The sequence below is a fragment of the Zingiber officinale genome, chromosome 10A (genome assembly GCF_018446385.1).
Source record: "Zingiber officinale cultivar Zhangliang chromosome 10A, Zo_v1.1, whole genome shotgun sequence".
NCBI lineage: Eukaryota > Viridiplantae > Streptophyta > Magnoliopsida > Zingiberales > Zingiberaceae > Zingiber > Zingiber officinale.
In genome coordinates, this window is record NC_056004.1 from 59,102,892 (window position 1) to 59,174,980 (window position 72,089).

Sequence of the window (72,089 nt, forward strand, 5' to 3'; positions counted from 1 at the left end):
ATGAAGTACAGAACCAGCTTGGCAAGAGTATTAAGATACTTCGATCAGATCGAGGTGGAGAATACCTTAGCCATGAGTTTCGTGACTATCTAGCTGAGTGTGGGATTCTATCCCAACTCACTCCTCCTGGAACACCACAGTGGAATGGTGTATCCGAAAGGAGGAATCGTACCTTATTAGATATGGTACGGTCTATGATGAGTCGCACAGATCTTTCGACATTCCTTTGGGGCTATGCTCTAGACACGGCAGCTTTTATACTCAACCGAGTTACATCCAAGGCCGTGATAAAGACACCATATAGGATATGGACTGGGAGAGATGCCCAAGTGTCTTTCCTGAGAATTTGGGGATGTGAGGCCTATGTTAGACGTCAAGTCTCAGATAAATTAGGACCCAAATTCGACAAGTGCTACTTTATAGGATATCCCAAGGAAACTAAGGGATATTACTTCTACATTCCCAGTCAGCACAAGATAGTTGTGGCAAAGACTGGAGTCTTTCTAGAAAGGGACTTTGTTTCTAGAAAGGGACTAGTGGGAGCACGTTCGATCTTGAAGAAGTTCAAGATGCGAACAATAGCACTGATGCCTCGATGGAAGTTGAACTGGAACCACAATGTGTTGTGGATGATGTTGTACCACAAGGAGTTGAGGAACAACAATCAGTTCAAGTAGACATACCTCTTCGCGGGTCTGATAGGGTACGTCGTCAGCCTGAGAGATACTCATTTCTCTTGTCTGACCATGTTGACGTTGTGCTCACAGAGGATGAGCCTACCACCTATCAGGAAGCTTTGATGAGACCAGATTCTGAGAAATGGCTAGAGGCCATGAGATCTGAGATGGAATCCATGTATACCAACCAAGTATGGACTTTGGTTGATCCACCTGAAGGGGTAAAATTCATTGGGTGTAAGTGGGTCTTTAAGAGAAAGACTGACATGGATGGACTTATCTATAAAGGTCGCTTGGTAGCTAAAGGTTTCAAGCAGATTCATGGTATTGACTATGATAAAACCTTTTCTCCAGTAGCGATGTTTAAGTCCATTCGGATCATGCTTGCTATTGCAGCTTACCACGATTACGAGATCTGGCAGATGGACGTCAAAACTGCGTTTCTGAATGGAAACCTACTCGAGGATGTGTACATGACACAACCTGAAGGTTTTGCAGATCCACAGCATACTAGCAGAGTATGCAAGCTGCATAGGTCCATTTATGGACTAAAGCAAGCTTCTCAGAGCTGGAATTTTCGATTCGATGATGCAATCAAATAGTTTGGTTTTATCAAGAACGAAGATGAACCTTGTGTCTACAAGAAGGTTGTAGGGGACATAGTTGTCTTCCTTATATTGTATGTGGATGACATATTACTCATTGGAAAAGACATCCCTTTGCTACAGTCTGTCAAGACTTGGCTAGGGACTTGTTTCTCAATGAAGGACTTAGGTGAAGCATCCCGCATTCTAGGGATACAGATCTATAGAGATAGATCTAAGAGATTGCTTGGCCTAAGTCAGAGTACATACATTGACAAGGTACTCCTTCGGTTTGCCATGCAGAACTCTAAGAAGGGATTTCTGCCGATGTCACATGGCGTGAGTCTTTCGAAGACTCAAGGTCCCTCATCTAGAGAGGAGAGAGACCGCATGGATCAGATCCCTTATGCCTCAGCCATATGATCGATCATGTACGTCATGCTATGTACTCGACCTGATGTCTCGTATGCTTTGAGCATAACGAGCAGATACCAGTCAGATCCAGGTGAAAGTCACTAGATAGCGGTCAAGAATATTCTTAAGTACTTAAGAAGGACTAAAGAATATTTCTTGATATATGGAGGCAATGATGAGCTAGCTGTAAAGGGTTACAGTGATTCTAGCTTCCAGACAGACCAGGATGACTATAGATCACAGTCGGGGTTCATGTTTTGCATTAATGGTGGTGCTGTGAGCTGGAAGAGTTCGAAGCAGGACACAGTAGCTGATTCTATGACAGAGGCCGAGTATATTGCTGCATCAGAGGCAGCAAAAGAGGCAGTTTGGATTCGCAAGTTCATCACTGAACTTGGGGTGGTTCCTAGCATTGCTGACCCCATTGAGCTCTATTGTGACAACAATGGAGCTATAGCACAGGCGAAGGAACCTCGCTCACACCAGCGGACCAAACACATACTACGGCGCTTCCATCTCATTCGAGAGATTATCGAGAGAGGAGATGTGAAGATTTGCAGAGTACCCACAGAGGCTAACATCGCAGATCCCTTGACCAAGGCTTTGGCACAGAGGAAGCATGATGGTCACACTAGGTCATTAGAGCTTAGTGCCTACACTGATTGGCACTAGTGCTAGTGGGAGATTGTTAGCTAGAGCCCTAGAGCCAATCATTTGATGATTGTATTATGGACTTGTTGTATCATATTCTATATAAATAAAGGCATTTGGTTTTTGGTTATTATACTTACTTGTATTGGTACCAAATAAACTAAGTATAATAACATCCTTGAGTAGAAGGTTCTTACCTATATCAATCGATTGGTTGAATCGATAGTGAGATGATATAGGGAACACTATTCTTAATCATTCCTAGTCGAGTATTAACATTCAGTGACAATGTTAATGCAATAAGACTAGCATGTAGGTCAACTCGATGACTTGATCTCACAAATCATGGATATAGAGATATCAAGTTGACACATGGGTATGCATTAGAGAATGTATACTGAATGACCCGCTATGAGAAATTATCATGGATCGTTATATGAGTGTCATATACTTTCTCATGTGGCTATTAGTATGACTACTAGTCCTTAGACCTGAAGTCACCATGGTTCCCTACATAAGGAGTTATGTACTTTAGTTTCGTCAAACGTCACTCGTAACTGGGTGGACTATAAAGACGATTACTGGGTATGTAACAAATTATGCGGAGGGATGTGAGTGATGTAGATGGGATCTATCCCTCCTATATGACGGGAGTGACATCGATATTCTTGATAGAGTGAGACCACGAAGTGCATGGCCATGCCCAAATGAGTCAATATGAGATATTGAGCTCATTTGATTGAGTAAGTCTACTTGGAGTTCAAGATTTAGATTGGTCAGAGGATGACACGGTCTATGCCTCACATTGATCAATCTAGATGTCTAGGATAGAAGGACACTTGTCATATATTGTGAGGAGTCACAATTAGTAGTCACAAGGTGATGTTGGATCTCAACATTCTTGTAACTTGGTTAGTAATGATGTATTGCTAGATACCGCTCATTACTTATGCTTCTAAATGAGTTTAGGAGCATTGCCAACGTTACAAGAACCTATTGGGTCACACACAAAGAACAAGTGGATGGAGATTAGGTTCATATGATGAACCAAGAGGATTAGATTCATGTGATGAATCAAATTGGATTAAGAGTAATCTTAATTGGGCTAATTGAGTTGGACTCAAGTTGATTCATGTGTTCAATGAGTCTAATTTAGATTATGACTCATTGAATCAATTTAATTAAATGAATTAGATTCATTATATTAAATTGGCTTGAATTAAATGGTTGGATTAGATCAACCATGAAAGAGATTAAGTCAAGTTTGACTTGACTTGAGAGGAAGAGGAAGAGTCAAGTTTGACTTGACTTTATGCCACATCATTTGTGACTTGGCATTAGGAGAACTAATGATGATGTGCCACATCATCACATGTGCCACCTCATGGAGGTTACAACTATTCTCTTTAATGGCCTCCACATTAATTGTGATTAATGTGAAGGGGGGTTACACCACTTGAGGGAAAAAGAGAAGTTTTTCTTTTGGTGAGTAACTCTCATTCAAGTCATCTTCCTCCTCCTAAGCTCTCTTCTTGCTCCTTCTCTTCTCTTGGTCATGGGTTTCAAGCAAGGGAGAAGAAAGGAGAGTGAATCTAATCCAAGAAGAAAGGTTAGTGAAAGTCACATAGAGATTTTAGAGGAGTGTGTTCTCTTCTTTTCTTTTCTTCTTCTTCCAATCCCATCCGAGAGCATCAAGAAGTGCTAGCACACTTGTGGTGTTCTCTTCTCCATCCTTGTGTGTTAGAGAACACATCTTGTTCATGTGGATACTTCTAGAGAGTTGTCTACTTTGATAACTAGAGATCCGGCATCTCCTTGGACAAGCGGGACTCGCGAAGGGCACGCATCGAAGGTATAAGATTTTCTCCATATAGATCTAAGTGTAGATCTAGGTAAACTCGTACTCGTATTTTTTCGAAAAAATTTTCTTTGCACGGATCCGTTGGCTAGGGAGTTTTGGGGTTTCCACTACGCGAAAAAGCGGTTTTCGCGGCCCGAAAAACCCAACACATCTACCATTGAACTAATCAATATGCCCTTTGAAGTGGAGTCATTTTTCTTCCATGTCTTATAGGCATCAAGATCTCGTCTGTGTTGTGCAGTGGAACCATCTACAGGTACTTCCATAACCTGATTTACAACCTCTAGAACTTCTAGTTCCTCAAGTACATATTGTATCCTGAAGTGTCAGATCTTGTAGTTATCCCCATTAAGTTTTTCACCTTTGTTGAGTTCAGCTATTATGTTTTTGGTTGTCATAATCTATCATAAATAAACACATTATTTAGTATTCAGTGTATATCATATGTATGCAATTTATGATTGACTTAATATTACTTTGAGTTGGTTTACAAAATCAAGTGACAACTATGTTTTCACTCATCATCTGTATGACCAATCAAATTAATATTAGTCAATTCTATTACATACATTCCAACAAATGAACTAATCATTTATAATATCATGAATTATTTAATTAAATGAACTAATCATTTAATATATCATATTTTTTTTAATTAAATGAACTAATCATTTAATACATCATGAACTAATCATGCATCATGTCAAGTAAACAACATAAATAAATGAACATATCATTAATATAAAATTATGTTGCATATTGTTAACATATAACTAACTGACATGAATGAAATGGACTAACTATTGTTCATACAAAATGACAATAAAAATAACAGAACTCTAATAAACTAGATAGGCAACTACCACTCCCACTAGGACAGGCACTAGTGCAGTGGCCAAAATAATCCCTCTCAGCCTAGATTTATTTGGGGTAATCACAGGCAGGACAGCTTCAAGATTTTCAATTGGATCCCACACACACTCTCCCAGATCCTCTTCAGATTCATCTGAATCCTCCTCTGGATCTTCAGGATCTTCTGAATGCTCTTCAGATTCTTCTGGATCCTCCTCTGGATCTTCAGGACCCCAATAGAGATAAAGCAACTGCCTGCACATCTCTAAATACGAGATGTGTCCATCATAATCATCTCAAAGTTAGAATGCTATCTGCCTAAGGTTTTTCGGCAGTGAATAGACTAGAGCAAATATTCTGTGTGTGTCTTGGACTGGAAATTTTTCTCGCTCGAGTTTCCAGAACAACCGATCGAGCCGACCAATAAGTCATCCGAGTCCTTTAACAGGGTCGAAATCAAGCTCCTTAATCTCCTCCCAAAGCTCATGTTGTCGTAAATCACAACTAGCCATCTAAAAAATTGAAAATAAAATAAGTCAGTACAAAACCGACTAGCCAGTACAAAACTGGCTTATTTCAATTTATACAGGCATAGTACCAACATAATAAATCAAGAAAAATAAATCTTCTTGATTTTCAGGAGTTCAAGTCGACAATTAGAACTAATCTAATTGGCCAGACCCATTGGATCGGTTGATTAGGGATCCAGATCCTAAGCTCGGTCCATTGTCCTTAGTTAGAACTAATCTAATTGGACAGGGATTTTTATATCTATGTTCTGTTACTTTTTAATCTAAGTCCATTTCGACCAATTTCAGACTTATTGATCAAACTCAGGTCCGTTTGATCAAACCAATGCTCATTTGGTTTAAGTCCGACCAATTAGAACAAATCTAATTGTTTTGATCAAATCTGACCCATTAGAACAAATCTGGTTATTTGATCATATTTGGTCTAAGTCCAATTAATCAACCCAAATTGATTTCGGATTTGGATCAAATTGGTTCAGTTAAACCAACTAATGATTTAAACTTAAATCATGTGTAAATAGACCAAAATTACTCTAGACCATTTATCATAAATGATAAATTAATTGAACTTATTTCCAATTAATTACTGCATGCACCCAAATTAAAAGTACTGTTATGATAGGCATACATTAACATGGTACAGTAGGCATGTAAAAAAAAATTATTGTTAAAAAAAAACACATTTCTGCATAAAAAAAAATCGAAACAAAAAAATTTCGTTTTTTTTTAACTGCATGCGACATTTTCGCTCAAGTTTTTTTTATTTGATTTATTTAAATCAAACTTTTCCTCACGTTACTGTGCTTCGTTATATCTTAGCATCACCGTTTTCTCCGCCTCATTACTGCCCATGTTCGCATGCTGCACACGTCGCGCATGCCACACAACCGTGACAGACACGATCCCCAGCAGGCTACTGACGCATCATCGACCGGCCAGAATACCTTCGTCGGCTCTAGTGAAAATCACAAAATCGTCGTGATTTTCAATCCTGGGTAACAGCGCTAACATTGGCAAAACGACTCGATCACCGAACTGCAACCCAGTCGCAAGTCTCTCTGTGACCTTATTGTCGGCAACCATCGGAGACAAACTCCATTCCCTCAAAGCCTATGGTGTCGGCCATTGGGGAAGATCGCGACATGAATGCGATCTAGCCATGTGTTGGCAGCAAGCAACAAAACTCCATCGGAGCAGCAGGAATGTGTCCTCCGGCGAGCGACTTTGTAGCTGACTACATCCCTTTTTCGAGACGTTGTCGCCGGCAAGCCTTTGCCGTGACACAGAGTCATCGGCCTTGGCTTTTCTTGTAACACATCAGTCATGACTTCAACGTAAGGTTTTATCATGCATTTAGAAACAACTACGCACTCTGATACCAATGTAGATAATTCTAAATGCATGAAAGACGAATAAAATTAAAGCGGTAAAAACTTACAGCGATCTCCCGCAGATCCGCAATCGGCAATGGCGAAACTCACTGTCCGAAGAGTGATCACAGGATTGAAAAGTCCTCCGCAATTCCACAAACCAAATCTCACAGCCTTGAATATTCTCCTAACTTACTCTCGTCTTTAACCCACGAATGATCCTTGGACGCACCCCCTTTATATAGGGAAATAAACCAGGGGCATAATGGACTTTTCTATTATGAGTAGTGGGGAACATGGGTCATGTTCCCACATCCCCACTATCCCTATTTCCAACACTACTCTCAAGCTCTCACGTAACCTCGATCATCTAGATTTTGTGAATTTAATTAGTATTCAATGAACAGTTCCTATAAATTTGATATTTTATTACTTAACAATTTAATTATGCACTTACAATTCTGATAATATTCTACTCTCTTTCATTATTGTAGTTTGCACTGCATATCAAGTCTTATAGGAACAAAAATGAGTTGCACCCGTCTAACCTCGACGATCCAACATCAATTGCATGTCAAATGAGCATTGTTACACTCTTCGATTTCCTTAAGTCTATCTATATTTATTTTTTTCAACATTTTGAACCTGTATGATTATCAAACACTTTTTGCCAAAAATATTTGATGACCCAAAAGATCTCCTATTAATGTCAAACAGATTCACTTCTAGGTTCTCTTAAATCAACCTAGGTTTATTTTTCCAAACTAAATCTTATACGGTTATTAAATACTTTTTGCTAAAATGGTTTAACTACCCTAGAGATTTCAAATTTTTAGAGATGTAAATGAACCAAACGGCTCGCGAGTTATTCGGATCTCGATTCAATAAAAGACTCGTTCAAGTTTGTTCATTTATCTTATCGAGCCGAGCTCGAGTTTGATTTCGATCTCGACAGTTTATCGAGCCAAGCTCGAGCCTAAGGATATTCGGCTCATGAGCTCACGAACGCGTTCATTTATAGGTTCACAAGCTCGAGCTCGAGCTCGGCCTATTTAAAAGGCTCAAGCTCGGCTTGTTTAAAGGACTCAAGCTCGGCTCGTTTAATGGGCTTGAGATCGGCTCAATTAAAAGTTCGCAAACATGTTCGTTTATAAACTTGTGAACTCGGGCTCGAGCTCAGCTCAATTAAGGGCTCATGAACATGTTCATTTATAAGTTCGTGAGCTCAGCTCATTTAGGATGACACGCAAACATGTTTGTTTATATGGATTATAAGCTCGAGCTCAAATTTAGCTCGTTTATTTGCTTACAAGCTCAAACTGAGCTCATTTTATTTATTCATGAATATGCTCGCCTATATGGCTTGTCAGGGAGCTCAAACTAGGATAAATGACAAGATTTGAACACAAAATTTTATTGAATTAAAGATTAATTCACACCACTTAACTATAATTTACCACAAGATCATTTTCCCATAAAAATTTACACCACTAAGTCATATGTACGTTGAGTAAATTTAAAAATTATTATACTTGAATATTATTTTAAAACCAACATATTTAATAAATAAAACTAAAAAATTGATTGATAATTATCTATAGCATTTAAATAATCATATATAACCAAGGAAAATCGATTAAATAATAATATATATCAATTAAATTTACACCACGGACCCACGGCACCACTAAGTCATAGCATAATAAATAAATAAAATATAATCTAAGTTTTATAATGACATTGTCTCATCGGTATAATCTTAAAAATTGATTAAATAATTATATATAATTAAGAGGAGTCATAGAATAATAATATATAATTTTATAGGTTTTGAGTAATAAAATTAGCCTTATTATTAATAAGTGATTAATTAAAACTTAGTATTTAGCATATGAATTAACTCTTGTTTAACAAGATGAATATGATTGGAATGAATATGAATATAATGAAGATATGCATAATTGTATTTTTAATTTAACTTCTAGATCATAGTATTGAAATATTCTTGAAAACACAATAAATAAAATAACGTAACAGAAATATACCAATTTATCCTTTTTTTCCCTGAAATTTTACACCTAAATAATATGCACATTGTGACATTGTGTAAATTTACAAATTATTATACTTAAATATTATTTTAAAACTAACATAGTCAATAAATAAAAACTCAACAAAAATTGATTAAATAATTATATATAATCAAGAAAAATCAATTAAATAATTATATATATTGATTAAATTTACATCACTAAATCATACATAATTAATAAATAAAATGTTATCCAAATCTTATATATCTAAAAAAAATTTATTAAATAGTCATAAAACTTTATACGATGGATGATATTTTAGTCTTTTTGACTTTTAGCTAAATTAAATTATCTAAATAAAGAATACAGTATTATTATACTAAAACTTATGTAGTGAGTTTGACATGATCATAGAATGAAGTGAGTTTTCGGTAAATAAAAATTTACGATGACTCCATATAGTTAGTACATGACAATCTTGATATTATTATATAGAGAGAGAGTGTTATTCCCACTACAAAAATTGATTATCACACTTCATTTTTATTAATTATTATCTTGACTTACAAATTTACCCTCATTTAATTACATCTCATTTTTATTAGACTAAAATGTCCTTTCATAACCCTACTAGCCATTCCATTCATTTCTAATATTTGATTTCACAATTTTAAATTCTTTCTATTTTTTCTCACTTATTTTGCTTTCTTTTAAGGGAAAAATAATCATAGCGTTCAAAATTTAGAGATTATTCAGGGAGACGATCAAACAACAAAATTAGCAATTTCAAAAGATACCGATAAAAAAAATGATAATTCGAGTTAGTCTTATTGATTATCTCTGAGAGTGATCGGTCTGGTCCCACGGAAATTTTCCACCGGCCACAGGATAAATCGAGAAGCGCACGCGGTGGTCAGCCCAGAAGCCCAGTATCCTTTGATTACGCCCCCCCATTTGGAGGAAAAATTCCTGCAAATACGCCGTAGCTGGGATTCGAACTGCGGGTATCTGGGAGACAACCTGGATGTCCTACCGCGGCACCATGACACCGGGGACTAAAACTGTATGGGTAAACTTTTTATAGTGACCGACACCAACACCAAAACGGCTCCTTATCAGTACCCCTGAAGAGATTTTTGGGTGAACGGTACCATTTAATTGATAAAAGTCTGCACAGGGAGTACTCGAACCTGGCACCTCAATCAAAGGGTACAACATCATAATCAAAGCACCCCTATTCGATTGTTAAAAGATAAAATTCCTAATGAAGATGGCTATCATTCCCTCATGATTGTAATTATTCTCTCTTTCAGTTTTTTTTTTTATTTTTTGATTTCTTGAATAATTTTTTGCAATTGAAATTCAACCCATAATATTGAGATTTTTATGAAAATTTAATTCAAAAAGTTATGGTAATATGAAATTTTTGTTTATAACTCAATATAATTAGTGGTTTATGTGAAATTAGTTGATGGACCTATAATAAACTTAGATCATTGAATATATCAAAGCCTCCTATGAAGTATTATTGGAGATTTTATTGTAATAATTTAAAAAAATTATTGATAAATTTATTTGAAGTATTATGTACTAATGCATATCCGGTTGGATTAATGACAAGAAATTTAAATATGAAGTGTAGCAAATTATCAATAATTATGCAGCTCAAGTAAATGAGTAATTTTCCAATTGTGAGTTTTTATTTTTAAATTTATTTTGTGTAAAATACTTGAATGTGGTAAACTTTTCTCATTTATTTTTTTTTAAATTAAAATCTCATATTTTGATAGTTTTATGTATGAATTGTAGTAATTTTATCATAGATATATTTACAGTTAGGGTGATAATTAGGGTCGGATTCGGATTAGCGGGTTCAGGTTAGCAAATTAGCGCGGGTTGGAACATTAAAATCCAAACGCGGCCTGATTAATATTTTAGGCCAAATTGTTCGACCTGAACCCGACCTGTATCTATATTTGACCCGAACCTGACTCGAAATGACCTATTTATAAAAATATATTCATCCTAACCCAAATCCAACCTGAAAAGACCCATTTTATTAAAATATACTTATTTTAACTCAAACTCAATTAGAATCTGATTTAAACTCGACCCAAAAATATTTATAAATGGGTTCATAGGTTGGAATTGGATCCTTTCAAGTTGACCCAAACCTGACCCGCTTCTTAATCGTGTCAATCAGGTCGATCCAAACCCAACCTGAACCCAATAAGGTCTGACCCTAACCTAATTTTTTTTGTGTTTAGTTCGGATCATGTTTTCGTGTCGAGTCAGAAATTACCACCCCTACTTATAGTTTATATACTAGAATACAAATATCAAAAGAAAATTACACATAATAAGAAACTTTAAATTTCGGATGTATGATTTATTTTTTTTTTATAAATTATAATAATTGACTAAAAAATGGCAATAATTGTAGTATAGATAAGATAGATAAGATTAAAGATAGAGAGATCATTATAATTAGGGGTGAATAAAATTTTGATTAAACTAAATAAAATGATCGAACCGATAGATTTTTTAAATTTAGTTCAGTTATTTCAAAATTCCAGTTAATTTAATTAAATAAATTGGTTATTTCAGTTTTCTCAGTTCAAGTTCGACTTAAAAGTTGTCTATTCGAATAAACTGAAAAAAAATTGAATTTTAACATGAACTGGATTTAAAACCAGGGTAATAACGTAATTTCAACGTGGGAATGTGGGATGCGTGGCTAGGGATTTAAAGTTTTTACCCTAAATCGATCTACTCATTTCATTCACTCACCACTCGCATCTCCCCTTGGAACCCTTCCCACCCCATCACTCAATCCCCGACCGTTGATCACCTGCGAGGTTGTGACTCCACCGGTCCGCCTTACTCAACCCTCTCTCCTTCCCTTCTGTCGTGTATTCACATCTCTCAGCCCTCCCTCCTCCCTCATCCCGTCGCTCGATCCAGCTCATCCCATTGCCCGTCACTCGATCCAGCTCATTGCTCTCGAGGTGAGTCTAGAGAGTCCCTTGTGTTCTATTGATTGGATATTTAGGAAATTTTAAGGGCTATTAGCTTCTTGGATTTTGACTTCCTATTTTTTCTTCTTATTTTTCAGAATACACAAATTATTAGTTTTAATTGTTCCCTTTTCTTTTTCATTCCCAACAACATCTTGACAACTTTAGTTAGTAATTTTTGTATTGATCTTGTACTGACATATGAATTTCTGATTGAGTCAAATGCATGCTTGGCTTTTGTTTTTAATGAGTTTTCATATTTCAACATATATAAGTTTGTGAACTTTTCTTCTGTCTACTAAGATTTGTTTCTATATCACCTTGTTATGTGTTTTAAATTATTGAACCTATTGTAAAAAATGCTTCTTTTAGTTTATTTAAGTAATTCTCCTATTTCTTATATTAAACAGTTTCTTTGTACTAATTGGTGCAGTTATTGTTATTCATCTACTCCAAATATGTCAATTCCAAACACATTGTCAGCTCAAGAATCGAGCACCACTCCAGTTATGGGAGGAGTTCAAGCAAGTACAAATGATATCAATGAAGCTTCTCAAAGTAAGGATGTGGCTGATAATAATGAAGATGAGGAAAGCTATCCATATTGTCGGAAGAAAAGGAAACGCACATCTCCAGCATGGACTGATTTTAAACATATTACTCTTCCTGATGGGAAGATGAAGGCCGAATGTATTCATTGTAAGCATCGATTATCAATTACTACTTCGGGTTGTACATCACATTTGAATAGGCATAGTACTGGATGTATGAGGAGGCAAATGAATAAGACTGGGCAAAAAAAATATAAGTGTCATCACAAGCATTTCGGAGTCAGAAACTGTTAGTGCGGTGCAGAATTTCAAATATGATCAAGCGAAGATCAGAGAGATTATCTCTCACATAATTATTATTCATGAACTACCATTCGTCTTTGCAGAATATGAATTATTCAACTTATTGATGAAGAGTGCTTCTCCACATTTTCAAAAGGTCAGTCATGCCACTGCAAAGAAAGATTGTATTACTTCTTATGAAATAGAGAAGAAAAAATTAATGGCAGCATTAAAGGATGTAAATAGGGTTAGTGTGACTACTGATTTATGGAGGTCTGATCAAAAAATTTCATATATGGTTATCACTTGTCATTACATGGACTCTAATAGGAATTTGCAAAAGAGACATTTGAATTTTTGTAAAGTCCCACCACCCCATACAGGTATTGTTATTTGTGATGTTTTGAATAAGTGTTTGGTTGAATGGGGAATCGAAAACAAGGTGTGGACAATCACGGTCGATAATGCTGCATATAATGATGTAGCTATTTGAATGTTAAAAGAAAATCTCTCTTACAAAATCATCCTTTCTCTTAGTGGAAAATTGTTTCATGTGAGATGTTGTGTCCATATATTGAATATTTTGGTACAAGATGGGCTTTCAGAGATCTAAACTATAATTTCCAATATGCAGGAAAGTGTGAAACACATGTCTGCCTTATATCTTTGTATTAATATGTTAAGTGAAATTGCAAAACAGTTGCAATTATCTTCAAAGAAATTGGTAATGGATTGTTGCACTAGGTGGAATGACACATTTTGCATGTTGTCTACTGCTTTAGAGTTCAAAGATGTCTTTCCAAGATATCAACAAAGGGATCCTACTTATAACTCTTTGACTAGTGAGGAGGATTGGAAGAAAGTTCATTTTGTTTGTGCTTTTCTTGAAGAATTTAATGAAGTTATCCACATCATTTCAAGTAATGAATATTCAACTTGAAACTTGTTTATTGTTTGAAAATCTAATATAGTTACCTACCTTATTTCAGATTCTGAGTATCCAACTTTGAATTTGTTTCTTCCTGAACTTTATAAAATATTAAAAAGTTGTTGAATGATACAAAAGTAGGTGAAGGTAGTTTCATAAAAAATATGGTCAAGAAGATGAAGACTAAGTTCGATAAGTATTGGGGTGACTGCAACTTTTTAATTTCTATAGCAACAGTATTAGATCCAAGGAATAAGATGAAATTTATTGAATGGTGCTTTCTAGATATCTATTCTGAAGTTGATGCAATTGAGTACATCGTTACAGTTCTTGAGACGTTACGTTTGCTGTATAGTGAATATGTTGAGGCTCACAGAACAAAAATTGCTGAAAAAGATGTTCAAGGTGATACTCAAAAAGAAATCTCTAGTGGTTCAAATATCCTTAATGGACAAGGAAAAGGTTAAGTGAGAGCACAATTTGCCAACTACATTAAGAATGCTGACAGTGTGGAGCAAGTGAAGTCTGAGCTTGAGGTGTACTTTGAGGAAGGAGTTGTTTTTTGTGAAGATGATCATGAGTTTGATGCATTGTCATGGTGGAAGATGAACAACTTAAAGTTTAGGATTTTGTCAAAGATGACGTATAACGTATTATCAATTCCAATAACTTTTGTGGCTTCTGAATCAGTTTTTAGTGCGGATGGTAGAGTTATTGATCCATATTGCACCAATTTGGGAATAGAAACAGTTCAAATGTTGCTTTGCGCAAAAGATTGGTTACGTATCCATTACCAAATCAAGAGAAAAGAAAAAGTAAGTTAATCGATTTCTAATTTAATTGTGTATTTATTAATTATATATGTTACATGTCTAATTTTCTTATGTTCTATTAAATTTGATTATTCATGTTAACATTTTAAATTTTTGTACTGGTATGTAAAAGGAAAATTTGGAGCTTAAAGAGATCTATTTGACTTAACTCTGTTGGAGTGGTATCATCTGCTGTCGTAGTGATTGGTGATCTTATTAGCTTTTCCTTGCATCCACCAAATAAATAGTGTTTAGTGTTGTTTCTCTTTTGTAACCTGGCTTTGAGCTCACAATCTATTTCTGAACTCTGTAGTAAACCTGGTATTGTTTACAATTCAATGCAAACTTTAAATATGATTAGTGACGTGATGAGGAGCTAAAGTGTGAGCCTGTTGAGCATATGCCTCAATGTGTTGTGGATAGTTTTAACAAAACATAATATAAAGTATAAACTGCCTCTTTCATAATAGTTCAAGTTTACAGTTGACCAGGTGAGAATGCTAAGTGTTGGTCCGTTGCGGGCCGGTTAGAAGGGGGGTTGAATAGCCTACAAAATTAAACACAAAACCTTTCTCGAACTTTTAACAGAACACTTGCATAAATAATTAACTAAACAAATAGAAAGACGAAGCTCACAAGATTCGACTTGGTTACAACCGGGGAGGTTATTAATCCAAGAAAGATGTCGCACTAAAAACTCCTTCGGGCGGAGAAACCTCTTACAACGATGATGCACAGAAAACAGAAGCTCAACCACTAATAAAGCGTACAAGTGTTGGAGAATGAGTTGCTGAATTGTTCAAAAGCTTCTGGACCAAGGCTATATTTATAGCTTTGGTCGGGGCGCCCTGAGGGTTCCAAGAGTTCTGGGAGGATAAAATTTTATCCCCCAACGTTTAGATCGGGTCAATCGCGATCTGGTCAACTTTTCAGGTCCGAACGCCCCAGACTTTCCGGGTGCCTCGAACCCCAAGTCAACTCTGGTTGACTTTTTCGGTCCGGGTCCTCTGCTCTGGCTTTGCTCGCCTTGGTCCGGGTCTTCTACTCCGGATCCGCTCGCTTGGGTGATCTCTGCCATCCGGAAAAGGGGCTCACCTGAACCCAGTTCCCAGTCTTCTCGAGCAGGCTTCCGCTCTGGCTTCTCGTCCCTCAGAATTGTCGTGTGCTTCCTTCTCGTCCGCCAGCGTACTCATCCGCAGTCTTCGTCCCTCGGTCGCACCCCATGCCAACATTCTCATTAGCTATGTCTCTTGCTCCTCGAGCAGTCTTCCGCTTCGGCTTCTCGTCCCTCGGAACCACCGCATGCTTGCTTCTCGTCCACCGGTGTACTCTTCCGCAGCGCCTCGTCCCTCGGACGCACTTCGTGTCGTCCTTCTCGCTAACTGCGTCTTTCGCTCGACTACCTGTGCTCCTAAGCTCCTGCACACTTAGACACAAGGTTAAAAACACACAGGGCCTAACTTAACTTGTTGATCACACCAAAACAACATTGGGGTTCCAACAATCTCCCCCTTTTTGATGTGAGCAACCCAAGTTAAGTTAAGGTAAAATAGACATGAAAATAAATTAACTAAATTTTACAATTAAGTGTAAAAAGATAAAAAAAAAATAATTTTGTCTACCTCCCCCTAGACTTATACTTTTTCTTCTCCCCCTCTAATCATATAAAAAATTGAGGTTCCAAGAAAAAAATCTAAGAGTTATAACTTAGAAAATTTTGAATGTGATTTTCTAGAAAACATTTCTAAGTATAAAATTTCTAAGTTAAAATCTTTGTAAAAATTTTAAAGTTTTTACAATCATTTTCACATAAATAATTTCTAAGTGAAAAAATTTCTAAGTGAAACTTTAAGAAAGTGTTCTAAGTAAGGTTTTAAGAAAAAAAATTCTGACTTAGGCAACTTAAAAAAAAGTTTGAAAATTTTTCTAAGTAATTTAAGCAAAAAATTTTAATTATCATAAAAAACTTTTAGGCAAAAAAAAATTACGCAAAAAGGAAATTTTTATAAGTAAAAATTATTTTTTTAAAAAATGTTTGAATAACTTTTTAAAGCATTATTTAGTTCTAATTTTAACGCTTTACCAGAAAGTTAATTAAACATTTAATTTCAATATTTTGGCTTCCAAGTCGTGGCGTGGCAGTAGGCCTTCTTGGTTATTGGAGCAACAACCACTTCTTTAGACAAAGCCTCATACAGAAATTTACTGTTTAATTTTCTCGCTGAAAGCGCTAATTTCGATTAAAATTTAGGCTAAGCAAGATTTAGAAACTCAATATAGGTTCCAGTCTACTGGATTAACCAAAAATTTCTTAGGGACATATTTTCTTGAAATATTCTTAATTTGTCCCTGATGATATCTATAATACCAATTTAAATTATCAAACTTTCTAAATTTGTATTAGATAGGCATGCATGATTTTTCAAGTTATCTATTTGAATTTTTAGATTTTCATTTTCTGATTTCAATTTCTCATATTCTAATTTAACTTTATCTAATTCTTCTAAAGGGCAAGATTTAGCTAATATTATTTTTAAATTCTTAATTTCTTTTTCTAACTTGCAGCAGTCTTTAGTTAGCAACTTAACAAACTTAAAAAGTTTATCGGGAGGAAGAGATCGTACCTCACTTACCTTGTCGATCTCGTTGTTTGTGTTTCCCCCTGAACTACTACTTTCTTCCGACGTAACTCCCCCTTCATCGATGCTCTCCATGCTCATCCCACGTCGCCTTTAGGACCTTGCGCTTTTAGATAGGCTTCTTACCTTTATCCTTGTCCTTGTTCCTCAGCTTGGGGCAGTTGTCCTTGACGTGCCTTCTTCGTCGCAGTGGTAGCAGCAGATGGTCATTTTCTTTCTACCCTGTGAATGGTTAGTAGTTCTAGATTTACAAAGCTTTTTAAATCGTCTTACCATCATTACCATTTCCTCGTCGTTGAGAGAATATTCCGACTCAGGTTCATCTCTCGATGCTTTGAGGGTGACGTTGTTCTTGGGCTCCTTCGTACCTGCACATCTTGATTCGTGCACTTCAAATGTCGAGAAAAATTCTTCTAGTGTAATTTTTCCAAAATCTTTCGAAATGTAAAAAGCATCTACTAGTGATGCCCATTTTGAATTTCTCTGAAAAGAATTTAAATTGTACCTTAGCGAATCTCAGTTACTTACCTTTTCTCTGAGATTCGACAGTCCGGTGATGATCTCTTTGATTCTCGAGTGTAGATGCGCAACTTTCTCGTCTTCCCCAAGTCGCAGGCTGGTGAGTTGGTTGCGGAGTAAATCGTGTTTTGCAAGTTTTTCTTCGGACGTTCCTTTGTGCAGTTCAAGGAACTTCTCCCAAAGTTCATTCGCAGAGTCGTAGTTGCCGATCCGGTTGACTTCTTGTGGCGGAAGAACGGTTAGTAGATGGTACTCAGCTTTGTCGTTTACCACATAGTCGGCCTGCTCCTTCGTCCAATGGTATTTCTCCTTACCTTCCTGTGCTGTAAAACTAAACTCCATAATTAACATTAAATCGAAATCAGTTTTAAAGAATACCTACATTCGCTTTTTCAGCTAGCGAATTCCTCTTCGAACTTTGGCGGGTAGATACTTGGTCTGGTCATTATCTTTGCTTCGATTGGCGGTTAGTCCTCCTGAAGCGCCTTGGCTCTGATGCCACTTGTTGGTCCGTTGCGAGCCGGCTAGAAGGGGGTTTGAATAGCCTGCAAAATTAAACGCAAAACCTTTCTCGAACTTTTAACAGAACACTTGCATAAATAATTAACTAAACAAACAGAAAGACGAGGCTCACAAGATTTGACTTGTTTACAATCGGGGAGATTGTTAATCCAAGGAAGATGTCGCACTAAAAACTCCTTCAGGCGGAGAAACCTCTTACAACGATGAAGTGCAGAAAACAGAAGCTCAACTACTAATAAAGCGTATAAGTGTTGGAGAATGAGTTGCTTGGAATTGTTCAAAAGCTTCTGGACCAATGTTATATTTATAGTCTTGGTCGGGGCACCCTAAGAGTTCCGGGCGCCCTGGGGAGGATAAAACTTTATCCCTCAACGTTCAGATCGTGTCAATCGGAACCACCGCACGCTTTCTTCTCGTCCGACGGTGTACTCTTCCGCAACGCCTCGTCCCTCGGACGCACCGAGTGTCGTCCTTCTCGCTAGTTGCGTCTTCCGCTCGATTACCTGTGCTCCTAAACTCTTGCACACTTAGACACAAGGTTAAAAACACACAGGACCTAACTTAATTTATTGATCACATCAAAATAACTTTGGGTTCCAACACTAAGTTGATATTTTATTAGGCTCAATATAAGATTCATAGGCATCATGCCACAAAATTTAGGAAACATATGCTGTGGCAGAATTTAATGAAGATAGGGGTCAATTTAAATCACTGAAAGTGTTGCATCATTTTCAAAATAAATATTATGTCAAACAGTCTCGTAGTTTTGCCATTAAAATCTTGAAAACAGAACAAAGATGAAGGAGAAAAGCAGCATAGCTTACCACAAATTCTGCACCTTTAGCAGTCAACTGTCAAAAGCTCTTGTGATATTTGTTGTCATTGAATTGGTGAAGTTTATTTGTTTTTTAGAATTTAAATATATTATATGTTTCTTGATTGAATTGATAACCTTTTTTTATGGAATGTGCGTGGTAGTTGTTATCGTAGATGGTTTCACGATTCCTTTTCTAATGGGTTTCATAGCTTCTTTATTTTGTCACTTGAACTTTTTGAGAAGTTGAACTACTATGATTGTGTTGTAATTGTGTTGTGAGATATTTGATAATGGATTTTAAGGTGGTTTTATTTTTATTTGGTATTTGGAAGTTTAATGTAGTAGTTTGGGATGTTCAATGATGTATTTAATTTATATTATTTTAATTATTAGGTTTGTTGAATATTTATTCAAATAAGTTTTTGAGCCGAGCCTGCAAAATGAGTCTTAAAACGAACTTTAAAACGAGTCCGAAAACAAGCCCGAACTCGTTTAACGAGTTAGGCTCGTTAACTATGATAATTGAGCTAATAATGGGTCGAGCTCGAACTGTTCGTGAGCTTGGTAATTCCAAAACGAACCGAGCTCGAGCCTTGCGATAAAAATTTGATTCAAGCTCGAGCGATCTTAAGCCTGAATATAACTTAAATGAACCGAACTCGAGATTAATACTGTTCGGCTCGATTCGATTAGTTTACATCCCCTATAAATTTCTACCAAATACACACTATCACACTTTTGGAGTTCTCTTGAGACCACCCACAAAACTTGAGTGTGTTATTTAATAAATTATTTGTATAAAATCTTGGAAGGCCATGATTTGTGAAAATGACTTATCAAGTGAATGAATTTTGACTAGGCAATTGATGTTTGAGGAATATCAAAATATCTAATTTTTAATGGATGACTTTTGATTCGAAATTTAAAATCAAGTTATATTAACGCTCATGCGTATAAAATTTAAAAATCTATGTTTATTATCAAAAACTCATAACCATCAAATTTCAAATTCAAAGAGTATCATTTAAACCTTTTTCAAAGTCTCCGAAGATATTTTTTTACTATTTTTAATAATTTTTATTTTTATCATATTTAAGATATTTTTAGTATATCCATCATTTGTGAGTTAAAATTTGTCTATGTAAACACTTATTTTAATAATTTCTTTTTATTATATATTTTTCTTTTTTTAATAGGATTTTTTTTATTTCTTTATAAAATAGGAATTGAAGTCTGTTATGTATTTTTCTTTTCTAATAGATTTTTTTTCATTTCTTTATAAAATAGAAATTAAAATTTATATATTAAGATTTTATTTCTTTCTTTGATCCTTACCGTCCAAAGTTTATATAAACACATATTCAGTTATTTAAAAAATCATTCTCTATTATGACATTTTTTTTTTTTTTTGACAAATAAAGAATTTCTCTTCTCTTCTCCTCAATTTTATTCTATCTTCTCGATATCTCGCAAGATAATTATTATTTTATCCAGCGTCAATAATTTTCCTAAAAAAATGTTACTCAACTTATTGTTATATATGACATTAAAAAAATGAAAATAATAATAATTAATCATTTTCCTGTGAGTATGAAACAATGAGGAAACTTTGCTGCAAGCCCGTTAGATTGTAGTTCTGCAAGTGCTACTACTCTTTCAACGCTTTGGCTCGCCCAACATCTTCCCCTCAAAGAACTCACTTAGCATGCGCTCGAGATCTTCTGGAGTGTATCTAATGTACTTGCAAGGGTTCTTACCAGTCTCAACCATTGGCCTGCAATCCCAGACCACAAAACTAACTATACACCACGCCACAATGTATAAAATGAAAGAAATGTAAATATGTAATCGACATAAAAAGTAACAATTTCAGAAGAAAGGTAAAAAGGGGGGCATGTGGGTAGAATGGAACATACCCAAATCGTTTGATGTAAGATCTGTAAGCTGGTAATAGAACTTCAGCAATTGCAAGTCTCAGATACTCACGCAACTCCTGATCAGGCACTGTCCATTGAGACTGTCTTTGATGAAGCTCCTCAAACTGAGAATTAAAGGACTTGAACCTGACAAGAAAATGGATAATGGTTCATTTTTGTGCTTTTTACTTAGAATGAGGGAAATCTTCCAGACCTCTCTTTTATTGATGCCTTTGAAACGTTGTTGGCTGCATCATTTCCTGAGGAAGAACCACTACCTGATGGAGACACTCCTTGAACAGAAAGTGTTTGCAAAATCTACAAAATGACAATATGATAACACAAAAAGGGAAAAAAAAACAAATAATGAAATCTAATATGCACTTAACCTACAAGAGAACTAACTAGGAGTATCACAATGTTGATGTCCATGTAATTATATGAAGACGTATTTTCAGAAGCAAAAAAATAAATTAAAAGTTAATGAAAGTTTTATGAACTAAGGAGATAAAACAAACATGTCAAGAAGACTGTGTGATTGTAGAGCTTGCGACCAGACTACTTGACACACCTTTGCCCAAGCAACCCTTTTGTATTGGTTTGCATTTTGTTGCACAATCCTCCTGTGTCTTTGCACCCAATCATCACCCAATACATCTTTTGCTTCTGATCTGAAATTATCAAGAAAAAAGAGATATAGGTCTTTCGACTCCATTGCAAAATCTAAATATCTAATATTAATATTCTTCATACCTGCTTAGAGACCTCACCATATAGTGTATATTGTTCATTAAAAATAAGTAGGTGAGAGAAGGATCTTTGTATTGCTTAGACTTGTTATCAAGGTTGCTTTGTAATGCTTGCATAATACGCATTGTTACAACTGCCAACTGAGAATCCGAGTTATCTCCAGTTACATATTCCTGGAAGAGTTGATTTAATGTTGACTGGTAGCTGGCACAGATTTAATGAGCATATATATTAGTAGACCTTCAAAAAACGCATCTATAAGATAATCAGTAACTAGATTAAAATGAATAAAATCAACTGGATGAAGATACTTTGATAAGATGTTTTCAAATAGGTGCATGGTTTATGACTCACTCGAATAGAAACTTCACATAATTAATCACATAGCTGGTGAGTGGGTGGACAGTTCCATCAAGGACAGTTGTCCTTGTAGCATCCTTTTCAACTGCCTCTTCAAAGTCCACAAAGGTTTCTTGTGCTGTTTGAGCCAAGCGTTTGGACAAGCTGAAAGCAGCCTCCCTCATTTCAGTACAAGATTTGCCTTGAAAAACTGTTTCAATCTGACATATTGCTAAAATATTGAATCAATATCATCTTCAATATTCATATCAAACATACAAATTTTACGAACCATTGTGCCCTACATAATGTTATATTCATGCTTGCAAGCAAATGGGAGGACAGATACAAAACAACAGTGGAAGAACTTTCCAGTTTGTTATAATTCTCAACTAAAGCATATGGGTGCAAAGCAAAGCATAAGAAGAAATAATTCTCAACTAAACTTTATGCTATATTAACAAATGCAAACAATTAAAAGACAATAACATGGGACCATTGAGTTAAAATTTATTAGCAACCCAATGAATCAGATTGCTCTTGCAAAAAGATACCCATGAAATTTTTAGGATTTTTAAAGAAAATACTAACTTTACCTCTGTATGAAGTTCATGTAGTACTTCATACATGTCAAGAAGCACAAACAACTTCTCTGGTGATCGTTTACTTTTGGCCACAGCATCTCCAAAACTAAGAAGTACTGCCACACTATTTGATGTTACTTCAGCAAAACATTGATCTTTATTAAGACTAGTGTCTTCAAAGATTTGATCACAAATTTTCCGTTCACCAGCAAATAGTAGTTTCACCTGTTACATGCAAAATCAAACTGATATAAAAATTCTTTTTTTGAAAAATGTAATCATGAAAAATTCTATGTAAATGCATACTGCAATTCGCATAAAGTGAATCCAATTCTGAATCTTGCTTTCCAAGGCTTCCCACTGCATTCTCTGTACATCATCTTTATTTAGCTTTTCAACTCCCAGTTTTCGGAGACTTGATTCTAAAGTTGAACCACGAGAATCCCTGATTAAACAGAATATCAAAATCCAGTTAACTAGGAAAATCTATGAAGGTGTGTTTGGTTCATATATATAGCTATTATATTGTCAATGAATTCTCATTGTAAAACCATTCCTATATTAGGTTAGAAAATTAAAGTCAGAATATTAATTCTCAGTGAGGAAAGAGAAGAGAGGTTATGGGCATAGAAAAGAGGAAAGAGAAGAGGGGAGAAAAAGTATGATTTGGCAAATGGGTAAAACGGGGAAAAAGCTCCTTTTGGGTATTTTCAAACTTTGGGTGCCTTTTGGTCAATCCCAAACCTTGGGTGCGCCTTTTAGGTAATTCCCGTTTTATTATTTATTTTTTAATTACAACAACGACAACAACTAAATCTTATCCCACTAAATGGAGTCGGCTATATGAATCCTTTTACGCTATTGAGCTCTATCTCCTACTATATCATCATCTATACTTAAATAAATTTTATCTTGTCTTATTGTTGCTAACCAAGTCTTTTTTTGATCTTCCTCTTCCTCGTTTGATATGGGTGTTTGTCATAGTTTCACATCGCCTAGCTAGAACATGTATTGGTCAATACATGCCTGTATCATCTTAAATGTGTCTCTCGGAGTTTTCCCTCAATAGATGCAACTCCGACTTTCTCTCTAATACTCTCATTTCTTATTCTGTCCATTCTCTATGTCCACACATCCACCTTAACATCATCATCTCTGCAACTCTCATCTTTTGCTCATGTGCTCGAGTTATAGTCCAACATTCAGCTCCATATACCATAGCAGGTCTAACTGCGATTTTGTAGAATTTTCCTTTAAGTTTTAGAGGTACTTTACGGTCACATTAAACACCTAACGCTCTCCTCCATTTTAACCATCCTGCTTGTATTCTATGTAAGACATCTCTCTCAATCCCTCCATCATTTTGCAAAAATAATCCTAAATATCTAAAGCTCTCAATTCCAGGCAAGTAGTCATCTCATATGTTAACAATTATATCATTATGTCTAATATTGCTAAACTTAAATTCTATATATTCTATCTTTATTCTATTAAGCCTAAAACCTTTCCCTTCTAGTATTTCCCGCCAAGATTTTAATTTAGCATTTACTCCTTCACGTGTTTCATCTACCAAAACAACATGCACCACGATACTCAGTGAGTTCGTCCATAATTAGTGTAAAAAGATATGGACTCAGAACTGATCCTTGATGTAACCCTATCTTTATTGGAAATGTTTCAATTACTCCGCCTGAAGTCTTTATTCTAGTCATTACATCCTCGTACATATCTTTAATTAGTTCAATATATGTTACGCTAACACCTCTCTTTTCTAAAATTCTCCATATAATTTCTCTTGAGACTCTATCATAAACTTTTTCTAAGTCAATGAATGTCATGTGTAGATCTTGTTTTTGCTCCCGATATTTTTCAATTAATTGTCTAAGAAGATATATAGCTTCTATTATCGACCTTCTAGACATAAACTCAAATTGATTATTGATCACCGTGGTCTTTTCTTAATTTTTTTTCTATTACATTTTCCCAAAATTTCATGGTATGACTAATTAGTTTAATACCCTTGTAGTTTGCACAATTTTATACATCTCCCTTGTTCTTATATAAGGGAACTAGAGTATTTATCCTCCATTGATTAGACATTTTTTCGTTTTCAATATCATGTTAAAAAATTTTGTAAGTCATTCATACCTTGTTTCCTTAAGCACTTCCATACCTCTATCGAAATATCATCTAGTCCAACGACTTTTTCATTTTAAGAATTAAAATAAATAAAATATATAGTATTTAGATAATTTTATTAGGATTTAATTAAGCATTTTTAAATTATTCCTATTATAGTAAGAAATTGAATAAGATATTCAACTTAAATTTTAATTAAAACCCCCCGCTCACATGACCCCTAAACGACCTGGGGAGTCGTGCAACTCCTTCGTAGTATTTTTTAACTATAAATATAATAATTATAAATAAAATATTAAAAAAAATATTTTTAAAAAAAATATGGCGATAAATTAATTTAAAAAATATATTATTTATTTTTAAAATTAAAATAATTAAAATATATAATTAATTAGATAATTTTATTAGGGTTTGATTAAATCTCTTTGGATTATCCCTATCATACCTAGGAGTTGATTGAGATAATCAATATAAGTTTAGTTTTAATTAAAAAAACCTTGCTCACCAACCCAACCCAACGCCACTTGTGAGACCCCTCCCACACAGCCACAAGGCACGCGGCCCCTTGGGCGCTACTGCAGGGTTTGGTGTCAGTTGGTGGCGGAAAGAAATGTTTCGCCCTTTTCGACCAGCTCGACATGATATTTCAATCTATGGTTACCTATGCTTTTTATTTGATAAAATTATAGGGATAACATATAAAGTGTGAAGCTAACCATCAAAACCAAGATGTACCTTAATAAATTCAATTATTCAATAATATATAGAGAAATCACATTTTACTATCAATTCTTGAGACATACTCTAAGTTTGAAATCTTGTACCATGTTGGGCGAAATGGTTAAAACGGATGAAATGTATCTTGAACTGTGCCATAGTTTTAGTATTTAATCAAAAAGATGTTATTTCAACATTATGTCGACGTTCCAATGCATAGTGTTATTGATAAATTGGAGGTTAACGAAGGAAGAAGATGAAGTAAAGGAACGAGATATAGTTTGTGCCGAGCATGAATTTTAATCTTTTACCATGTCAAGCAAAATGATCGAAACGTATTATTTTGATAAACCATATTATTAATACCTGTGTTGAGTTCTGGTAATTTACTAACATCATACATCGAATGATTATCATTCCAGTCAAAGATTGAAACTTCGACATACTAAAGTTATGCAAGAACTAGTTGTTCATGAGTAAAAGGGAATTATTTAATAATAAAATATGCATAAGAAAAAGGTAACCTGATGCATGAAGCTCCCGCCATGCGGGGTCTCAGAGAAGGATTCATTGTACACAACCTTACTCTATTTTTTACAAGAGGTTGTTTCCAATATTTGAATCCATGACCTTTAGGTCACAAAGCAACAACTTTACCGTTGCGCCAAAACTCCCCTTTTAATAATAAAAGATGCATAATTTATAAAAAAACAATTTTGATTGAATGTTTTCTATTATCATTTAAATAAAAGCATAAGGAAGATAGAGTTTGAAGGTTTTTAATGACATCAAATAATTGTACGAAGAATATCCAAGATTAGTTATATGTGAATTTTAAGCAAGGAAATAGAGAATATTAATTATATTAGTATAAAATATGATGTGACAATATAGTTGTATTACAAGTACATGAATATGCCTAGTATCTAGCATAGGCTTATAGAAAAGCAAATTTTTTTATTTTCTCCTTCCATGTACTAGCTATGAATCTTAGTTGTTGATATTAGTATTCTGACTAGAGAAATGTTAATGTTAATCCTAAAATTGAATTTGGAGGTAAATTACAAAAAAAAAAAAAGGATACAAAGTGAGTTGGACTAAGGTTTTATAGAACAGTAGCTAGACTTGTATATGAACTAATAAGAAAACTAAAGTCTATGTTGTTTTGTTTCCAAACTTGTGCAACAAGATCATAGGCACAAAGAATGCATCCTTTAGATGTTTAGGAAGGTAATAAGATGTACAGCTTAGCAAAAGTTCATGCAAGGAAAAACTTGTTAACAATGGGTTGCCATGCCTAGTTCAAGATTGAGATCATGATTTAAAATTTTATATTGTGTTCATAACACTAGATGTGGAAGATGCATTCAAGTAATATTTGTTAGTTTTTGTAGCTTATTTCTCTAAAATTCCAATTCGATTGTGATTTCTACAGTTTTAAATGGATAATAAATGGATAAATATTATAAGAGTAAAACTTAAAAGGTCATCTCGCCATGCATTTAAGTAAAAGAACAAAATTATTTTAATTTAATTACTAATTGATTTGCAGAAAAACTAAAGTGGAAGGAAATTCAATGAATAATCCCTTTTGAATTTATCTTGGCATGGATAAGCATATGCCAAAATGTGTTAAGTATTGGTATCAAGGTATAGAATATCGTTTTGTGTTGCCTGGCATGGATAGTTTTTACCGTTATGCAGAGCGAGCGAAACCAGCACAGAGGCATCCCCAACTTGACGGCGCCAGAGGAGTATTGGTATCAAGGTATAGAATATCGTTTTGTGCTGCCTAACATGGACAGTTTTTACCGTTCTGTCGAGCTGGCAAAACCGGCACAGGAGGCATCCCCGTCTTGACGGCGCCAGAGGAGTCGCAGGATGCCTTCGGCAACGCCGGAAATGTCGAGACACTTCAGAAGGCGTCTCGCAACGCCTTCGGCACCAAAGGCATCACGGGATGCCTCCTGCACCAAAGGCATTGCCAGAAGCATCCGACGACCATTCCAGCGCCGCCGTACACGTCCGGGTGGTGACGCTAGACATGTCCGACGACACTTCCGGCGAATCGGGCGCCCCCGCGGCAGATCGCGGGTCGCGATTTTAGGAAAAATTAATTATTTTATTTAATTAATTTAAATAATTCCTAAGGATGAGTGACATTTCGAACGGACTTTTATAAACCCTAATTAAATTGTCCTAATATAATATATAAAAATATATTTAAAATTAAAATAAATTTAATAAATTTTATTAATTATATTCTAAAATTTTGTTTTTTTAATGTTTTTAAATTTTATTTTAAAATTTTAAAAATATAATAATTTTTATTTATATTCTAATATATTTTTTTATTATTTTGTATTATTTTAAATTTCATTTAAAATTTTAAAAAAAATTATTTAAAAATTCTAAAAAAAAATTTTAAAACATCTAATAAATAAGATTTATATTTTGATATTTTTTTTACTTGATTTTTTTACTATTTAAAACATATATTATTTAATTAATAATTAATTAAATGAATAAATAGTTAATTTATATAATTATTATAGATAAAGTAATATCTTGTATTAATTTATATACTTATTATTATAGATAGATCCATTTTAATTCGAGTTATTAATATATCAATTTTATTTAAATAAAACTATTTTTAATTATTTTTTCTAACAATATTAAGTTGTTCAATAATTGAGAACTTATACAAAATTAATATACAACTTATTTTTATATATACCATAAACATATTTATCTTATAATTACTCTATATAAATAAAAAAATACTGAAACTGTATTGGCACGGCACGATACCAAAATCGTATCTTTCGATCTGGCACGGGTCGAAATTTTAAACCTTGATTGGTATTATGAGTTACTATATTCTTATCTTCGTAAGTATTAAGTAAATAAATTATGTGAAATGACATTAAAAGAATAAAATTTACCTAAGTTACATCAAGTAATGCTTCGATGCATACCAAAGTGTATTGGGTGTCAACATAACACATAGTCAAAATTGTACCATTCTAGCTATGGATCGAAACTTCGAGATAGAATTATACTTAAACCTTACCACTACATATGTAGCTACTTTCTCTTCTTATTGTTTTCCTTTTCTTCTTCATCTCCTTGATCCCTTCACCTCCAATTCATCACATATTATGTATTTATGTGTCAATACTTCAGCACAGTACTAAAATTATATTTTTAGTTTAGCTTGAGATTTCAAACCTTTTGATTGAAATGGTCCTATGAGAGTCGAATGGTCAAGAATGATATAGTGATCAATCTAATGGCGGGTTTATGTGAATGAGAGAAATAGGGAGATGATAATGTGCATGGTAAAGGTGGCTTTCCCATGATCTTGATGCTCTCACAGCATAATAAAATAGAATGTTTCAAAATGAATTCTTTGAACCAACCTCAGTTATGTTCTGACCTAATAATGTCCTTGATCTCTATGAATGTGGGAGAACTCTTTCGCTTAGGTAAGTGAATCAATATTATATGCTAAGAGGGTATATATGTAAATATATAACATGTAGGAGCCTATATTTTATATTCTATATTCCTAAGAAAGAGAATTTTACATAGTTAAAGCCATGTTCCTACTCCACTATCTACTGATTCATAAGGTGAGTCATTATTGAAGGTCATTAAGAAAAATCTTTATACAAAGCATAACAATAAGAAAAGAGATTTGATTTACTAAAATCATATATAGAAAGCTTCCATAAGCCTTAAGACAACATTTTTTTTGGCCACTTTATCACAAAAGTTTCACATATAATTTTGTGCACAACTACTAAGAGAAAACACGCCCAGCATTTGTATAGCTTGGCCTCTAATGACTAGCCAACGACTAATTTTCAAATAACTTCAGTTTGCTGAAATTCAATTCAGTTGATTCAAATCTTCAACCTAGTCATTGTGAGCCAAAGGTTAAAAGTTCAATTGGATTTGCTAGCTTTTAGTCCACTAGATATCCATTATATTCAACTCAAGTCCAACAAAAACATGTTTTCAAAAATTGAATTTGCAGTCTATTCAACAATCAACTCACTACTCCAGTCAATTGAGATACTCCACTCAATTGGGATCACTTTCAGTTGATTCAATATGCTCGAAGATCTTGAGTTCACATGGCATGCCTCTTGTAAGCCTACCTAAAGCTCTAGTATCGAACTTAATCACAAACTACAATAATGAACTTGTTGTTCCTTTATTGATGACTCTCTACAAGCTAACTAGATAGCCCCTACCTAGTTTTACTCGCATCATCTCCTAGTAATGTTGCCTGAAAGTGTGAACCTAAATTATACTTCACACATAACCTCATACAACTCACTCGTTCAGCTCTTCGACCGCCACATCATCCACAATGATGTTTCCCTCAAGACTTTATGCCTTTAGGTTTTCACATGCCCAAAGACTCTCCATACTTCAAGTCTACACATACCATTCACGTGCCCAAATGTCTAACCTCCTCTAGGTGTTCAATTTCTTGATACTCATCCTAGAGTCTACCTCACTATAAATTTTCTAGTCCCTCAATGTGTGAGACCATCTTTCGTCGTTCACCTCTATGTCAACTTTATTATGGGCTCTGATCCATAAAGCCCAACTCATACATACCAATACCATAAGTAAACCAAACATACTCTTTACCAAATACATCAAAATCTTTTCAAGGCGATGTGGTCATACCCAACGACTTTTGAGTATTATCACACCAATAATCTCCCCAAACCAGTTGGGTGCATCATTACACCAACAACTTTCACATCTAGGGTAGAAGCAAGGCCATGATCCATGAGATGAATGCTCTCCACTAATGACAATTCAAAACTAATTTCTCTTCCTTTAGGAAAGTTTGTAATGGACTAAGAATGAGTTTTCTTAGTTAAGAGTTTCCTAGATGACAATGTTAATCATCTTAAAGTTCAATTAATGGATAAAGGCTACACCTGGATTTATGGTGTTGAGCACTTTGATATGCTCTCTCCAATGGCTAAGATACTTTAGTCTCTCATCCTCTCACTTGTTGTTGTCTTTCACTAGCCCCTTTATCAAGTTACAATAAAAAAATGTTTTCCTTCATGGTTCTCTTTCAAAGGAAGTTTAGATAGAGTAACCACAAACATCTATTACTTGAGGGGAGATTAACCTCGTGTGTAAGCTAAAGAAGTCTCTCTATGAACTAAAGCAATTTTTGAGAGATTAGTTTGAGGAGTTTAGTCCAACTCTTCTACGACATGTCTATAAGTGGTATAAATCATTTAGTCTTCACAAACTACAATAATGAACTTGTTGTTCCTTTATTGATGACTCTCTACAAGCTAACTAGATAGCCCCTACCTAGTTTTACCCGCATCATCTCCTAGTAATGTTGCCTGAAAGTGTGAACCTAAATTATACTTCACATATAACCTCATACAACTCACTCGTTCAGCTCTTCGACCGCCACATCATCCACAATGATGTTTCCCTCAAGACTTTATGCCTTTAGGTTTTCACATGCCCAAAGACTCTCCATACTTCAAGTCTACACATACCATTCACGTGCCCAAATGTCTAACCTCCTCTAGGTGTTCAATTTCTTGATACTCATCTAGAGTCTACCTCACTATAAATTTTCTAGTCCCTCAATGTGTGAGACCATCTTTCGTCGTTCACCTCTATGTCAACTTTATTATGGACTCTGATCCATAAAGCCCAACTCATACATACCAATACCATAAGTAAACCAAACATACTCTTTACCAAATACATCAATATCTTTTCAAGGCAATGTGGTCATACCCAACGACTTTGTTATGGACTTTGTGGTCATACCCACTTTAATTTATGAGTCCGGGGGTGTATTTTTCCTTTTCTTACTGATTATTTCCATCAACACTTAGTTCGTTATTAGATAAATATTTATATTTGAAGAAGTACTTGATATACTTGAAGAAGTTAGCATGCTAGAATTAAATGAGTGGCTACTCCGAAGTGTTAGTGTAGGGAGCACCAGAATCGAACCTAGGTTTTGATGTTGTCAAAGGTTCTTGTTGTGATCTAATATATTTACCAAGTGTGCAAATTGAAGAACTTGACGAGTTTAGAGGACCAGACACCAACCTGAAGTCTAGTTAGGTCAAGAGGATCAGAGAACTGACACGAAGCGCAGATCTATCTGGCAAGAACCTAACAACTAACTAAAGTCTAAATGAAACATCTGGCAAGAAGACTTGATGGGAGACCAAACATAAAGTGAAATCATTCTGCAAATGGTAAGTAAGATAAGCAACTGGAGGAAAGAGATCTAGTGAGGACGAGTCCCAGTGGGGCTGTAAGTGCTGGTCCAACTTAGATCCAACTTGGAAATCTAAGTTGAGGTCAAGACTAAATCCTGATCTTGGTAAGACATAATCTAATTCAAAATATGCATTTGTGCTAACTCTGTTTTGCAGATAATTTTGGTTAACTGGACTAACATGTTTTGCAAGAACTTGAAACAAAAAAACAAGCTCGGATGAACAGTACTCTATGCGCCTTAGGTGAAGGAGGGCACCCTGAGTGAAATGTTGAGGGCAGCTTGGATGATTGGAGGCACCCAGAATAGATAAAATTCGAGGATGAAACTTCAACACTAGAAGCACCTTGGTTGCTATAGCGCCTCAAGTTTAGCCACTAGAGGCACCTCAAGAGGATAAACACTGAAGTTCTCGAATCATATCAACGTTCATGGAGGCGCCCCGGATGAACTGAGACACCCCCAATGCAGTATAAAAGGAGCATTCGGCCAAAACACTAAACATCAATTCTTCTACAAACTCCAACTCGATTCTCTTACACCATCTCCTTACAACTGTTGTGCTACAACCTTACTATGCCGAATCTACACTCAAGCAATCTTCTAGGCAAGAACCGAAACTACATCGAGCTACAAGTGTTGGTAACAATTTAAGTTGTTTATAGTGTTCTTGCATAAGAAAATATAGGTTGTTTCTGTTGGTGCGGGTAGCACTAAGGGTGCGTTTGGTTCAAGTTATCATGTATAACCTTGGTTATGTGATTACCAGGTAATCACATAACCAAGGTTATGGGAGAACAAAACATAATCTTAACCTTGTTTGGTTCAACTAGGTAATGGTATAATCTAACTTGACATTTACTATATTACCCCTGGTTTAAATAGTTGTTGAAAATATTATTAAAAAAGAAGAGCTTTTTTTTAGAGCTTAATAAATAGTAGTTGCATATATTATCAACCTTATACATTTAGATCGATTAAATTTCGTTCAAAATCTTTCATTTTCTTAATATTAAGCATTTATATAAAATCTAAGATAATAAGGAAAAATATTAACTCTCACGTTATTATTTCACTCAAAATAAAATCCAAAAATATATTAAAAAAAAATAAGTATTTATTTTTTGCAAGGCCAAAGCAAGTTCGGTGAGAAACTTATCCCCCGACTTTGGCCTCGCTGGCACCGTCGTCCACGGCGAGCCCACCACCTCTATTGCCGCCGTCGTCGCTTCCTCGGCGGAGTTGTCCTTGGCTTTGGCTTCTTCCACGACGGCTGCACGATGGTAAGCGGAGAACCACTTGGTCCTCATGTACCCAACACCTATTCACATCATCAACTCCTTCAAACTGTTCATCAACTTAATACAAAAAAAAACTCAACACCTGTTCAAAATCCCACTAAATTGAAGTAAAGCAACATCAAAAACCATTTGAAGACCTCCTAAATCCGAAGCAGAAAACCAGGAAAACTCCATGAAGAAGCAAAGACATATGCTTGGCTTTGGCTTCGGCTTCTTCAATTCGGTTGGAACCCGTAGGGATGGCGACGAGAAATCGAAGTTAGGGTTCGGGCTTGGAGGGGAAAAACGGCGTCGCCACTGCTCCGGTGACGACCCACAGCAATAGATGTTGGTCCCTAGCAGTTGGCTATGGTGGCTTTGCGCCGGCGAAGAAGCGAGATCGGTGGAGAAGGGCCACGGTCGACGATTCAAAAGGAAGAACATCCACTGGACAAGCTCCGTCAACGGAGGAGAAGAGGTCGGCGAGGGTGTGGGATCTCACGAGAGGGAGAGGGAAGGAAGGAGTTCCGTTGAGGAGGAGAGTCCGTCGGCGCAAGGTGAAGGGGGTGAGGGAGGCCACGCGATGAAGACTCGGGAAGGAGTTCGGCGCCGCGGGGGGAAGCTAGGGCACGCTGCGGGGGAGTTCGGTGCCGCGCGAATAATCTGTGGTAAGGGCGCTGGCCTTGAGGAAAGCCCCATGTAATTCGAAGGGTAATTTTGAGAAAAAATATTGATAACCCCGGAATCTCAGAAAACCTAAGATTTTCAAGGTTTTGTGATTCCTGGTTCTATTCCCTACTTGCTGATGTGGCGGGAATGTTGCATCACCAGGAATCACTAATTACTTAAACCAAACAAGATTATCTTTGATAACCAACTAAGGTTATCAGCGATAACCCCGAACCAAACACGCCCTAACTGTCTAACCCAGGTTTTGATGAATGACAAATAGGTTAAGTTAGTTGTGTTGTTGTCTGACACTTTGATCAAGTGTGCAGGAAAAGTCCATCTAGGTCGACGGGCTGACCGGATAGCTGGTGAGAAGTCCAAGCGGGTTGACGGGCTGACCGGACGCTTGGCGAGAAGTCCAGCTAGGTCGACGGGCTGACCGGATAGCTGGCGAGAAGCCCAAGTGGGTCGACGGGCTGACCGGACGCTTGGCGAGAAGTCCAGACGGGTCGACGGGCTGACCGGACGTCTGGTAGGTAAGCAAGGTAAGTCACTGGAAGGGAGTGACTGTGAGGACGCGTTCCCGGGAAGGGGACATTAGGCGTCGATCCGGCTTAGATCCATTTCGGATGTCTAAGTCGAGATCGTGACTAGATTCCGGTCTCGGAGAGACGGAATCTAAGTCATACTCTTTTTATTTATCTGTTGAACTTTAACTGTGATAACTGTTTTACGGGATATACATTTGCCTCGGACTAACTTTGTTTTGCAGGAAAAGGAGTTTTCGAACAAGGTAGTCCGGCGCCGGAGGATCCGGCGCCTGGCTAATTTTATCCAGCCAAGTCGTCGCCACGTGGAGCATCTTGGTTTGAGCAGTTTGTCACACTCCAGGCGCCCGGAACAGCATATAAAAGAAGCCCCAGGCAGAAGCTTCAGAAATCAATCAAGCTGAGAACTCTTCTGCTGCTGGTCTTGCTGCTCGACATTCAGTGCGACGCCAACAAAGCTCCGACACTACGCTCCGTTCTTTTCCTTTTTGTCGGTATTTGTTTTTAGTTTTCATTAGCATTCCCTGTACGGTTCTTTTGTAATCATCATTTCGAATTGCTAGTGATTGCCCAACGAAAGTGGTCAAGGACCACGGGCCTTCGAGTAGGAGTCGTCACAGGCTCCGAACGAAGTAAAACCATTGTGTCTATTTTACTTTTCCGCTGCGTTTAAACTCTTGTTTTTTCGAATCGATATTCACCCCCCCCCTCTATCGAATCTAACGGTCCTACAAGTGGTATCAGAGCAGGTACCGCTCTGATTTGGTGCAACCACCAATCAGACAGGGGGTGAATTATTTTTTTTCAATAATTAATTTTAAAACTGGTGTTTCGTTAACTTAATATTTCTCTAATCAATTTAAATTAGTGCAACACGAATCTAGATTTTTTTCTATTTTTCTCTTCCCGCACTACTAATCCAAGACCAAGTCTTGGGATATTTTTTTTGGTTATTTACCTGTGCACAGAATGTCCCAACAAGAAGGATTCAGCACAGTGCGACCTCCACTCTTCAACGGGGACGACTTCCCTTACTGGAAGAAGCGCATGGAGGTCTACCTCAAAATAGACTTCGACCAGTGGATGAGCATTACGAGACCTTACAAAATTCCAGTGGACAACGCCGGGAATCTAGTGGATCCTGAAGACTGGACAGCAGATCTCAAGAAAAAAGCATCAACAGAAAATAAAGCGATCAACACTCTACAGTGCGGATTGACAAGAGAAGAACTTAACAGAGTCGGTCCACACAAAAACGCTAAAGAACTATGGGACAAGCTGATCGAATTGCACGAGGGAACGAGCGACGCTAAGGTAACAAAACGAGACCTGCTTCTAAATAAAATTTTTAATATAAAAATGCAGGAAGGAGAAACAGCGAATCAACTACACGCGAGGATCAAGGACATCCTCAACGGGCTTCATGCGATAGGCCACCAAATGGAGAACAGAGACTTAATAAGGTACGCTTTAAACGCCTTTCCACGTAATAGTTTGTGGGCATCAATAGTGGATGCCTACAAAATTTCTAAGAATCTTTCCAACTTAAAATTAGACGAGCTGTTTTGTGAATTAGAATTACACGAACAAACTAATGCTGGAGCCGAGAAAGGTATAGCTCTATTTGCAGGTTCCTCCAAAGAAAAGAAAAGCAAGCCTGAACTTGAAGAAGACTCCGACCAAGATTCTGAAGACGAAGAACACCTGGTGAACTTGGTAAGAAAAATGTTCACCAGGAGAAAGAGGAGCTTCAGCAAAAAGGATCTTCAAAAGATCAGCTCTCCCTCAGAACAAAAGAACGTGACTTGCTACGGCTGCAACAAAAAGGGACATTACAAGAACGAATGTCCAAAACTAAAGTTCGACAAACCAAAGCCAACCAAAAAGAAGGCACTCAAAGCAACGTGGGACGACTCCTCGGACGAATCGGAGGAAGAAGAGCAGAAACATCAAAGCCACCTCGCACTGATGGCCCGCGAAGCCGAAACAGAAAACGAGTCGGAAGATGAAGACGGGTCTGAACTCGAAACAAGCCACGAGTCCGTACTCGTTTCTGAAGGCCCGAATGAGGTATACTTTAATTTAAACAAAAAATTTTTTAGAATTATTTCCTGTTTAAATAGTAAATTAACTAAATTAGAAAATGAAAACAAATCACTTCTTGAGGAAAATCAAAACCTCAAGGAACAATTAAAAAATTCGAATCCAACTCAAGATCTAACACTTGAAGAGGAAAATCTATCGTTAAAAAATGATGTTAAAGATTTAAAAGAAATGCTAGAAAAATTTACAACAAGATCAAAAAATCTAGACTTAATCCTAAATAATCAAAAAGCATGTTATAATAAAACCGGACTAGGATATAAGTCGAATTCAAATAAAACCTTCAAATCATTAATAACCCAATACAAGTCAACCAATTTAGCTTGGGTTCCGAAAGCGTGTCTGACCACGCAAGTAGGACTTAATCAATATTATATACCTAAAGAAAAAATACATTATATAAAATTAAATAAACCAAACCAAAATCCAAAATACAAACCTAAATCAAATTCAAAATCTAAACAGTTTAAGAAACAACAAAATTATCACCAAGTTAACTATAACTATAAAAAGAATTGACACAAGCCTAAAATTAAAACTTAAATTAATGACCAATAATTCAGGGGGAGGCTCCAGAATAGCTGGCACCTCCAAAACTAACTTACCCGACAGGGTAACCCAAAACTAACAAACCCGGCAGGGCAATTAGAATTAGAGACCAAGTTTAACTTGAATCATGGTATTGGTGAAATTTTTGGATGATAGTACGTTAGGGAAACTTGGGCATCGCATGTCTAGAAAGATATGGTTTCGATCTGGTGCATTTGGCCAAGTGGAACTGACCGAAGCTACCCTTAAACGAATCCTAACCAGTTAGACCAAGATTTAGTACTAAGTTCCGTGGATAGGACTATTCGGAAAACCTCGAAAGGTTGGTTACTTCTAATGATGTCCTTGTGACTCACCAAGTTTAGAAGTTTATCCGAAGAATGCCTATTTGTGGAAACCAAAGTTAAGTCTGAATCTAACACAAGTTAAACCAAAAGTCTGTAATCAAACCAATTTCATCTCACAAAATCATAGGATTCCCTGATTGATAATATAGTTCGGGTGAGATGAATAAGGCTTAAAAATTAATTTCAAAATTTTTAATTTTAACTTAAAAATTAATTTCAAAATTTTAATTTTAACTTTAGAAATTAATTTCAAAATTTCAATTTTAACTTAAAAATTAATTTCAAAATTTTAATTTTAACTTAAAAATTAATTTCAAAATTTTAATTGTAACTTAAAAATTAATTTCAAAATTTTAACTTAAAAATTAATTTCAAAATTTTAATTTTAACTTAAAAATTAATTTTAAAATTTTAACTTAAAAATTAATTTCAAAATTTTCATTTTAACTTTAAAAATTAATTTCAAAATTTTAATTTTAACTTAAAAATTAATTTCAAAATTTTAATTTTAACTTAAAAATTAATTTCAAAATTTTTAATTTTAATTTAAAAATTAATTTCAAATTTTTAACTTAAAAATTAATTTAAAAATTTCAATTTTAACTTAAAAATTAATTTCAAAATTTTAATTTTAACTTAAAAATTAATTTAAAATTTTTAATTTTAACTTAAAAATTAATTTCAAAATTTGTAATTTTAATTTAAAAATTTATTTCAAAATTTTAATTTTAACTTAAAACTTAATTTCAAAATTTTTAATTTTAATTTAAAAATTAATTTCAAATTTTTAACTTAAAAATTAATTTCAAATTTTTAACTTAAAAATTAATTTCAAATTTTTAACTTAAAAATTAATTTCAAATTTTTAACTTAAAAATTAATTTAAAAATTTCAATTTTAACTTAAAAATTAATTTCAAAATTTATAATTTTAATTTAAAAATTAATTTCAAAATTTTAATTTTAACTTAAAACTTAATTTCAAAATTTTATTCAAACTTAAAACTTAACTTCAAACCTAATTTCAAAAAAAAAAAAAAAAAAAAAAAAAATTCAAAAACCAGGGGCGGGCGCCCCTGGTATTCCCCTCCGGGGCTCCCGGAATCCCCTATAAATAAGGGGCAGCAGGCGCCCCCAACCTTTGCCCCACCAATTCTCACTTTTGCCAAGGTTCACTTTGAACCTCAGTGCGAAAGTACTCTAAATCAAAATTTTCTTGCGGTGAAGACGCTGTTGCGATTCAACCGAGGTCGTCAAATCTATATTTTTCGATGGCTCCTCGGTAAATAAAATACTTCCCCTCTCTAAAATCTTCTTAGAATTTGTCTTATCAATTTTTTTTCTTAGAATATTCTTTTATTTATATACAGTAGGAAACGAACAAATACTGGTGCTGGACCCTCCAATGCTAGTACAGACCCTAGGTTTCCCACAGACGAACTTAGGATTAAGTTTGAGTCCACCATTTATAAGGCCATTAGGACTACCTGCATAGATAGATCGTTCTTTTTAAGGTCATGTCCCTCTGCTTTAGAGGTTATAGGCCACTATAACTTAACGAACCTTGTTGAATGTACCAGTCCAATAAACATAAGTCTGTGTGCCGAATTTTGCAATAACCTAGTAAAAGTAGACGATTTCACCTATACCACTAGGGCAGCAGGCACTGATATCGTATTTTCCCCTACGACTATCCGAGAGTTTTTAGAGTTGCGTCCATCTACTTGCTCCTTTTTGTGCTATCCTCCGAGGGATCTACCGTTCGAAGATCCCTACTCACATATTACTCTCGATACGATTTATTCGTATTTTTTCGGGGGAGAGAGAGATCCCACTGTGACACAGTTTAGGTCAGTAGAACTTCGAGTCCATGACTACGCTCTTTATAGGGTTATAGTCCTTTGCATTTTACCACTGACTACTCAGGACATCGCTGTGATGCGCCCATTCCATTCGTTCTTACTTTATGCCCTGATTCATAGGTTAGACATTGACATCAGCCTACATATCTTCTCCACCATCATCTATTCAGCTGGATATGTGACTGACAGTAGAGTCCATATGCCATTTGGTCACATTCTGACAGCCTATATGTCCTCGTTGCACATTGATATCACTAGGGGAGACGTTGCCCATATGACCGAGTTCGATGTTATAGCCGCTCGGAACTTTTCCCTAGCCGGCATCCATATAGATAGAGATGACGGGACTATGTCTTGGCGGGGGGGGGCACAGCACCAGCCCGATCCAGACGCACAGGTGGATGAGTTCATGCTCGCACTATTTCCAGAGGAAGCCGCACCGGCTCCACCACCACCCCCAGCTCGAGCACCACGACACGCTCCCCGCACTCTAGCCGACCGTATGACCGGACTAGAGAGAGCTATGGCGAGTCTCCAGCAGGAGAACTCTGATTTTCATCGGGACATTGCCGAGTTACGAGCTGCCGGAGACACCCGACACACTGAGCTGATGGCACTTCTTCGATCCTTGGGATCTGGACCACCCCCTTCATCATCTCAGTAGCTTTAGTGATGACCTACTTCTGTAGCTACACTACTTGTAAAATATTTTGGATTTATCTAGTGATATTTCAGACCTACATTGATTATGTCATATCTCAATAGACTAGAATTTTTCTAAAAACTTGTTTTTTAAATTATAAGTTCAAACTGTATGTTTTCAAAAACTTACCATTTTTAGATTTTCAAAAACAGTTTTGGCCTTAGACTAGTTTTGAATCCTTAGAAAGCATGTACCCATAGGACTAGTTTTTGAGCATCTCACCAACACCCTAGGTTTACCTTGCTTGTGTTTGACAAACATAGAAAGGGGTGAGATGCATAGGCCAACTGTCTGGACTTAAGATGCTTATTTCAGTGCATCAACATAAGTCTGGACGTTAAATACAACTCAGATATTAATCAGATTAAAGTTCATCAGTCAAGTCAAACACTGACTGGTTATAATTAACTTAATCTGACTAACCAAGTGAAAGCTACTATCTTCTGATAGTCAGTTAGTAGCTAATTGGTTAGACAGCTGGTTAGAGTAAGTATCAAGTTCAGGGGGAGAATAAACTCAAATTTTGTATGTTTGAAAAATGCCTTTTAAAACCTAACCTATGTTTGAAAATTGATTTACAAAAAGTTAAATTTAACTAAGTATTTGAAAAATGTGAAAGTTTAATCCCACCTAATTTTCACACCTGATTTGAAAAATTAACTATTTCCAAAATTAGCCTTAAAAATTAATTTTGGCAAAAATTTTATTTCTTGAAAAATTTAAATCGAAGTTGAAAAATTTATTTTTTTTAAATGTTACTTAAACATAAAAAGTAAATTTGAAAAACCTGTCTTGAATATTTCTACACGCTTGAAAAGTTAAACTTGATTAACTTTAACTTTTCAAAACTCAACTTGTCTACCCCAAGTCAACTTGACTATTTTTTAAACTTGGTGTTAAAAATTGCACTTTTATCTTTCAAATTTTGAACCAAACTTAGCTATCTTTCAAAATTTGATTACCTGTTACAGTAACTCTTCACTATGGTTATTTACCTTTGTTCATTTTTTTTGATGAATGCCAAAGGGGGAGAAGGGTTAGGTGGTTAAGATAGTTAAGTTAGCTAAACCAATTTGAAAATACAAACTAACAAACTTTACAACCACATAAATGCATGTTGTTTTCTTGCATATGTTTTCACTAACTTAACCAGGTTGTCATTCCATCAAAAAGGGGGAGATTGTTGGTGCGGGTAGCACTAACGGTCTAACCCAGGTTTTGATGAATGACAAATAGGTTAAGTTAGTTGTTTTGTTGTCTGACACTTTGATCAAGTGTGCAGGAAAAGTCGGCTAGGTCGACGGGTGACCGGATAGCTGGCGAGAAGTCCAGCAGTCGACGGGCTGACGGACGCTTGGCGAGAAGTCCACCTAGGCGGGCTGGCCGGATAGTGGCGAGAAGTCCAAGCGGTCGACGGGCCGACCGGACGCTGGCGAGAAGTCCCGACGACGGGCTGACCGGACGTCTGGTAGGTAAGCAAGGTAAGTCATCGGAAGGGAATGACTGTGAGGACGCGTTCCCGGGAAGGGGACATTAGGCGTCGATCCGGCTTAGATCCATTTCGGATGTCTAAGTCGAGATCGTGACTAGATTCCGGTCTCGGAGAGACGGAATCTAAGTCATACTCTTTTTATTTATCTGTTGAACTTTAACTGTGCTGACAATCTGTTTTACAGGATATACATTTGCCTCGGACTAACTTTGTTTTGCAGGAAAAGGGAGTTTTCTGGAACAAGGTAGTCCGGGCGCGGAGGATCAGGCGCTGGAGTCGGCGCCGGAAGGATCCGGCGCCGGGCAATTTTATCCACCAAGTCGTCGCCACATGGAGCATCTTGGTTTGGCGGTTATGTCACCTCAGGCGCCGGAAGGAATCCAGTGGCCGGGCATATAAAGAAGCCCCTGAAGCTTGAAATCAATCAGTGAGAACTCTTCTGCTGGTCTTCGCTCGACATTCAGTGCGACGCCAACAAAGCTCCGACACTACGCTCCGTTCTTTTCCTTTTTGTCGGTATTTGTTTTTAGTTTTCATTAGCATTCCCTGTACGGTTCTTTTGTAATCATCATTTCGAATTGCTAGTGATTGCCCAACGAAAGTGGTCAAGGACCACGGGCCTTCGAGTAGGAGTCGTCACAGGCTCCGAACGAAGTAAAAAACAACTGTGTCTATTTTACTTTTTCGCTGCGTATTTATACTCTTGTTTTTCGAATCGATATTCACCCCCCCTCTATCGAATCTAACGGTCCTACAGTTACACTCTCTTCATTTCTATATTTGACCTCTCAGCCCAAAGGTTCTTTGGGAGAGAATTTTGTGGACTGCCTAATCAAAACGGTGTAGGGATCGTGGGCCCTGGAGTAGTAGTCGTGGGGCTACAAACCAAGTAAAAACAAAAGTGTCTTTTTCTTCTATGAAATGCGTAGTTTAAGTTTTCCACTGTGTAGTGTTTCCGAAATGATTTTAAAAGGCGAAAGGAAAAATTTTACAAACGAGATTCACCCTCCCCCTCTCTCGTTCATTTCAATCCTACAAGTGGTATAGAGCAAGGTCGCTCTGAATTGGTACAACCACCTTTTTTTGATTTTTCACTTTGAGTTAGAATCAGTGCAATCACCTCTTCTAGCAAATCTTTCAATTTTTTTTAATTACTCAAAATTAGTGCAACACCACTCGAGCCGTTTCTCTTTTTTTATTAATTTATTTCTTTCGCACTACTAATCTAAGGCCTAGTATTGGCAACCTTTTTCTTTTGAGTTTTTTTTTGCAAGATCATTTCCTCTAAATGGCCCAAAACGAAGGATACAACTCACCCTCCACTCTTTAACAGAGACGATTTTCCATACTAGAAGAAGAGAATGGAGGTTTACTTGAACACTAACATCGAACAATGGTTCAACGTTCGAAGAGGGTACACGACTCTGATAGATGAAGTATCTGATGCGCTCCTCAACTAAGAAAAATAAAGAACATGAAAATGAAGAAGAAAGCCTAAACGAACTTCAAGGCACTATACCCCCTACAATGTGGGCTGACAAAGTAGGAACTCAACCGGATCGGACCCCTCGATAATGCAAAAGAGCTTTGGGACAAATTGATCAAGCTACACGAAAGCATGGATGACTCCAAGGTAACCCAATGGGACCTACTACTTAACAATTTATTTAACATAAAAATATAGGATGAAGAACCGCAAACCAACTACACGCGAGGATCAAGGGCATCCTCAACGGACTCCACCTAATTGACCATCAACTAGAAAACAGAGATGTCATAAGGTATGCCTTAAACTCGTTTTCTCAAAATGCATTGTGGGTATCTATAGTAGATGTCTATAAAGTTTCGAGGAATATTTCAAAATTAAAGTTAGACGAATTATTCTGTAAATTAGAACTACATTAACAAGCTAACTCAAAACAAGTCGAGATAGGTATAATTTTTCTTGCAGGTTCTACTAAGGAAGTTAAACCAAAAACCCGAACCAAACCCAAGCAAGAGGGTGAGTCTGACTCAGAATCAAACGAGGGAGAACAACTAGTGAACATGGTAAGGAAAATGTTCACTAGAAAAAAGAAAGACTTCATCGAGAAGAATCTACAAAAGATAGATTAAGTCAATATCCAACAACACAAAGGCGAACATCACTTGCTATGGATGCAACAAGAAGAGCCACTTCAAGCACAAATGTCCTAATTCAAAAAAAAACAAGTCCAAGAAGAAGAAGAAGAAAGAAGGCACTCGAGGCCACTTGAGATGAGTACTTTTCAGAAGAATCGGATGCTGAAGAACCTAAGCAAGTCAAGTACCTCACGCTAATGGCAACCGGACCCGAGTAAGAAAGCATATCAGACCAAGAAGATGAGTCTGAGTACGAGTCAAGCCACGGATCTGTATCTAGTTCATAAAGTTCCAACGAGATAGAATTTAACTTAACTGCAAATTCTTTTAAAATCATTGAATGCTTAAACAAAATATTAACAAAATTTACAGAACAAGTTAAATTGCTCGTTGAGAAAAATCAAGACCTTAAGGAACAACTTAACCTGAATTCCTCAACTGCACGAGATCAAAATGGAAACTCAAGTTGCAAAACGCAAGGAAAAGAATTTCATATTAAAATATGAAGTTGAGAAATTCAAAAGACTTTTAGAAAAGTTCACCATAAGATCAAAGTACATAGATATGATACTTGGATCTCAAAGAGTTGTGTACAACAAATCCTTGGATATAAATCTAGCTCAACTAATAAAACCTTCATTTCACTTGTCAATCAAAACAAAAAACAAACGAAAGCATGGGTTTCAAAAGCTTACCTAACCCAAGCAAATAGGACAAAATCAATATTATATACTTAAAAGCGAAATTCATTACATAAACCCAAAACAAAGAATAAATGATTCGGGGGGAGGCATCAAATTAGTTAGAACCTCAAAAATATAACCTACCCACTTGGGTAACTAGGACTAGATAAATCAGGGATAGTTATAACTTATTAAGACCAAGGTTTAGTACTAAGTCCATTGGAGAAGACTAATTGAAAAGCTTTGTCTAAGGCACGTGGTTACTTTAATGATATCCAAGGCTCACCACAACCTGGAAGCTTATTCAAGGAAGTTTACTTGGTGAACCCAAAGCTACACTTGAATCTAACAGCCTCAGTTAAATAACTCAACTCATCTCAAAAAACTATATTATTATCTTAGTTGAAAATTTTAGACCGGCTGAGATGAATAAGAAAACTCAAATTTAAACATAAATTCAAATTCAAATTTAAACTTCAATTAAAACTCAAATTTAAAATAAAATTAAACATAAATAAAAAACTTAAATTAAATGAAAATGTAAAATTAAATTACATTAAATTACAGTTAAACTAAAATTTAATTAATCAAGTAAATTAATCTGAAATTCAATCATTAATCAATCCTAATATAATTAAATTCATTAATTAATTAATTAATCTTAATTTAATTTATCAAGTTAATTCATCTAAAATTTAATAATTAATCAATCTTAATTTAAATAATTATAATTTAAACAATAAATTCTCCCGTTAGGTGATATAATACTATGACAAATACGCACATCAAAGAGGAAGATCAAATAAGACTTAGTTAGTAATAATAAAATAAGATAAAATCTATTTAAGTAATGATCCATATAGTTGACCCTACCTAGTGGGATAAGACTTGGTTGTTGTTGGTTGTTGGTATTCTTAATTAATAAACATAAAAATAAACATTCCAAGATTACAACAATATATCTTAATAAATGGTTTTTATCAAAACATGGATACTCAAAACATAATAGCCCATTATGCAACAAGTTTAACTTCTGGCATAGAAATTCAATTTTTTTTAGAAGAAATGCCACTAAACACTATTTCACATCTAGTATACTGAAAAGCAAGGTAAAAAGACTAATTTCTTATCACATAAGATTTTTTAATTTCTTTATGAATAACCAATCCTATTCAACAAAGCATAGGTTTCTTGATTTTTCTCTCCAATTATATTAGCCGAGTATGTTAATGGAATGCCAAATTTAAAAGTCTCTTTGTTTTACTTCTACCATTCATGCATTAGGTATCATTTTTACACTTAAATTTGTTATACTCATTTTTATCATGCATTTTCAATAATTAAGAAATAATATTTTTAATTCAATGATGCTTTATTTAAAATTTGTAATAAGTTTCATATAATAAATTTTTATTAGATATTTGATTGACTAATTATTGAATTCAATAATCAAATATTGTAAATATTATTAATTAACCAATCTAATCTGATCTTAGTTTTTTTTTCCTTTAAATAAAGTCAAGGTGAGTCCATAATGTGTTCATGAAAATTTAGCATTATATGATTTTTAATTCAAACCCACATGAATTAATAAATAAATTTTTATGTTAAAATAAATAGGTGAAAACATTAAAACAACAAATTAAAGTAAAAGCAAGTTAATACAACAAACATTGAATAACTTGTAAATTTCAAAATTCAAGTACTATTTTAATAAAGGAATGAAGGATTGGGAAAATGCTTACAAATTTAGCCTTTATTTTTTTATCTAACTATTCATTAAAAATATATTTATTTTGTTAATTATGTTTATACTCATGTTGTAGTCTATAGAAATTTATATACCATGCATGTCTCATCTATCCATCAATAACAAGATGCAATATGCAATGAATCTAGACGCATAAAATAGGTACAGAAACTTCAAATACACATTTGCCATGCACAGATTAGAAAACAATTATGCCATAGGTGCTTCATGGAATGACTTATTAAAAGGATAGTAGTACCAATTCTCAGGAAAGAAACATGTACATAAATACCTGTAAATCTTTGCACACTGTTGCTGATGTCCAGCTTGGACCAATTGATTTGCCAAGTCATGAAGCAAAGGAAGAACCCTTGGAGGAATTAGAGTTGGTGTTTTGTACACAGCAGCCTCCAAGCTTCTATGCTCAGGCTTTCTGCCATCAGTTTGATTTCCAGGTTGATCTGATTGTGGTTGCAAAGATTTAGGAAGGCAGTCAAATAAGCGGTCAGGCTCAATTGGTTTGCTGAAAACAAAAAGGAAAAAACAATAAAGAATGCAATTTGGATGGATTAAAATTGATTGTCAATAAGATGCTGGATTGAAGACTGTATTGGAGCTATTCATTGTAGAATATAATCTTTTAAAGCATGATGTAGCATAAAAAAGATAATCTAGAAAGTAGTAAAAAATACAAAGTATATAGAGCATGGAAACCCTATACTAAACATGAACATGAAATATAGTATTTTGCAGAAGAAATGAACCATACTCGCTATACCAAACCAAAGTTTGGAACCGACAATTCGGAGATTCAAAACCCATGGTTAGCCAGTTCAAAAAAATTGATCCTTAACCTTCACTATCAAAACCAATTCAGAATTCAGTACAATTAACCACCGGTTACAGTTAACCGCTGGTTACGGTTATGATTAGGCCTTTATATTTTAATTAAAAAATATTTTAAAAAATTATAAGTAAAAATATTTAAAATATTTGGAAAGTAAAAAAAGGAAATTAAAAAGGACTTAAAACTTATGTAAATGCCCATGTATCCCCTTAGGGTATAGGGGAATCAAAATTCATATAGTTTGATTATCTTTTTACCCTTATTGCTTTAGAAAGTAATATTGTTCAAAGACCTTTTTATCTACTCTTCGATATTGCTCACAATATCTATTATCTATATCTAATTCTTGCTTTTAGCAACGCCAATTTGGTTAGCAACCTCATTTTGGTAAGATTTGCAAGGAAATATATATTGTTGAACAATGCCATCTTCTTCAAGGAACTTAGTAAACAAACCCATTATTTATCCTTTTTTTCTATTCTAAGTATCATTCAGAATACTCCCCTCCTCTATCAAACCTTATAGAAAAGACTTTATTTTCAGTTTGTTACTATTCTTCAACCTTATAAGCTTTAAAAGCATAAAATGCTTCAACTTTCCCACAAAGAAAATAGAGATACATATATCTTTTGTAGTCATCAATAGAAGTATACAAGGACTAAATAAGCTACAGATATCAGTGTGTAAAATCTCTAAAACTCCTCTTGACACCTTTAGAGCAAGTATCAGTTTGCTTACCTTTTGTACAATCCAAGCTAGTACCAAAATCATTTAAGTCACAACTCCATAAGACTCCATCATTACTAGTGTCTTAATTTTTTTAAAAGAGGCATGACATAATCTTCTATATCACGAATTAGAAGATTGCTCATTGATAATATTATGCTTGATACTAGAATCACATTCATGTGGGCGAAATCGCTCGCCCCCAGCGCCCCCGCCGCACCCAACCCCAGGCCATCACGAGGGAGATAAATCACGACAGTCGAGAGGGCAAGTGGTGTTGGGGTGAGTTGCACAAGGTCCGGCGATTTACACCACGACAACCCTGCGGTTCGACCCCGCGACCTCATGTGGCAAGCATGCCACCACTTACCATCTCAGATGACCCGTGGAGTTCTACACATGAAGAATACTTCATGTAAACTGTGAGAAAGTTGGCCAAATCTTTTATTATTAAGTTATCAAGCCATCTTAATTCTGTTAACGATAAATTTATTTAAAACTTAAAACTTAATAGAAATTTCAAAATGATTATTGACCATTCAAATGAGAAAGATAGAATATAAAAGTGTTTCAAGCTGTAAAACATGACTAGTACACATAATGAACTTAACGATCCCAATTTCATCGACACTTGAGTTCATCCAATTGTTAGAATAGATCTTCATTTTGATTTGGGTTCCTTTGTTCCAAAAAGCTAGACATGGTATCAACAATATGAATTGTTGAATGAGAACCAATCCACTAAGTGTTATGAGAATTAACAAAAAGAGACTCATGACACACTGAAGATACACATATACCATTCACTTTTCATGTAAAAGAAACTAGAGGTTTAATTGTCATTAGACATCATCAATACACTACCATAATTCTTTAACATGCCTTTCTTTTTTTATTTATAGCCCTCACATAATAAGCATTTCCAATTTTCTCATTTTGTGTGTGATGAAGTCTCTCCTCTTGGATATAAGATTCACTAATTTACCATTTATTTTTATGTTAGTTATAAGAGAAGCTAAGTGGTCATTTCCATAAGAAGAGAATTTAAAACGAAATAGATAAAAAAAGGAGTATGACATCTTAACTTCTAGTGACTTGAGTTGACCAACTATATCCTTTATTTGCATTATATGCTCCACACTTGAATTTGAGTTAACTTCTAGTGACTTGGGGTTGGGGCGATTGGGACAGACTGACTATTTCATTTCATAAGTAACCCTTGAGTATGATTTATCTTTTTAAACATTATGTAACCTTAGAAGTTGCCTCAACTCTTCGGTTAAACTTGTTGAAACTTAATATGATATCTCTACTTAAATACATCAATCCACATGATGTGCAAAAAATAGTAAAGTTAATATGAATTGTTAGCTTGATCATAAAGTGTATCATGATGGTCAAATATACTAAATAATGTTTTAAGTGTAGAAATATCAATAAACTTAGAGTCATTATTTTTCTTGAATAAGAAAAATCCTAACATATAGTGTAAATTCACAAAAAAAAACATTATGTTAAACAAATATGACATTAATAAGATTATACACAGGTATTCTTATCAAACCTTTGATAAATCTAGATTTGTGTATAAATTGCTCCCAAAAAGATCTAAACAACATGGATAGAGTAATGTTCTAATACCAACATAAAAAAGAAGTATATAGAGTATTAAAGACCATGAAATATATAATGGTTTCTAAAAGAACATAATAAGATTTTGCAATGAAAATAAAACATAGCTCCAAACGCAGTTGTCCAAGAACAAGTTGTAAAGACGCTAAACTGCCATTTAGTATACGAGTCTTAGGCTAATGAAACTTGGTGGAGAATCATAGCATATATGTAAACTAGACTAGGGACCCTTTGATAATGATGTGAACTTCTAATGCTTTCTATGATCAAGAAAGCATATTTTGGAAACCCTAAAAGTTTCTCTAGAAAATCTCAACGCATCCAGAAAAAGACAATGCTGTAGCATTTTCAAGACTTAGACTTTCATGATTAATCTCATATCAAACTTTTCAATTTGTCTCATCATATTCAGTGTTTAAATGCATGATTGTGAAAAAAAACACTTTGATGGATTAATTGCTTTAATTATTCTAACAAAGAAGAGGTAAGAAGAGTCAAACAAAGAAATATAATCTGTGCACCTGTAAGTGGCTAAGAGTTGCTTGAATTCTTCTTCCAGCTTCAGGATGGCCTTTGCTAGCAAACTGTTTGAATGGTTCAGTACCCTATCACAATTCTTGAGGCTTTTATTTGAGCTAAAAAAGTGTACAGTTCGTTTCAAGGAATCAACTGCTACAAGATAACTTTCAAGATCCTCATGTGGTCCTCTTAGTATTGTAGCCTCAGCCTTCAACAAATGCATGAAATCCCAACAGAATTAATAATCATGATATTATAAAATACTCAGAAAAAGAAACAACAGACCAAATTATATGTTTCTTAGTTATCTCTTTTTGGTTCGCAATTTTTTACGTTAGCATGACGATTTGAGATAATACACAGAACATTGGACTAATAGGTATATAGAATTTCAAGTTAAACACAGCAATATTTGTCTATTCAATCAAAAAAAAAAAAAAGGTTACGTAGTTGGAGTTATAAATATTTTTGAAAGAAGAAAACCGTTGAGCAGAAGGATCAAATAAAATGAAGGATAATTAATTATGAGTAGAGATAAGTACAAATACAGAACAAGATCTCATTTTAAAGCATAAGGAACTTTGATAGGTACAGACCTGGCTTGAAACGTCAAACTGTGTCAAAATAAGCTCCGTCGTCTTCAAAGCCTTGTCAATGTTCTCGTGCGCCATTCTAATGGCGTGCGTCCTTACCTACCAAATATAATCATAAATGCCACATTTTCCCCATATATGAGAAATTAGTGAATCGAATAGCACCAAAAGAGATAATCGAGGTAGGAAATAAGAACTAAAAATGGAGCAAAGAAAGAGAAAAGAAAATGGAGGACCTGGGTGGGGCGCATGGCAGCCTCAAGCGCGGAGAGTCGATGGTCGAAGGAGCCGAGGATGGCGACCATGCTTTCGGTGTTGCTCTGACTCTTCTCCAGTGATTCTTTCAATAAACTCGCCCTCCTCGAAAGAGAAGCGATCGTCTGCGGCACAGCCATGATCTCTTCTTCCTTCTAGATCTCCCTCTTCTTCTTCCTCTCTTTCGGTTTGCAGTAGCAGATGCAAAGCGAGCCATTCGGCGAGCAGATTGGCTATGGTGTAACTCAAGCCTTTTTAGTCGGAGGCAATTTTAACAGTCAGTTTATCGAATTAAAAAGAGACAGAGTGATGATGTAATTAATGATTAACTTGTCTAGTATGCATTTATAAAATTAAATTTAAAAAACAATCAAAAGTTAAATATTTTTTATCTTTATTTTTATTTTGACTTAAATTAATTTTTAAGTTATTATAAAAATTAATTTAGAGTGAAATGTAACTTTAAAATTTAAAGATTATAAAATTATTTTTAAAAATTAAAATATTTTTAAAATTTTTAAAACTAAAATAGTTAAAAACTAATTACATAAAATTTTAACTAATTTTTCTGATTAAAATATCTAATTAAATTAGTCGAGATTTTTTATCATATTAATTAAGCAGATTTGATAACTAGAATTAAATCCAAAAAGCTATTAATACCCAATTATCTTATAACTACACCTCCTCGAAGATATTTGCTAAGATATTAAAATATAAGTTTTCATGACCAAGATGACTTCAATATCTCGAGTTTTAGGAAACTTGCACTTGAGGTACAATGAGATCTTCATTGACATATAAAGTGTTGGTGTGGTTAGTACTAACGGTCTAACTCGAGTTTTGATGAATGACAAAGTAGGTTAAGTTAGTTTTAATGTTATCTAACACTTTGACTGAATGTGCAGGAGAAATCCAGCTAGGTCGATGGGTCGACCGGATAGCTGGCACAAAGTCCAGATAGGTCGACTGTGAAATGTCCCTAGTTTTTTTTCCCCCACTAGATACATGCGACCATCTAGGACCACTAAATAAAACAAATCTAGAAGAACAAGTCACCAATGATTATTATTACATGTCATTAATTCTAAGGTTGTATTTACTAAATAAGGAACTACTAGCTAATGCAGAAACATGGACTAGAAGATTTTCAGGTTGTACTTGCCGTTGTTCCGAGTTGACTCACTATTCAACACCTCCGGTCTCAATTGTTCCATTAGTCTGAAAAAAAAGGATAAAGTCTGTGAGTCGAGAGACTCATCATATTCAAAACCATCATATGCAAGAATACTTCGTATAATGTGCGTACTAAGGGAAAAGTATGAGTCGCCTAAATTTTTAAACTTATCTATACTACCAACCTACCTAGCTAGCATAGTTTGAATGTAAACCAAAGCTTATTGATGGTCATATCATGATTTCCACGAGCATGAACATAAACATAAGCCTAGAATCACAAGAATATGACATAGCATGAACTAGCATAGACATAGGCATAGCATAACATGGTTATAACTGACATGAACAATAAAATAGCTTATTAGGGTTATAACTAACATGAATATGAACATAGAATCCTATGATCATAACTGACATGACATAAACATAACATAACATGAACTAGCATAAACATAGCATGAGCTAATCTAACATGGCATAACATGAGCTTGATCATAGCATTTCATGAACCTAAATATATACATAGCATAACATGAACATAATGTAGCATCTCATGAACCTAACATATTTATAGCATAACATGATTATAAACATAGCATATTATGAACCTAAACATATACATAAACGTAACATATCATAAAATCTTCTTAAGGCAAGGGTGGATCATTATCGGTGACTAGCTATCATCATATAGTCGATTGATCAATCTTAGTTGTAAAACCATGGTACCAGACGGTGGGGCATCAACAACCACTTTTTCGTTACTATGCCTTGGCCTATAGTTGGCGGGGACTCCAGCAACCCTTTTGTCACTGGGCCGTGGCCGACGGAAATCTAGTGTTGGACTCCCTCTGGGGCCTTGGCCGGTAAACGGGGTACCTTTGAGATCTTCTCCCTCATAGTATTCCCATAAATCATTATCATTACCGTTTCGTCACAGTCAACTTATCCGATATTGGGCTCTCTCTGGGACCTTGTCCTATAAACGGGATCTCTTTGGGGTTTTGTCCCTCACAATATTCTTATTAAATCATTATCATTTTTAGGAGAATGTTTAGGGTTATATGTTATCAAATTCAAGAAATCAGAAATTTACTTATACCACATGGTTATCAAACATCATCACCGTTTATAGTATATTGATCCTAAATAACCGAACTTTACATATTCTTGCAAGGTTATCAAATATAATTATCTTCATAGCATATTAAATCATAAGGATCTGAAAACTTAATATGTAACTTATAAAGTTATCATGGTAAGATGTAGGAAGAAACATAAACATCCCCCTAAGCCTAGATCTTATTAAGGTATCATAATAAGCATCAAAAGAGCATGACATAATCTAAGTACAAGCATGTAAAACCATATCATACATATAGCCTACTAAACTATCATGATGTGAAACAGGGATAAGCACTAGCATCTTAAAATTTTTAGGAGCTAACATGATATCATCCACTAAATAAGCAAAAGAGCATAGGAAACTATGACATTCGAAATTATGCATTTATACAAGCCTACAAACCTATAAGGAAGGAACTTAAACTAAAGCATTAACGTAGTTGAAAACATGCACAATTTGTATGGGCATAATCAAAACTCATAACTGAATCTCAACCAAATCCAAATCCGAAACCTACATAGTGCATGTAAGGTTATGTAGATAAGAAATAGGTAAAAGCATAAACATCATCACAACTAGCTAAATTTTGAAATTTACCACTTAACCTAACATGGTGTCTAAATGCACATGACTTTAGGGAACTAATTGAAGCATAATAAAGTATAGAACATGCACATGAACATAAAAACCTAAATTGGTTCTACATGAAATCTTATTTCGTTCAATCCTAGGATGTTATCTATACTTAACCCATAGTTCTACATATTATAGGAAGAATTAAAGCATCCAGAAAGTGAAGAACATGCCTCAAGGACAACTCTACCGAAACCTTCTCCTCTCTTTTGCAATGGTTGTCATCGTCACTGGTGTTTAGCTGGAGGTGGCAGCGAGCACGACAATCAGCGGAGACCACGACTCGTGTCTCCCGATGCATGAGTGGAATAACATAGGAGAGTTGCGGCGGTGCCGACAACTCGACAAGATCAAGTCTCTATTGGATTACTGCATCCCATAGTTGTTGGCGGCATCACCTCTCGCGATGGTTGCAATGATAACTATGGCATCACCAGATGGTCTCGGGTGAAGGGAGGTAGAGAAGGCGACGACGGTGCTCCGTCGACCAACAGCGATAGTAAGGAACCATAGTGGTGACCTGGGTTTGTGGCGACGATGTCACACGTGGAGGGGGGCGGTGGAGACGACGACGATCCGACGATGGTAGCCAAAACTAGGGTACGACTCGAAGAGAACCGGGAGAAGAGAAGAGAGGGTGATGTCCGGTGCGACAATTTGGTCGTCGTGAGAAGATGGTGGCTTGCGCCGCTAATCGATTGCGACCAGGACCGCCACTGGTCATTATCAGCAACGGAGGAGGGGGGTTCTCCGGCGGACGTCCGAGCGATGACAGGGAAACGCAACGCCGACAATGGGGGCTCATAGACATTTGGCGCGACGAGGTCGCAAGCGAGCGCGCAAAGGGGAGAAATGACGAAGAGAAGTGAATAAACCTAGGGTTTATTAATGAAAACATAAGTTTATTTCAATCAACTCCTAGCTTAAATAGGGTACTTTTAAACAGGCTTTTTTTATTACTGATAAAAATCTAAAATAAATCATTTAAAATCTAAAAAAAATCCATAAAATTCTATAATTTCACATAAAACTATTTCCTGATAAATTATCCACTAAAAATATTTATTTTCCTTAGAATAATCTAATTATGTTAGATTTTAATTATTTACACTTTTATCTATATTTTTGATATCTAATAATCTTATGTATTTATTTTATACCCATCCAAACCGTACAAATTTATAATTTACATTACCAAGTCCTTTTATAAATTTTATGCATATTTAAGTCATACAATTTATTTAAGTTCAGATATACTATAATTTATTTAATTAAACATAATTAAAGCTAGCCACTTAAATTAAACTCCATTCTAATTAAATTGAAACTAATGAAATAATTATTTTTAATTACAACAATTAGTTTAGGACATTACAGATTGGCTGACGAAGCCCAGCTAAGTCAATGGTTGAATGGATAGTTGACACGAAGTCCAGCTAGGTCGATGGGCTAACCAAATAGGTGGCACGAAGTCCAGACTGGTCGACGGGCTGACCGGATGCCTTGCAAAAGGTAAGTAAAGGTAAGTCACTGGAAGAGAGTGATTGTGAGGACGCGACCCAGTTTAGGTCCATTTGGGATCCCTAAACTGAGACCTTGACTAGTTCCTGGTCTTGAGAGAATAGGAACTAATTACTCTATTGTTTATATTGTACTAACACTTGTCTTGCAGGGTATTTTGGACTAACACATTTGTTATAGGGCAAGAAAGCAAGCAAAGAAGCAAAGCTGCCTTTGGGTGAACAGTACCTGAAGGCACCTTCTATGGCTATAAAAGGCGCATTCCATGGATAAAATTTAACCGTTCGCAGATAAGGAGCAGCGATATCGGGATTGATTTTTGCCTCATTTGAGGCGCCTTCCATGCTTATAGAAGACACCTTCCATGCTTATGGAAGACGCCTTCCAAACCTTATATTGTTGGAATATATACTAAAAGTCTAGCTTTTTGTATAAACATTTATTTAGAAATAAGAATCACATTGGTCAAATGTTTACATTTATGCTAAGTGTAGTTGTCCATTTAATTTATATTGTAGATAACATGGTGTGAGGAGACACATAGAAGATCATGTTATCAGAACCTTATAAATTATAAATAGTAGCTCACAACCAAGATGGAATGGACAAACCATTGGAGTGGTTGTAGTGTAATTTGGTATTAGTTAATCTAGACTATAAAATTATAATAGTACACTATGAGTGTATTGAGCAAGACCATTTGAGGTAGTTTCTTTTTATACTGACTATATAAGAGAATAAAATCTCTGTTATTATAGAAGTGCGTGCTCTTAATCATGATATAATAACAAGCACGTATATTTAATATTTATTTCTTTAATTTATCAAAGGGTGCGATTTAGCTCGTTAAATTAATAGGCCCCGATAAGTTGGAAAATGATATTATTTATATGGTGTGTTGTTGATTATAGAATGAAACTGTGTCCTAGTAATATAGGTTGATAATGCCCCCTTGAGGAGCTCATAAGGATTGTCATGTAAACCCTGCAGGTGGACCTAGTCCGGCATGACAATGAAGTTGAGTGGTACTACTCTTGGAGCTAGATATTAATTAAGTGAGTTGTCAGTAACTTATTTAATTAGTGGGCATTCTATATCTTAAAGATAGGGAGATTAATGCACTCATAATAAAAAGGAGCCCATAATGTAATTTGGGATTTATGCGGTAGTTGAATAATAACTCTTTAGTGGTATGAGTTATTATTGATGAACTTGAGTTGGGTGTTCGGGGCGAACACACGAAGCTCAAGCTCATCGGGAGACCAAAACCAATTTCTCCTCTCGGTCCCTGTTGTAGCCTCTATAAAACCTTGCATCCACTAAGTCCACTTCTTATCCAAGTAATGGGTCAGGCACAACCTTGCTTGGAGCAAGGGGCTGGCCAAGCATGAGCTTGGAAGCAAGAGGTGGACGGCCATGGCTTGGTGCCCAAGCTAAGGGTCGGCCACATGGAGAATGAAAGGAAAATGAAGTTTTGTTTAAAACAAAATTTTGTTAAGATCTTTCCTTATTTGTAGTTATCTACAATGGTTAAAAGAGATATTTTATTTTGTTAAAATCTTTCCTTATTTATAGTTATCTACAATGGTTAAAAGAGAGATTTTATTTTATTAAAATCTTTCTTTTTTGTAGTTATCTACAATGGTTAAAAGAAAGATTTTAATTTTCCTTTTATAGCCATCCTCATGGTTTTAAAAGAAAGTTTTAAAATTTTAAAATCTTTTCTTTTATAGCTATCTACAAAACATTAAAGAGAGATTTTAATTTTGTTAAAATATTTTCTTATTTGTAGTTATCTATAATGTTTAAAAGAGATATTTTAATTTTTTATAAAGCTTTCCTTTTTTATAACCATATTTTAAAAAGAGAAGTTTTAATTAATCTTTCCTTTTTTGTAGTTGTCTACATGTTTTAAAAGAGAGAGATTAATTTTCAAACTTTCCTTTATTGCCATGTACAATAGGAAAATTAAAGGAGAGAGAATTTAATTGTTATTAAAATTTTCTTTTTTGTCAAGACCAAGGATTATAAAAGAGAGGTAGAGGGTGCCTTATGAAACTAACCTAGTCTTGCCTCCTCTTCTAATTTCCTTGTGGCTGAAACTCTCTTTTATGGTTGGCTCATCTTTTTTTCATTTGGTGGTCGGCCCTTGCTTCTCCCTTTCTCCTTGTTTTCTTTCTCTCAAGGCCGGCGACACATCATAGTAGCTCCATCTCCTTGGTGGCCGGCTACTTGGAGGAGAAGAAGAAGAGAAGGAGTTTCCTATTTTGGCATCCCTTGGTGGCTCGAGAGTCTTGGAGGAGAAGAAGTGGTTCAAGTGGATTCCATCTTGGTAGATCGTTGCCCACACAATACCCAAGAGGAGGCGAGGAATACAACAGAAGATCAAGAGATCTTTAGCTACAAAGAAAGGTATAACTAGTTGTCTTATTTCGCATCATACTAATTTTCTTTGTATGGATTTTTGAAATATCAAACACAAGAGGCTAACGATTCTAGACAATTGATTTATGTTTTGATTTTATGTTTCTTTTATTTTTTGATCTTGTGATTCGATTGTTCTTAGTGGTTAAACCTAGGGTTACTATAAGGAGATTAAATATTAAATTTCGTTAAAAGGTTTTATTTAGGAAGTGGTGGATGATCCCATACCCAAGAAGGCCTAGTGCCTCGCCATGTTTAACCTGGAAGCCGATCCTTGAAATAAATATTTAATCAACTTTGTAACATGGGTGAATTTGGATTAATAATGTTAAGCATCGTTTGCGATCCAAGTCTAAACCTCTAAGAATAGATAAGTTGAATTTGGAATCAATAATGTTAAGTTCTGTTTGCGATCCCATATTTAATTTCTAAAGAACATAATAGGTTGTTAGGAAAGGTTCGGGACTTGTATAAAATTTTTGTACAGGAGAACTAGTATGATATTTTGAGTAGCAACCAACAATTGGTATCAGAGCTAGGACCTTGCCTCTATGTATTTGGTTTTCAGTTTAATTATGCACATGTCATACATAATTTAGGTCTGATAATAGTAGGATATACAAATAGATTAACTCTGTGGTTGCAGGTATCCTAGATCAAACTATTATTGCCCTAATGTGTTTGTGTGTGATTGGACCCTCGGACATATCGAGAGCATTTTATGTGTGTGTGCATGATTGTAATATTAAATACAGTAGGAGCTGTATTAGTTACTAGGATTTTATATTATTGTTCGATCTAGATTATATGTACATTTCTTCATAGAATATAGGATCGATAAATGTAAAATTCTATTTTTGTCGCGGATCGTATCCTTGCGAGGTGTGGTGCTATTGGAGAACCAGAGGCGCAGTGGAAAAGGAAGCTCGATGGACATGACGACATGAGCCCTAGAACTGGCGGCTAGAGTTGACGACTGCTAGGGTTGGCGGCACACGAAGGGCAGTAATAGAAGAGGCCATAAAAGTTAGAAATTTATTTTCCATATTTATTGCTTTTATTTGCTGTGATGTGTGTATGTGTGTTTACATGATAAAATTCCTCATTTTAAATAACTAAGTGGGAGAGGGATTTTAAATAAATTTCACGGTCTCCATTACTGATTTGTAAGTGATGCAAACAAACTTGCGTGTTGGCTCTGAGTGCCTTCCTCCACAACGGATGAGTTTGTTTACGGATCACTAGATCAAACTTCCTTATTGGATGATTATAGGAAATTATTTAGGATGTGTGTGATCTTCTCCAACTGAAAGGGCACAATTCTATTTAATGGACTTAGTATCAAGTAATAATATACACTTAGGCACATTTAATAGTATCCTCCCCAACGGAGTCATTGCTATTATATGTGTGACCGAAGGAAAACCAACCATTAATTTGTCATAAAACTAGGCTGATAAGATAATAAAGTTAATGGGTAAAACTCCTCTTACAAATATTTGAATTTGTATACACCCACACTAATGTGACATACAAAATTCACGATGTTTGAGGTAATTTTATTTGTCATAAAGTTAGATTGATAAGATAATTAATGGGTAAAACCCTCCTCTTACAAATGTTTGAATTTGTATACGTCCACACTAACGTGGCATGTAAAATTCACGGTGTTTGAGGTGTTGATGAATTTAAATGATATTATTTTGAGGAATCAATATTATTTTAAATTCTAAAGTTTTGACCAAATATTTGATCAAAGATAGATCAACTATAAATTTTATTTGTCATAAAGATATGTTGACAAGACAATAAAATTAATGGATAAAATTTCATCCTACAAATGTTTGAATTTGCATACGTCCACACTAACGTGGCATACAAAATTCACGGGGATTTTGAGGTGTTGGTCTTGATCAAATATTTTTGTGATTCTTAGGATTTCAAATATTTTTCAATCCCCTAGATGTTAGAGAATACACTTACTAGTCTAAATTATAATTGGAAATAAAACTTGGACACTAAGGTGGACTATCCTCTCAGAAATGAGAACAATAAAGGTGTATTTTATTCATTAGTTGTTGAAACATGTTTAGTGGTGTTATCTACCGGTACCTGGTGTGTAGATACGGGAGCTACTAATCATGTCTATAATTCATTGCAGGGGTTTCAGGAAACCCGACAACTATATGAAGGGGAAAACACCGTCTACATGGGCTCTACTGCAAAAATAGCAGTTGTTGCAGTGGAAGATGTTTATCTTTTGATAGGAATAAAATATTGATTGTCTTTACGTACCAAGTTTTACAAAAAACTTGTTTTTAGTTTCTAAAACTATTAAGGATGGATATTCTGTCTCTTTTGATGACAAAGTTGTTATCAAGAAAAATAGGGAAGTTATCTATTCTGGTACACAATACTCCCACGATGCAACAAATGGAAATTAATAACACATCTTCTAATTTTAAGAGAAAGCAACTTTCAAAAATGAACCAAACATATCTTTGGCATCTAAGGCTAGGTCATATTAACTTGAGTAGGATTCAAAGGTTAATAGTTGATGGACTTTTGGGTTCATTGGTGGTGGAAAACTTTCCAACCTGCGAGTCTTGCTTGGAAGGGAAAATGACCAATAGGCTTTTTAAGACTAAGGGGTATAGAGCCAAAGATGTGTTGGAGTTGGTTCATTCTGATTTGTATCTATGACTATCCAGGCAAGAGGTAGTTTCGAATATTTCGTCTCGTTTAGACGATTATTCGAGATACGAGTACATTTACATGATGCGTCATAAGTCTGAGTGCTTTGATAAATTCAAAGAGTACAAGGCTGATGTGGAGAAACGTTATGTGTTGGAGTTGGTTCATTCTGATTTGTATCTATGACTATCCAGGCAAGAGGTAGTTTCGAATATTTCGTCTCGTTTAGACGATTATTCGAGATACGGGTACATTTACATGATGCGTTGTAAGTCTGAGTGCTTTGATAAATTCAAAGAGTACAAGGATGATGTGGAGAAACGTTATGGTAAAAGTATCAAGACACTACGGTCTGATCGTAGTGGTGAGTACCTCTTACGAGAATTTAGGAGTCACTTATCAAAAGTCGAGATTCAATCCAAACTGACTGCACCTGGTACACCCCAATAGAATGGTGTGGCAAAATGAAGGTATAGGGCTCTTATGAAAATGGTTAGATCAATGAAGAGTTATTAAGAATTACCAAATTCGTTGAAGGGATGTACTCTGGAAACGACAATGAACATAGTACCTTCTAAGTCAGTATCATCTACTCCCATAGAATTACGGAATGGGCGTAAGCCTAGTCTGAAGTATATTCAGATTTGGGGTAGCCCAGCACATGTGCTGAAGGGAGACACTGATCACGTACAGAAGTTCACTTGGTTGTGGGTTATCCTAGATAAACAAAAGGTGATTTATTTTATAGTCCTAAAGATCAGAAGGTCACGGATTCGAACTTCCAATCTAATAGGGACAATAGTAAGTCAACCTCGGGGTTTTGTGATTACTTTAGGAGGTGAAGCCATAACTATGGAGGAGTGTTAAGCATAGGTGCTTTTTCAGACTCCACTATGGAAGCTGAGTATATGGCAGCCTCTAAGGCAACCATAGAAACTATATGGTTCAGAAACTTCATAATGGACTTAGATATGATTCCTGGTTTACCCAAAAATTATTGTGATAATAGTGGTGCAGTAGCAAACTTGAAGGAACCATGAGTCCATAAGACAAGTAAACATATTAAGCACAAGTACCACCTAATACGAGACATCATATAAACGAGGAGAAGTTGTTGTCGCCTAGATTGCATCAGATGATAACCTGGAAGATCCTTTCACTAAGGCCCTTAATGCAAGAGCTTTTGATGGACATGTTGAGAGGTTGGGAATCAGATGTATGGCAGGGTATATGACAGCATAGTCTTTTAATATAAGTGGGAGATTGTTGGAATGTATACTAAAAGCCTAGCTTTTGTATAATATTTATTTAGAAATAAAAATCACATTGGTCAAATATCTACATTTATGCTAAGTGTAGTTGTCCATTTAATTTATATTGTAGATAACATGGTGTGAGGAGACACACAGAAGATCATGTTATCTGATCCTTATAAATTATAAATAGTAGCTCACAACCAAGATGGAATGGACAAACCATTGGAGTGGTTTTAGTGTAATTTGGTATTAGTTTATCTAGACTATAAAATTACACTAGTACACTATGAGTGTATCGAGCAGAACCATTTGAGATAGTTTCTTTTTATACTGACTATATAAGAGAATAAAATCTCTATTATTATAGAAGTGCGTGCTCTTAATCATGATATAATAACAAGCACGTATATTTAATATTTATTTATTTAATTTATCAAAGGATGCGATTTAGCTCGTTAAATTAATAGGCCTCGATAAGTTGGGAAATGATATTATTTATATGGTGTGTTGTTGATTATAGAATGAAACTGTGTCCTAGTAATCTAGGTTGATGATGTCCCCTTGAGGAGCTCATAAGGATTATCATGTAAACCCTGCAGGTGGACCTAGTCCGGCATAATAATGAAGTTGAGTGGTACTACTCTTGGAGCTAGATATTAATTAAGTGAGTTGTCAGTAACTCATTTAATTAGTGGACATTCTATATCTTAAACACTGGGAGATTAATGCACTCATAATAAGAAGGAGCCCATAATGTAATTTGGGATTGGTGCAGTAGTTCAATAATAACTCTTTAGTGGTATGAGTTATTATTGATGAACTTAAGTTGGGTGTTCAGGGCGAACACAGGAAGCTCAAGCTCATCGGGAGACCAAAACCAATTTCTCCTCTCGGTCCCTGTTGTAGCCTCTATAAAACCTTGTATCCACTAATTCCACTTCTTATCCAAGTAATGGATCGGGCATAACCTTGCTTGGAGCAAAGGGCCGACTAAGCATGAGCTTGGAAGCCAAGAGGTGGCCGACCATAGCTTAGTGCCCAAGCTAAGGGCTGGCCACATGGAGAATGAAAGGAAAATGAAGTTTTGTTTAAAACAAAATTTTGTTAAAATCTTTCCTTATTTGTAGTTATCCACAATGGTTAAAAGAGAGATTTTATTTTGTTAAAATCTTTCCTTTTTTGTAGTTATCTACAATTGTTTAAAGAGAGATTTTATTTTGTTAAAATCTTTCCTTTTTGTAGTTATCTACAATGGTTAAAAGAGAGATTTTATTTTGTTAAAATCTTTCCTTCTTTGTAGTTATCTACAATTGTTTAAAGAGAGATTTTATTTTGTTAAAATCTTTCCTTTTTGTAGTTATCTACAATGGTTAAAAGAGAGATTTTATTTTGTTAATTTTTTTTCCTTTTATAGTTATTTACAATGGTTAAAAGAAAGATTTTAATTTTCCTTTTATAGCCATCATCATGGTTTTAAAAGAGAGTTTTAAAATTTTAAAATCTTTCCTTTTATAGCTATCTACAAAAGATTAAAGAGAGATTTTAATTTTGTTAAAATATTTCCTTATTTGTAGTTATCTATAATGTTTAAAAGAGATATTTTAATTTTTTATAAAGCTTTCCTTTTTTATAACCATATTTTAAAAAAAGAAGTTTTAATTAATCTTTCCTTTTTTGTAGTTGTCTACATGTATTAAAAGAGAGAGATTAATTTTAAAACTTTCCTTTATTACCAGGTACAATAGGAAAATTAAAGAGAGAGATTTTAATTGTTATTAAAATTTTCATTTTTCCTAAGACCAAGGATTATAAAAGAGAGGTAGAGGGTGCCTTATGAACTAACATAGTCTTGCCTCCTCTTCTAATTTCCTTATGGCCGAAACTCTCTCTTATGGTCGACTCATCTTCTTTTCTTTGGGTGGCTGGCCCTTGCTTCTCCCTTTCTCCTTGTTTTCTTTCTCTCAAGGCCGGCGACACATCATAGAAGCTCCATCTCCTTGGTGGCTGGCTACTTGGAGGAGAAGAAGAAGAGAAGGAGTTTCCTATTTTGGCATCCCATGGTGGCTCTAGAGTCTTGGAGGAGAAGAAGTGGCTCAAGTGGATTCTATCTTGGTAGATCGTTGCCCACAAAACGTCCAAGAGGAGGTGAGGAATACAACAGAAGATCAAGAGGTATTTAGCTACAAAGAAAGATATAACTAGTTGTCTTATTCCGCATCATATTAGTTTTCTTTGTATGAATTTTTGAAATACTAAACACTAGAGGCTAACGATTCTAGGCAATCGATTTATATTTCAATTTTGTGTTTCTTTTGTTTTTCGATTTATTATTCGATTTTTCTTAGTGATTAAACCTAGGGTTACTATAAGGAGATTAAATATTGAATTTCATTGAAAGACTTTGTCTAGGAAGTGGTGGATGATCCCATACCCAAGAAGGCATAGTGTCTTGCCATGTTTAATCTGGAAGCCGATCCTTGAAATAAATACTTAATTAACTTTGTAACATGGGTGGATTTGGATTAATAATGTTAAGCATCGTTTGCGATCCAAGTCTAAAGCTCTAAGAACAGATAAGTTGAATTTGGAATCAATAATGTTAAGTTCTGTTTGCGCTTCCAAATTTAATTTCTAAAGAACACAATAGGTTGTTAGGAAAGGTTCGGGACTTGTACAAAATTTTTGTACAAGGGAACCAGTACGATATTCCGAGTAGCAACCAACATATATAAGACAGTTTCGAGGAGGTATGGGAACGATAATCACATTCGAGCTATTGCACGCACATTTGAGCCTTCGACTGCTCCCGGTTCTTGCTGTGACTCTACTGCGAAGCTGCTGAGCTCGACGACTTCTTTGAGGAGTTTCGATCGTGCTCAGCAGACAGACATCAACACATAGTGCTTCTACTCAATTCCTAAAAAGTGTTAGTAACATTTGTTTTCTATACTTAATTTCTATAAAAAGGGCAAGTGCAGTATGTTACACTTGACCTAATTCCTTTATACTCGATTCTCTCTTCCAGGGGTACCGGAAGAGGTTTTTAGTGAATTGCCCATCGATAGGTCTGTGAGACCTGGGCCTTGGAGTAGGAGTTGCCGAGGCTCCGAACCAAGTAAAAATCTCTTGTGTCTTGCTTTCTTATTTTCATTTTCCGCTGCGTACTCGAGTTTTTAAAACTGAAAAAGAAGTGTTTTGAAAACCACGTGATTCACCCCCCCTCTCACGTGCATCATGATTCAACATAAAGAACCACATAAAGTCTCATAGCAAGTCACATATGATGAACTAGTTACTGAAGGATCGTAGGAGTCGTGAGAGAGGGGGTGAATCTTGATCATTTTAAAACTTTTTCTCTTTCATATTCGTAAAATTGAATTTGTAGCGGAATAAAGTAGAAAAACAAAAAGGCACAAAGACATGATTGGTTTTACTTGATTTGTAGTCCAACAACTACTACTCCATAGCCCACAATCATTGATCGCTTTCGATCTAATATAGTTGTAAGATATCCCAAATATATATGTTTTATACCAAGGATAATGATTTAAAATGATTAAATTAGAACTAAATAAATTTATTTAGGAAAATAAAAATAAAATAATTAATAATTAATAATTAATAATTAATAAGGAAATAGATTTATAGAATTTATTAAAATTTTATGTTTTTTTTATTTTAAATGAGTCATTTTATATTTTATAGGGATAAATGAGTAAAAGAAAAGCTTATTTTAAAATACCTATTTAAATGAGAAGTAATTGAACATAACCCTATGTTTCAATTATCAAAACCTAAATTTTCTCTCCTAGCGCCCTTGACACTTTTCTGCCAACCTACATGACAGCAACGCCACCCCTTTGCGTTGACCGTCGGTGCCAGGCCTCTGACCACGCGGCAGGCCGATGCTGGCTGCGCGTCCCTCCGCTTCTCCTTCGTTGATTGTTGTCGGTACCTCCCTACGAGCGAGGCCGCAGTCCTGCGCATGACTATTGGGGTTCCTTGTCGCTTGAAGCACCATCCACTACACTAGCGGCTTCCTACACTGCTAAAGCTGTCAATCCCAGCTTGCTGTCTTGAGCCATCCTCGATTGTCCTCACATGCTCATGTCACCGTCACAGCAGTCGTGCGCCAATCTCCACTGCTAGCCGCCCGAGGTTACTCGACCAGGCCACGGCTGGCCTCCCATGCTATTGTCGACCGCCTATAGCCATGAGTCACTGCCGGAGAAGAAGACGTCATCGCCGATTAGTGTAAGAACTTGGTTAAGTTTAATTAAATTTGATTTAACCTTTGATTTATCTATCTCATATGTTAATTGATAGATTAATCAACGATGAGGTTAAGTAACCTACGATGTTTTTGGGTTTAATGTTAATGATTTGATTAACAAATCCATTAATTAACTAATTTATTAATTGCTTAGTTAATATATTAAGTGATTGAATTATTTATAAGTTGAGCGATCGGATGATTATAATTATTAGTTTTAATAATATGGAATAATAAAATTGTTGAAATCAAATGAGTAATCAAGCTTTATTAACTACTCAGTTTGATAATTAATGATGGTTAATTGATAGTCCAGATAATTAATTAAAGATTGATTGAATCATTAATGAATTTAAGATGCAGTAACAAACCTAGTTAACAGCTTGATTTAATTAGTTGATTGAAGGGATTAATAAATTGACCAATTAATAAGCTTCTTCTTTTCTAGATAGATTAATCGATAGGTAAGTAATCGATTTACTAATTAGACGATTATTAGTTAGAATTGGAGGAAAGAAGTAAACTGATTGACTATATTGCTAGGATTATTTTAGTATTTAGATTGGTTTCGTATCTTGTATTTGTAGGATTTTAGCTCGTGATAGGATCTCTGACTTGAAGACAGTTAGGAATGAGGTGGGTAGTATAAGTATCCCGTGATAATTTTTGTTGAGGATCAGTGGCCAGCTAGAAGGGGGGTTGAATACACGTTGATCCCAAATCACTTTCCTATGTATTCGTTAGCACAACAGAATACAAAGAATATAAATACAAATATGAAAGCTAATCTAAATACAAGACAAGGAGGTAAACCAAACTTGACATGCTCGTTTAACATGGTTCAGAAATAAACCTCCTACTTCACGGCTGTCTCTAAGGTGGACAATCTCGATCCGTGGATGGATGACTCTCCAGCAAACTCCTGTTAGCTCACGTAACTCCTTATGAGTGGAGAAATATTACCACAACTCTCACAAGAACACTTGAGATGCTAGGGCATTAGTAGACTACTAATAGGGATTAACCATCTTTATTTCGTCAGCCTTAACCAAACTCCCAAGCCTTGGTTATATAGGCCATAGGTTGGAAAACCTCACCTACCTGTTGACTGGTAAAAGTGTCAGTTGTAGCTTCTATGGAAATTCGACCATCACATCCCAACAGTCCGATACCAGTCGACTGGTGAAAGTACCAGTCGACTGTTCCACACTGGCCGAGCGAACAGAAGCATTCTGTTTGCTCCTAATCGACTGTCTAGTCGACTGAACCAATCGACTGATGAAAGTATCAGTCGACTGGTATCCCAAGTATAGTCTCTCAGCACTCGTAGCCTCACCCTTACGATTCACTTGACTCTTCCTTACAGCCTTGACCTCTTACCTTTAGGCCTACTTTCTTTGGCTCTCATCCCTCGGATGCATTCAAGCTCACGACTTGTTCCAATGCCATCCTTCGCGTATGCCTAGAAGTCACTTTCCTCGGCTCTTGTCCTTGCTGTCTTGTCCATGGTCCCTTGGATGCTCTATCCATCACTAGATCCAAAGCGATCAAGCTGAGTCATATGTGTATCTTGTAAATCGGTACAACTCAAATACATATATCAAATATAAGGATAAACCTACTTAAATCCTTTGCCCAAAACATTAAAACCCATGGTCACCTCAAACCATCTTGAGGCAAGATTACTCCAACAATCTCCCCTTTTTTGATCTTTAACAATACGTTTAAATTAGGAAAAACAAATAGCAATAACACATGCTAATAACACATTTAGACTTATGTTGCCAAGGCTACACATTTGGACTTACACTGCCAAGAAATATACTTACGTTGCCAAGACTACACACTTGGACTTATATTGCCAAGAAATGGACTTACACTGCCAAGGCTACACACTTGGACTTACACTACCAAGAAATAGACTTATGTTACCAAGGCTGCACACTTGGATTTACACCTCCAAGAAATGGACTTACGTTGCCAAGGCTACACACTTGAACTTACACCACCAATAAATATACCATATGCATTGAAACCTATCACAAGGCTCCCCCTACACCTAAGCTCCCCATTAAGCTCTTACCGCAAAGGCATTTAAGGTTTTCCCAGCTAAAACCTTACTTCTCCCTCTTTGCCTAACATTAAAAAGCTTCCAATAATATCCAATTGTCGAAACTTTATCAACCAAACTGACCCTAAACTCGTGTATCTATCCCCAAAGGATCTTATACACATGTGAGTTGATCTAATCAAAATCAGTGCTGAAAAAAAGTTTCAGACTTGTATTAGTCAACTGTCCTAAACACCAGTTGACCGCCTTTATCGAATTCAACTCACAAAGACATTCTGTGTTCGATAAACACTGTTACCAGTCAATTGGTAACTACACTAGTCAACTAGTACCCTTTTTTTAGCCCAATTCAGTATTTTTTATGCAACTTCAGAAATACATAAAAAAATTCATAATTCTCCAAAAATTTCCAAATTTTGTGGAGTCATCTATTTTACTCGTGTCTATTTGGGAAAATTATATTTAAAAATGTACATATTTCGGATCCTAAGATTGACACAAAACTCAAAACTAGCTAAATGGTTTAATTGAACCTTGACCTAAACTGAAAACTTGATGTATTTGCCTATACTAAACCATAATGCATCTCTAGCATTGGTTTATATGACATTTGTACATCCAAAACTAATTTTTCATGTCGTATGACCCTAATGTCATATTTCTTGCATGACAACACATCCCACATGTGTAAATTCCCTAGGCTTGAGACTCAAATCCGTCTCCAAAGCCCTTTGGCATATTTGATGATCCATCTTGGTTCCCAAGCATGCATGGTCTGCTTGAGATCCATTTACCATAGGTCTTAATGACTCATTGAGCTCCCCCTAGAGCTTTTAGCCTTAGTCACCCCCCTAGGTAACTCATCCACAATTACTAGGCCACATCGGTGCACAATTACTAGGCCACATCGGTGCATCTCGGGTGACACTTGGCCTACACACTTATCCTTTTTAACCTTAGATAACTTGTCATTGGTTAGTTTCTCCTTACCTTTAAATGGCTTTCCCTTGCCATTTCTTAACTTCTCATAGCTATAGTTATATGCAACCCTAGCATAAGACTTTCCCTTAGCCTTGGAGACATTAGATCGGTATCCCTAACTCGATATATCATTGTTGGGTCTTTGATTACCCAACACCATATCTAACCCACTAGATCCAACATTGAATCTCTTTAGGGTTTCTCCAAATGATCAAGCTTTGCCTTCAAAGCTTGATTTGTCCTTTCTAGGTTCCTAAACCTAGAGTCAACATGTCCACCTTAGACATTCCTAGACCTACCCTTCCTATGCATGTGTCTCTCATTCTTGGGATTAATGCCTTGGTTCTCCATTACATTCTTCTCCTTAGGTAATGAGAATCTAACATGTCTAGATTTATTACACATAGATACCTTAGGGTTATGATCTACATTGACCTTATTCCTATCATGATATTTAAAACTAAAATTATGCATGGGAAAATAATGAAAATTATTTCTAGCATGCATGGGAAAACAATAATTTGAATTACATTTCAAATTAGGATATATCTCCCTTACCCTTGAAGCTCCCCCTTGACTTGAGTTCTTCTTCTTTTCCCATTTCTTCAAATGCTCCAATTTCTTAAGCTCTTTCTTCCTTGGACATTTTGTGCAGTAGTGTCCCTTTTCACCATACATGAAGCATCTAATATGCTTCTTCTCCTTGGATCCTTTCCTACAACCCATGTTAGTGTTTCAAATAACTTGATTGAGTTTAGGAGTTATCTTCTTCTTATCCAATGGACACCTACTCTTGTAGTGCCCCTTCTCATTGCACCCGAAACAAATGATGTGGTCCTTTGACTTCACTTCGGTGGAGATGCTTGCAAGGTTGACTTCCAAGACTTCCTCTTCACTTGTCTTTGCTTCTTCTTCAACCTTTGATGATGTGGATGATTCCTCATCTTCCTTCTTCTCGAAAGTTGAACATATGTCATCTTCTGGTTGCTCCTCCTCCACTTGAGCCACTTCATCCCTTTCTTTGGATTTTTCTTCTTCTTGTGTAGGCATAAGTTCTTCACCTAAAACCTTCTTCACTTTGCTTCACAAATCATAAGCATTCTCATATTCTCCTACATGACTCATCACATCATTAGGAAAAATATCACTTAATTTTGATATTACCTTTGAATTTGCCTTTGATCATGAGGCTTGCTCTTTTGTTCAATAACGTGGTCAGAGTTTCTTCCCTTTCTTGTCTCTTGGGACTTCAAATGGTTCCTTAATGACCATCATGGAATCCCAATTAGTCTTAAAGAAGTTCTTCATTTTCACCATCCAAAAGGTGATACCCCATAATCTTTTCCCTTTATACTTCGGTGGATCCATCAAGCCAGTCATTCTTAGCTTCCTTAGCAGTTAGTCTAACGGAGAGCATCTTTACTCTAATACCACTTATTGAGGATCGGTGCCCGGCTAGAAGGGGGGTTGAATAGATGTTGACTCCAAATTACTTTCCTACGTATTCGTTAGCACAACGGAATACAAAGAATACAAATACGAATATGAAAGCAAATCTAAATACAAGACAAAAAGGCAAACCAAACTTAACACGCTCGTTTAATGTTGTTTGGAGATAAAACTCCTACTCCATAGTTATCCGTAAGGTGGACGATCCTGATCCGTCAGTGGATGACTCCTCGGTAAACTCCAGCTAGCTCACGTTGCTCCTTGTGGGTGGAGAAACCTCACCACAACTCTCACAAGAACACTTGAGATGCTAGAGCACTGGTAGACTACTAATAGAGGTTAACCACCTCTATTTTGTTAGCCTTAAACAAACTCCTAAGCCTTGGTTATATAGACCATGAGTTGGAAAATCCCGCCTACCAGTTGATTGATAAAAGTACCAGTAGACTACCCTCTATGGAAATTCGACCTTACATCCCAATAGCTCGATACCAATCGACTAGTGAAAGTGCTAGTTGACTCCTCCACATTGGCCGAGCGAACAAAAGTATTCTGTTCGCTCCCGGTTGACTGAACTAGTTGACTGATGAAAGTATCAGTCGACAAGTACCCCAAGTATAGTCTCTCAACACTCAGACGCTTACCCTCACGACTCACTTGACTCTTCCTCGCAGCCTTGTCCTCTTGCCTTTAAGCCTACTTCCTTTGCCTCTCATCCCTCAGATGCATTCAAGTTTGCGGCTTGTCCCAATGCCATCCTTTGCGTATGCCTCGAAGTCACTTCCCTCAGCTCTTGTCCTTACTGCCTTGTCCATGGTCCCTCGGATGCTCCATTGTTCATAAGACCCAAAGCCATCAAACTGAGTCATATGTGTATCTTGCAAATTGGCACAACTCAAATATACATATCAAATACAAGGGTAAACCTACTTAAACCCTTTGCCTAAAACATTAAAACCCATAGTCACCCTGGACCATCTTGAGGCAAGATTGCTCCAATAGTTTTGATGTGATCAACCAAGTCAAGTTAGGGGCTATTGTGATTTGATCCTTGTATCTAAGTATGCATGAACTTAGGAGCATAAGAAGTCGAGTGAGAAACACAGCTAACGAGAAGGACGACACGGGAGAGAGTCGACAGACTCGATGTGTCTAAGAGACGAGGTGCCATAGAAAAGTACGTTGGCGGATGAGAAGGAAGCGCACAACGTTTCTGAGGGATGAGAAGCCAGAGCGGAGACAACTCGAAAGGCCGAAAAATGGGTTCGGATCAGCCCTATTTCGGATGACCGAGATCACCCAAGCGAGTGAAGCTAGAGTGAAAGCACAGATATAAAGTCAACCTAGTGTTGACTTTGGTCTGGGTGGCCGAAGCTACTCCGAGCGCCAGGACCAGTTTGGTGCCATCTGAGGTGCCTCGACCTCTTCGGCGCTGCAGATCGGATCAGCAAGGGTCTGGGAGCTCGGAGCGGGATAAAATTTTTTCCCACTCCCGTTGAGTAGACGTTTACGCGATGATAAGATTTTCCACATTGGGGGTGCCTGGACTGTGCCACATTAGCAAATGGTCGTATTCGACCAGTGGGCTATAAATAGAGCTCTGGTCTTCTCCTTTTTGAACAACACACTCTATACTATGAATCTCTTTCTGTTTTTCACTTCCAAGTTTAATTTTTGTGTACGAGGCTTCTCCACCTCTGACATTTTGTTGTGAGAAGGAGATCTTCATAGTGATCCTATTTGCCTTGTAGTAGTAATCTTCTGATTACCAACTAAGTAAAATTGTTTGTCTCATACTTATTTTAATTTTATTTTTCTTTTTATTTAAGTGTGTGATTATGTTAAGCCCGATTGTTTGAGAAAGATATTGTCATTTTAGGTTAGGGAACTTGTGCTTGTAGTGGCCATTTTTGTTACACTCATAGCAAGTTATTTCCGATTTTGGTATGGTTGAAATGTTTTGTGCTTTCTTCATGTTTCTTCTATTGAGCTTCTT

At 35.7% G+C, this 72,089-nt stretch overlaps 1 protein-coding gene across 1 annotated transcript; it reads right to left on the reverse strand.

Annotated features, from left to right (window-relative positions):
- Positions 1-20,527: 20,527 nt before the first annotated feature.
- LOC122026158 (exocyst complex component EXO70A1-like) lies at positions 20,528-50,735 on the reverse strand. The gene is made up of 12 exons (XM_042584798.1): positions 50,468-50,735; positions 50,235-50,330; positions 49,641-49,846; positions 46,207-46,437; positions 22,958-23,096; positions 22,664-22,876; positions 22,083-22,288; positions 21,732-21,932; positions 21,550-21,649; positions 21,193-21,296; positions 20,979-21,125; positions 20,528-20,836 (listed from the first exon to the last, which is right to left on the reverse strand). Exons 1-12 carry the CDS (start codon positions 50,624-50,626, stop codon positions 20,719-20,721), a joined length of 1,920 nt encoding a protein of 639 aa, XP_042440732.1. The 5' UTR covers positions 50,627-50,735; the 3' UTR covers positions 20,528-20,718.
- Positions 50,736-72,089: the final 21,354 nt, after the last annotated feature.

Coding starts and splice junctions, on each gene's coding strand:
- LOC122026158 (XM_042584798.1), bottom strand. CDS start 50,626: ATGGCTGTGCCGCAGACGATCGCTTCTCTTTCGAGGAGGGCGAGTTTA. Junction 21,933..22,082: donor TATGTGAAGTTTCTATTCGA/GTGAGTCATAAA, acceptor AATCTGTGCCAG/CTACCAGTCAACATTAAATC. Junction 21,126..21,192: donor AAGGCATCAATAAAAGAGAG/GTCTGGAAGATT, acceptor TTTTCTTGTCAG/GTTCAAGTCCTTTAATTCTC.